The 72,089-nt window shown below is 38.0% G+C and overlaps 3 protein-coding genes across 3 annotated transcripts in view; 1 reads left to right on the plus strand and 2 right to left on the minus strand.

Annotated features, from left to right (window-relative positions):
• Positions 1-15,766: 15,766 nt before the first annotated feature.
• LOC149848523 (glucan endo-1,3-beta-glucosidase 14-like) lies at positions 15,767-24,926 on the plus strand. Its single transcript, XM_089995873.1, has 4 exons — positions 15,767-15,880; positions 20,855-21,897; positions 23,376-23,514; positions 24,488-24,926. Exons 1-3 carry the CDS (start codon positions 15,829-15,831, stop codon positions 23,424-23,426), a joined length of 1,146 nt encoding a protein of 381 aa, XP_089851999.1. The 5' UTR covers positions 15,767-15,828; the 3' UTR covers positions 23,427-23,514; positions 24,488-24,926.
• Positions 24,927-27,674: 2,748 nt separating this feature from the next.
• Positions 27,675-35,260, minus strand: LOC149848524 (uncharacterized). The gene is made up of 5 exons (XM_089995887.1): positions 34,747-35,260; positions 33,716-33,851; positions 32,798-33,625; positions 30,869-31,070; positions 27,675-27,954 (listed from the first exon to the last, which is right to left on the minus strand). The coding sequence occupies exons 1-5, from the start codon at positions 35,037-35,039 to the stop codon at positions 27,929-27,931; spliced, it is 1,485 nt and encodes a 494-aa protein (XP_089852013.1). The 5' UTR covers positions 35,040-35,260; the 3' UTR covers positions 27,675-27,928.
• Positions 35,261-60,486: 25,226 nt separating this feature from the next.
• LOC149848525 (syntaxin-132-like) overlaps positions 60,487-72,089 on the minus strand; it is a 12,286-nt gene continuing 683 nt past the window's right edge. Inside the window, exons 2-13 of the mRNA XM_089995900.1 lie at positions 68,899-69,009; positions 67,809-67,865; positions 66,808-66,856; positions 66,575-66,663; positions 66,403-66,476; positions 66,261-66,303; positions 66,071-66,131; positions 65,949-65,974; positions 65,783-65,860; positions 63,280-63,360; positions 63,131-63,196; positions 60,487-60,856 (exon numbers count right to left, since the gene is read on the minus strand). Of these exons, the coding sequence (XP_089852026.1) occupies positions 60,686-60,856; positions 63,131-63,196; positions 63,280-63,360; positions 65,783-65,860; positions 65,949-65,974; positions 66,071-66,131; positions 66,261-66,303; positions 66,403-66,476; positions 66,575-66,663; positions 66,808-66,856; positions 67,809-67,865; positions 68,899-69,009 (906 nt within the window). The 3' untranslated portion in view covers positions 60,487-60,685. The remainder of the gene's footprint in view (positions 60,857-63,130; positions 63,197-63,279; positions 63,361-65,782; positions 65,861-65,948; positions 65,975-66,070; positions 66,132-66,260; positions 66,304-66,402; positions 66,477-66,574; positions 66,664-66,807; positions 66,857-67,808; positions 67,866-68,898; positions 69,010-72,089) is intronic.

Raw genomic sequence — 72,089 nt, forward strand, 5'->3', positions numbered from 1 at the left:
AAGTTTAACGTTAAGTATATGATACCAATAATTGAAGCAAAAACAAAACACCACAATTGCACCATAGATAACTACACGAACTGAAAGAAACCTTTGTAGCTGAACCAAGAGCTCCTACCATATAGGACACCCAGAAACACTAAAGACTCTTCCTTACCAGCTAGGAAACTGTTTGAGTATCAGATATGGATCCATCAAATCTGGATCCACCGTTTAGATCCAGTCCAGCTAAGGCGTCAAATGGAGAGGAGATCTGGCAGAATTTGAAAACCACAGAACCTATGAGTTGTTTTTTTATCAATTACTGCATTTCCGATTCGGGGTTTGACAAATGCTTGGTTGATTCTTCACAACAGGCTTCTCACTCACCAAGTACTCAAATCTAGAGGCATCTACAACACGAGCATGTGTCTACTATGTAGAAGCAAGAAGGAATCGGCTCTGCACCTTTTCTGGGAATGTGATTTCGTGAAAAACTGCTTCAATCTAGTCTGACAATCAGCCGCCCGCACTGGAACGCTCCAAGTAATCTTAGGGATGTTCTCATTGCCTCACATCTTAAAATGTGAGAAACTAAGTTCATCTTTGCTTGGTGGTGCTTTGTCCTTATTCTTTGGCGCCTCATACGGCTGCAGAGGAATCAGAGGATACACATGGGAGACAGTCTACACCACATTCAAATAGCAAAAGTGGCACTTCGCGAACTACATATTCGGTGTAAATTCAAATGGACAGATTTGGACGTTCCTTTCATATAAAACTTGCAGTTCTTATTTTCTAAGTTAGTGACATCTCGTCACTACAAGCTGTAATCCTTATATAAATTGAACTGAAATCTTATTTCTCCTTCAAAAAAAAAAAAAATAATAACTTGATGTTCGGCTGCTGCTCTCTGTTGTTCCCTGTACTAAATGATGGTCGGCAACATGGATGTAAAATTCACAGGTAATAGGTGGAGGGACTTACATGGATTAGTAGAAATTTAGCCTCTGCTCTAATACACTCTCTCATGACAAACTGATTCGAACTTGGAGATGATTAAAATAGGCCCGCCCTTAGGCACATTTTGGTAGGGTTGAGAGGGCACTTGTATATCTAAATTTCTCGCTGCTGGATACGATTTCTCCTATTATTTATACATTATAGTGGTTGCTTAGTTGTCGCTATATAAACATTAACTTGATTCAGATTTGAAGTTCTAGAGACTAGTGGGTTTCAGGCATCATGATGTCATATTGCCTTATTTCCACAGCATGAGATATGGAAATATGTTGAAGAACTGTTTAAATTTTGAGGTTGGATCCTCATCACCATCAAACCTTTTGTTATGACGAGAAACCCTAGGCCAAGCAAGAAAAAACCCAGGTAGGGCCCCACGACCATCCAGCCTTACGTGGCCCACCTCTGAATTATTAAATGCAGCTCATTTTTTAGTCTTATTTCTTCATCCATATCCAAGCTTGAACAGTGATTCTATATTCTTTAATGTTACCTCCCACTAGAGTCCTTCATGTCTTTACTCGCCTTACTTTATCTCCCTTTATTTTTTTTGTTATTTAATGAGGATAAACCCCAGTGGTAAGGCTCAGGAGGTAATGACACTGCCATTAACGAGCTAAACAAACGGAACAGAGGATGTTCAAGCTTGGCATTCTATTGGCAAGCTGAGCCAAGATCCAGATCATGGCAAACCCGAGTTGAATGATTTCATGAGCCAAGCTTCAGCTCATGAAAAATTGCGTACACAAGATTCAATGGACGAGCTTATTTAAGGCAACCAAAATTTGATGGAAGATCGCATTGTTGTGAGTCATCCGCACAGCCCACCAGGAAATAAAAAGCCAAGTTATCCAGATCAGTCACCACCGCTTGCAACTGCAAACCTGCGGCCGGCCCCACAGAAGGTCAAGCGCAAAGGATTTTTGTCTCACGATGACTTCAGACTGATTCCACGTACGTACTTTTAAAGAGATCCACAAAGATTGGACAAGCCCAAAAGAGGTGGTAGGTAGATTCTTTCGCCGCTTGGCAAAGGATGCACCTACTCAGATACTAAAAATGCACCTTTTTTAGAAAGTTGTCCGTCTAGACCCTGTCATGCAAAATTAACCAGGCTAAGAACCGAGAGCGGAGAGTTGGGTCATTAGCCCATAAAAGGCGCTCAGGAAGCCAGTCAGCCCCAAGAGAAAGAAGAAACTGATAAAAAGTTTTGGTGCAAAAAGCGCCGCTAGGCACAATTGTCTATTGCAAAAGTTTTGCATCAGGTCTAGAATCACCATCTTGCATGAGGACGAAAGACATGGCCTTAAGCCACATGCGACGCAGGTGCGAAATATGAAGCCTGCTGGGACGACGGCTATAGTGGATAGACTCAAGGAAACCGTACTTAGCATAGAGAGAGAGAGAGAGAAAATCTATACTAACCAAGGCAAGTCAAACGCTCACTATTCATGTTTGGCTTGTTGGGCCTATTTCACAAATTCAAACGAGCTCATTACGAACTAAACATGCGTCGAGCCACGTGTGGCTCATCTCATTTACGAGCCCTACCATCCTCGAGGGGTTAAAACCATTTATCAGCTCCATTTTCTCACCAGAAAGCCAAATACTTTGGCCTTGCAGCAAGGGACGTGCACCATGGGTATTGAACTTTTGATGTCTTTCAGTTTGAACACCTTTAGCCGACCCACATAGCCAGGTATGCAGCGCCCTTGTGGGCTTGCTCATCTTACTTCCCCTTAGTTACTTAAAGTAACTGTATTGAATCACCCCCTTGCACATTTGAAATGTTTAAATTGAGAATAAATATATTGAAATATTTGCAGGTAGTCTACAATTTACTTTTTTTTAAGGAAAAATAGTTCATAGATTTAAAAGAATCAAAAGAATTACATAGCAAAGTGACGAGAAGTCAATAAACAATCATTTGGAGGACCGAAGGTCATGTAGAAATGATACATTCAAGTCTTCTCATTTTAACCTACATCGAAGGAGTTTGCGAAGAGCAGCTTTCACGATGAAAGTGTGGTGATGGCAGCCCTCCATATGCACTCGTGGTTATGTTGCAACCATATAAGGCGCCATAGGATAAGCATGAAGCATCGCCGTGCAAAGATAAATTGTTGGCCGAAATTGGAGATGCAGAGCTATTAGCACCTCTCTTAAGTGGGTTGGGACATTCCATTGAAGAGTTGCACCTGCCAAACCAACTGAAGCACTCTCTAGTGAATTCCCATTCCTAAAATAAATGTTGTTGATTCCTCTCCCCTTCGGCAAAGAATGCACATGCTTGCAATAAAAATTCCTCTGAATTTGAGTACTTGGTAAGTGAGAAACTGATTGGAAAGAATCAACCAAGCATTGATGGATCTGCAGATGGGAAAAGTGGAATCCCACAAAGCCTTGTAAGGTAGCCAATGCATGGTTGGATGGCCGACCATCAGATAGCATGAGGCGATGGTAAATTCACCATTGTGGGAGTGTTTCCAACACAAGAAATCCAATGAGACATTAGGCTTTAATGTTGACAATCTTCTTACGAGGCACATCCACTCTTCAAAAACATTGGAAGAGGGGTTCTTCCTCAATTGGATTTCCCAACCATGTTGTTGGTTCCAAAAGGACACCGGTTCCTCTTTATCCCGAGAGGCCCAATAAAGAGTGGGGTAAAGGTCTTTCAAACACCCATCTTGGTGCCGAGCATCCTTCCAAAATCTGGTTTTGGTACCATCATCCATTGACACAAAAATTGCCTCAACCATATTAGGAATAAATTTCACAAACCCTTTCCAAGTACTGAATCTTCCAACCCACTTTGAACCACCACTTCATTCCCATGGCCAACCATGAAGGCTATATTTGTGCTTGATAACATCCACCCACAGTTGGTCAATGGTTAAGATTAACCATAACCATTTGGTAAGTAAGGTCTTGCTCCGTCTTCCAACTTCATGAATTTCCAAACCACCCTCTTCTTTGGTTTGAGTAATAATGTCTCAAGAAACCAAATGAGTTTTCTCTTTTTGCACTTTACCTGACCAAATAAAGACTTAAAAGACTTTATTAAGTCTTTTTCGTGTCATGGTTGGGATGTGAAAGATTTGCACAAAATGGAGGATATAGGAAGTAAGGATATATTTCACAAGTGTCACCCTTCTCGCGATGGCCAGATTGAACCCAATCTAAGAATTAATTTTTTATAATATTTTATCTTCAATATCTTTTCAAAAGTTGTTTCTTGTGATGCCTTGGTGAAGTGGGAGGCCAAGGTATTTTAGAGGAAGTGTTCAAGCTCGGCAACCAAACAATATGGATGCAAATAACGTGGTGTCCCCTCTTCCATGAAAAGGAAGAGAGCTCGACTTGAGGCTATTAATAGATAGTCCAGAGAGTTTGGAGGACATGCTCTGCAAAATCCACAAGTTTGCAATATTGGTAGCGGTGGCTTTGCCAAAGATGAGAATATCATCAGCAAATAGGATATGTGAAAATTTTTTAAGGCCCGGCATTTCCACACCATAAAACAATCCACCAGCAATCACAGAGTCAGTCATGGATATGTGAATAATTGTCGAAGGCCACAATATAAGTTAAAAAATGTTCCTTGGGTGCCATTGATTGTGATTGCCAATGCTGAGATGAGAAGCAGTTCCTTGATCCAGACACACCATTTGCTCCCAAAGTTCATTTGTTCCATACATGCAAGCAAGAATTCTCAGCTCACTGTGTCGAATGTTTTAGATAAATCAAGTTTCAGCAAGAAGGCCTTTGAGCGAGATGCATGTATTGAGTGGATGGCTTTATGGGCAAAGAGAAACCCCTTATGCAATTTCCTTCCTGAAATGAATGCAAATTGACCAATTGGAGGCGAGAGGCCAATGCCTTGGAGATGATTTTGTAGATGGTGTTGCTAAGCAAAAATAGGACCAAAGTTATCAATGCTACCATAGAAACCATCTTTGAGGATGAGTGTTGTAAATGATCGTACAAGGGCTTTAAGAAGGACAGCATTACCGTGAAACTCTTGGAGCAATAAGACAAGATCTTCTTTACACACATCCCAAATACTTCAAAATGCTTCAATAGGAAAGCCATCTAACTCCCGGGGCCTTTCCAACAGGCAAGGACCATATATACGACCTTCTTAACTTCTGCATTCAGGCTACTTAGTCCCCTTAGAACAACCTATAGCCTGAATTTTTAACCTTTTGGCAACAGGGAGAAGCCAAATATGAAAAACATGATTTCAGATAATATGAAGATTTAGAGTTCATAAAGCCATAATTTCTGTTCACCTTTCTAGGAATTAACAGGGGAAGACTTTATTAAGCCAATTTAATTAAACTTATTTAGTTTGCCATATTTGACAAGTAGCCATTATGCCATAATTTTCAGTTGCAATTCAATATCCAAGATAAAGCTTTTATTTTAAATTTATGAGGAAAGAATTTAGTGCATACTTACTGCATCATTGTTTTTCGTGCAAAGCCTTATAAGTTGGCTTTTCCTGTGGTTTATTATAAGTCTAACTTGCGAAGTGCCTTCAGACAGGCAAAGGAAAAGCTCAAGCATCAGAATTTCCTTTTAGCTTTCAAGCCCTAAAGAATAAGCTTGGATGCAAGCAAACAACCAAGAGATCCAAGAATCTTCATCACTTTCTGGAAGTTTCTAGATTCTTGGGTGCACCCCAACCAACCAGAAGAAAACAAAAAGCCAAACACTTCTGAATTCTCAATTGAACTTAGACCCTCTCTCATCTCAAGATTGAAAATACTCCAGAAAGCAGGACTAAGTGAGATGCAGCACATTCCATCTCAGTTTGTTTTCTGAATCTGCAGTCGTGTTTCTAGGTTTGTGAAGAGAAGAGCCTGGCTACACCCGCCTGGGTCTCCCAAGTGGCAGCCGGCCTGGCCTGAGGAGAAGGTGCTGACCCCTTTATCCCAGGTTCGACTCTCACTAGGTTTGTGGGTGCCTTTAACTGGTGGGCTTCATAAGGCCTTGGGTGCTGGTAGGGGTGGCAATCGGGTCGGGTTGGCGGGTCGGGTTGGCGGGTTGGCGTGTCAGCATACCTCAACCCGAACCCAACCCGTTTATTAAACGGGTCGGCTGTGGCAAACACGAACCCGACCCGTTTAATAAACGGGTAACCCGACACGACCCGCCAACCCATTTAATAAATGGGTTGGGTCGGGTAAACGGGTTTTCAGGTTCGTGGGTCAGGTTGGCGGGTCGGGTTGACGGATCGGGTTGGCAGGTAGGTAGGTTGGCAGGTCGGGTCGGGCAGACGGGTCGGCGGGTCGGGTTGGCGGGTTGACCCACCCGCCTAACCCGTTTATTAAACGGGTCAGCCGGGTTGGCGGGTTGGCATACCCCCAACCCGAACCCGACCTGTTTAATAAACGGGTTATGCGGGTCGACCCGTTTATTAAACGGGTTGGCTTAAGCCCAACCCGAACCCGCCTAAGAGGCGGGTTGGCGGGTCGTGTCAGAAATTGCTACCCCTAGGTGCTGGTGACCCCACCCGGGGTTTACCTTGATGAGAGCGGGCCCATTAAGTGACCTGGTTCTCCCCGAAGGTTCCTCGCCATAAAAAAAAAGTGAGGATTCCGGCTGTGCAATTTCAAGCAAGTTGCTATAACCACAATTACCAGAGTAAGAAGTTTCTGCGAGAACCGATGCATGAATCATAAAACATTTAGGGGGGAAGCAAGTAACAAACTACAACGGAAACAACTAGAAAATGACATAAAATACAGTTAAGGACTCGCTTTTTTTTTATCAAAAGTATTCATTGAAGTTTTAAAAAATAAAATCGTTTCTTTTAACATTAAAAAATCCATTAAATTTTCAATGTTAGTGAAGTTCATTTTCAATGTTTGGGATGAAGGCGTAGTTGTTGTTGTTGTTGTTGTAGTGAAGTTCATTTTCAATTCCAAAAGCAAATTTTTTATTGTCTTCTAACATTTTAACATTAAAAAGGCTTTGTTTGGGATCCAGACGCTGGGGTTACAGCTGTGGATTCCACATATGAAGTGAAAAACATGGATTTTAGCAATGTTATCAGTATAGGTATCGGCCTGTACCGTTTGGCCAACAATTCAGGTGAGTCGGCCTATACCGATACTCAAGTGAATCATTCTGATGTGTTAAAGCTATTAAAATAATAATTTTAAGTATTTTTTATATTTATTAAAAATTAGTCGATTCAGGGATGACGTGTATCGATTTTCTGCTGATACCATATGTATCGCCCGATATGCACTGATATTGGCAACATTCGATTTTAGTACTTCTCATAGCATTTGTTTGGGATGGTTTAATTATTCCTTTCCCAATTCCATTCTAATGAAAGGTGTTTGGGAAGGAAGACAATCAATCAATGCACCTTTACAACTGAATTAGTGGGTAGTTGAAAGCACCATAGGAATGGATGCCAGTGGGTGTGGATGATGCATTTTCAAGCTACCACCTCTCTATGGTGGTAGTTGATTTAAGGATCTGGAGGTGGCATTTCCTCTGCTAACACCCTTAAGGCCCTGTTTGGAAACTATTAGCTGGGATGGGAAATGGCATTTCAGGAAGTGGCATCTGCTTCCACCTCAATTTCATGCTTTAGTTTAAATACAATGCCACTTCTCATCTCAAATGCATCAACTCCCATCCCAGCTACCAGTTTCCAAACAGCCACTAGGTGGTAGTTTGACCAACTTTTTGCCAAATGCATCAACTCCTATCCAAGTTCCTAGATTCCAAACAGGCCTTAAATACCATTTGTCCATGCTCCCAAACAAAATCTGATGCTATGGATCCCACACTTCCACTCTGATGGTGCTCCGATCGTGGTAGGCTCCCAAACAGACCCTAAACTAGTCCCTACAATGCTGTGAGAGCACGGCAAGAAGCATGTAGGTGCACACTTCTTGAGTGAACTTTCGAGGTTTTAAGAAGCTTTCAGTAGCACCCATGAAGGGCATGACCTACAGCAGATACTGTCCATGGCCCATAAAATATGGTGACCTATTGAAGGAGCATGGCCAACATGTTCATACAACCAGACACATCTCATTCACACAGTATCATATAAGAGTTTACCATTCTTTTGGCAGGATAGGCACCGAAAGATATGGATTGTTGATGGAAGACGGTGGCGTAACGCTTACTTTTTGCTATCAACAAGACAGAGTTAGGTGATGGGACAACCCCACACGGAAATGAAGGGCAAAAAGTTGTGGTTAATTAAGTTCAAAAGTCTCATCACCACGTTGGCCATCCAAAGTTGCATGCTTTATGAACGAAACCTTCCCCTTGAGCACATGACAATAATGGCCTTTAATGAAGCCATCTACCATTAGGGCTGGGAAACGAGATGAGCCGCGCTCTTAAAAAGCTTTTTTGAACTTGCAAAATTGGCTTGCCTTGCACATAAACAAAAAAGGAGTCACACACGATTTTAACATGGTTCGGTGTAAAATCACCTACATCCACGATACTCCACTCAACACTTTTACGTGTGGAGTTTCCCACTATTTAAAGATATTACAGGATTGTCGACCACACATAGTCGATCTTCTGGTTTTTTCATTTGTTTACATTTGATATTACATTTGGTACTCGTAACCGAATTATCTTCTTGTTTAGTATTATCGATAATCTCTAGACTATCGCTAGTCTTGATCTCCTCCACATTTGCCTCACACGTGTTCCCTTCTAGAGTGTTCCATTTGACTCTATCGTAATCATCTGCAGGAGTCCCAGTATGCTCATCGATTGCACAATTGTCTCTACCAGAATCTCGTGTGAGAGTCCCATTATCGTGGTTTTGCTTGTAACCACATTTGATCATATTGGCACCTCTTATGAGAGTCTTGTGCCCAATATTATCTCTATTGTTAACAGTCCCCCTCAAACTAGTCACGGGCGGAGTAGAGAGACTCAGTTTGACTCAAAGATCAAGGAAGACAGTGTGCGACAAAGGTTTGGTAAGTTGCTTAGATGATGGCACATAACGATTAATAAAAATCCTGATGGCAACTTTCTCTCGAACAAAATGATAATCGATCTCAATATGCTTTATTTGAGAGTGAAACGCAGGCTTGATGGTGGTCTGAAGGGCCAAAACATTATCGCAAAGAGAACAGGTGGGTGACGGAGGAAAATGCCTAGGTCACGAAGAAGAAACGTAAGCCATATTAGTTCTGCAGTGGTAGAGGCCATCGATTGATATTCAGCCTCAGAGCTCGATCAAGCAACAGTGGGTTGCTTCTTAGCACTCAAGGAAATGCAATTTGTCCCAAGAAACGTGCAGAATCTGGAGGTGGAGCGGCGAGTGATGGGACAGTCAGCCCAATCAGTGTCAGAGAATGAATATAAGGATAGCAATTGGTTAGAGATAAGTCTGATGCCATGATCAATAGTACCATGAACGAACCGAAGGATCCGCTTAACCATTTGAAAATGATTGTTGGTGGGATGTTGTATAAACTCACTAACATAATTAACACTGAAGGAGAGGTCTAGATGAGTCATGGTAAGATATTGAAGGCTTCCGACAAGACTTCGATAAAATGTGGCATCCCAAAAAAGTAAATCTCCTTCCGATGTGCCACCAACATGAGCCACCATTGGAGTCGAAACAAGCTTGACACCAACCATTTGAACCTTGTCCAGAAGTTCATAGGCATAGCATGGTTGATTCAGGAAGAAACCCTCAGAGACTGATGTACTTTAATGCCCAAAAGATAATGCAAAAATCCAAGATCCTTCATAGCAAATTTTTGGCTCACCGTGTAGATGAATTAACAAAGAAACTGAGAATCATTGCCGGTCAAAATAATGTCTTCAACATAAAGGAGAACAATAGTAATTGTAGATCCGCTTTTACAAATAAATAGTGATGGGTCAACAACACTAGAAAAGAAGCCAAGAGAGAGTAGAAATATGTTGAACCAATCATACCACACCCAAGGGGCTTGCTTGAGGCCATAAAGCACTTTTTTAGGTTTGCAAACAAAATCAAGCCATTAAGGATCTAGAAAATCAGTAGGTTGTTCAAGAAACATTGTTTCATGCAAAAAGACATTCTTAACATCCAACTGACGGATATCTAAGAGATGAGCCAAGTCAAGAATGAGAACTGTGCGTATGGTGGCTGGCTTAATGACTGGAGAAAATGTTTCCAGGAAATCAATGCTCGGTATTTGATCAAAACCTCTGGTAACAAGACGAGCCTTGAGACATTCGACAGAGTCATCACTGTTAAGCTTGGTTTTATAAACCCACTCACACCGAATAATATGCATGTCGGGCTACTTAGGCACAAGTTTCCACGTGTCATTGAGATGAAGAGCACGCATTTCTTCAACCATAGCATCGCACCACCCATCATGAGCGAGGGCAGTCTTGAGATTCTTAGGTTCAAGCGGCATAGAGAGAGCAATAAAATATTTGGGATTAGGTTTGACTATACCATTCTGCATATGGGTAACCAAAGGATGGATTTGAAAACTCTAAGTGCTATAAAGTGTCGTGGGAGTAGTACCTGGTGGGGGAGTACAAGGAGGATAGACACATCACTGAGGATCCATAGTGGGGTGACTCGGCAGATGGGTTGGAGATAGGTCACAGGGCATAACCAAATCCTCATGGCTAGAGTCACATGTCACATTACAAGGATCAGGAGAGTAAGGCAACATGTGACCTTTATGGGCAGACCACTCGCCCAGACTCGTGAACTCACTGGTTTTGTTGTTAGCAGAAAACAAGAATTCAGGTTTGGAGTAGGAAAAGACATTTTCATCAAAAACAATGTGTCGTGAAGTATAGACCCATCTGATGGAAGGAAAGAGACATTGGTAGCTTTTAGAATGATCATTGTATCCCATAAAAACATATAGTAGCATTTTTTGTCAAATTTATTAGTTGCAAAATCCCGAAGATAGGGAAAACATCGACATCCAAAGACCCACAAACTCAAATAATTCGGTTTCTTTAGAAAACCTTTTTCATACAGGGTTTCCATAGATAAGGTTGGCGTAGGTAGCAGGTTGATGATCCATCTTGTCGTTAAGAAAGCTTCAACCCAGAATCAGATTGGCAAGTTAGCATGAAAGCGCATGGTTAACCCCAGTTCAGTGATGGACCAATGTTTTTGTTCATCCATGCCATTTTTTTCTGGAGTTTTCAAGCAACTTTTATTGTGAACAATCATGTTGGACTTCATATAAGTCCTAAGTTCATGACTTCTGAACTTAGCCCCTTCATCGGTTTGAAATTTCTTGACACGTTTTTCAAATTGAGTTTGAACATACTTATGAAACTCAATGAATTTTTTGCAGAGTTCAAATTTGTACCGTATGGAAAATATCCAAGAAAAATGAGAGTATTCATCAATAAAAATTATATAAAATCTAAACCCTTGATGAGAGGTAACAGGGGCGGGTCCCCATAAATCATAATGGATTTTGCCAAATAACTCCATGCAATGCTCATTAACTGAAAGAAAAGGTAGACTACTTATTTTTCTCATTTGGCAACTGGCACATATAGCACCTGTTGCTGATTTTAATGTTATTGAAATAAAATTATTTTTGTCCAAAAAATCAACCACTTGTGCATGTACATGCCCAAGTCTTTGATGTCAGTCCCAACTTGAGTGTCTAAAATGAGAGGAAAAGAAGGTTTTTTTATCATGGATCTTGTTCCTTGAGTTATCAAAGGCATACAGGTCTCCCACTCTACTCTCTATCGCCACCTGTTTGCCCGTCCTCTTGTTCTTAATCACAAAATCATCATATGTGAACTCAAATAAACATGGCATATCAAAAGTTAACTGACTGGCGGATATCAAATTATTTTTATGTCAAGAACAACCAAAACATATTCAATGAAAGAGAGTGGTTACCATTATCGAGTTGTGTGGTCCCAACATGAGTAATATCTAGTCTAACACCATTGTCGACCATAACTTTTTTGGATCCATAATACTTAGAATAGGTGTTGAGATTACCTAGGTTGGCAGTAATATGCGAGGTAGCTCCTGTGTCAGGAAACTATTCTTGATCTTGGCCATATGTTAGTTTCATGGCAGCAAGAGCCTGTGGAATGTCATCAGCTTGATAGGCATGGTTAAAACGATGCCAACAGTTAAGAGTACTATGATTCATTTTTCTGCAGATTTGGCATAACACTCCTTTTTCTTTTCTTGGATTGCCTTTAGGATTTGGAGGATTAAAACTAGATTTTGGTTTGTTCTGATTTAATCGGCTACCACCCTGGTCGGCCTAGACAAAGTCTCGTTCTTTTGAATTAAATTGTTATTTAGAGTTGGACCGATTTTTTTGATTGGTAAACTTCTGTCCAAAAAAGGCAGAGTTTTCATTGACACCTTCTTCATGAATGATACACATAGTTTCTCGCCCTTGAAGCAAACTGACCGCATCATCATACAATAGAATATGCAGTTTTAGCATAGTTGTAATAAAAGCATCATGTTCATGACCCAACCCATTGAGAAGCCAAAAAACCATAGTTTCATCTTCTACGGGCTTGCCAATGGCAGCAAGTTCATCACAATTTTTTTGAACCCATTGACATATTCATTTAGCATAGTTGTAATAAAAGCATCATGTTCATGACCCAACCCATTGAGAAGCCAAAAAACCATAGTTTCATCTTCTACGGGCTTGCCAATGGCAGCAAGTTCATCACAAATTTTTTTGAACCCATTGACATATTCATTTACCGAGAGATTTTTTTTCTCGTATGATTTCAGCTTTTGGGTTAAGAGAAATTCTCTTTCTTTAGAGACATGAACGAAGGCCTTAATGAGAGTATTTCATACCTCACTTGACGTTTGGGGACCAACGACGAGACCCAACACTTTCTCGGAGAGAGTGCATGTGATCCATCCTCATAGCAGCCTATCTGATTTCCTCCAAGCAACAAAATCTGGATTTGAGACTCCATCAATGGTCTATGTTGAAATGAAAGTTTCTCCATCAATGAAGTCAATCATGTCTTGGCTCTTAATGAGCCCAAGCAACTGTGTTTTCCACAAAAGAAAACTCGAGTGGTTAAGTTTGATGGTGACAAAATTTGCCACATTCAGATTAAAGGGATATGGGAACTTGATAGAGCAATCGCTGGAGATTGACGCTATTGAAAGAAGAATTCTGATAAAACGGGATGCAAGATGGATCTGATACCATAAACAAAAAAAAAATCACACACGATTTTAGCGTGGTTCGGTGTAAAATCACCTACATCCACGATACTCCAACACTTTTACATGTGGAGTTTTCCACTATTTAAAGATATTACAGGATTGTCGACCACACATAGTTGATCTCCTAATTTTTTCATTTGTTTACATTTGATATTACATTTGGAATTATCATCTTGTTTAGTATTATCGATAATCTCTAGATTATCGCTAGTCTTGATCTCCTTCACATTAATTTGCCTCACACGTGTTCCCTTCTAGAATGTTCCATTTGACTCTATTGTAATCATCTGCAGGAGCCCCAGTATGCTCTTCGGTTGCACATTTGTCTCTACCAGAATCTCGTGTGAGAGTCTCATTATCGTGAGTCCCATTATCGTGGTTTTGCTTGTAACCACATTAGATCATATCGGCACCTCTTATGAGAGTCATGTGCCCAATATTATCTCTATTGTTAACAGCATGTTAAGTCATAAAAGAAACATATTTTAGATATATTTCATATCGTGTGATGTAGTATACTATAAATAGTCAAAGTGTTTGGCTTGCAAGCAATAGGTTTAGAATCCAAATCCCATCTTTGAAGCAGTACATTTTTTTTATAACTGAGTCAACTTCAGTTTGTCTCAATAGGCTGAAGAGTCCAAATTCCATTATTATCATCTTTAAAACTTTATATTTCTTAAATGAGCCAGTTCGTTCCTATATCTAATCTTTGTGAGATCTTCAATATTATATCAAGGGTGCACTTTTTCTTTTGAAAGGCAAGTTGGGGTTAGGCCGACCCTTACCAGTTATGCAACTGTACCATTGGGTTTTGAACCTGCAACGTCCCAACACAAGGTGACGTACACTAGCTGCTCCTACCAAAAAAGCAGAGCCCCTCAGAGTATAATGAATCAGTATAGCCATCTTTCCTCTAACACAGCAATGTTATTTCAATCAGCATTTTAAAATAAAAAAGAAAAAAATCAGCTCGTTTTAGCTTTAAGCTTCATGACTCAACACAGAAATAAGCTGAAGTTTAACCCCTCAAATTCCGCTTCGTGGTTAATCAACAGATAGAAGGAGAGAGAGAGAGAACATAGTCTCCCTGCCCCGCCCGGCCCGTATTCCAACAGCTTCCAGCCGGACGTTCTCTCCCTGAAACCGGAATCCTCCTAGGGAGAGAGCAGTTCTTCTTCTTTTTTTTACAGGGCTCCATTTTTTTTAACATGGAAAGGTCGGTTTTTTAACTTGAAAGGGTAAAATAGGGATGCACTCTCCCCGTTTTTCTCTACCCATTTTCACCGGATCTGGTACCTCTTCCTGGAACCGAACTCCAAAAAAGAGACGTAAATTCTTTTTGCTCTTTGCCTTTTCGGTGGTGCTTTCGATGACGTGTCGGCCACGTCATTAAAGATTCGATCTACGTGGATGGCCGTCAGCAGCCGTAAAGGTTTCCGCCCGCCGCGCCGGACTCTGGAAGTAACAGCGTTTACGTCTTCCTGACATCAACCGTTATGTCAACTCGAACGTTAATGAAGTTGCTGTCCGTTGTTGGATTTGGACTTTGAATGACGAAACTGACCTTATCTCGGTCTCGTTCGACGGGCAACATTAGTCAAAGCCAAAAGCCGGCTTGGAAGTTTAGCCAATAGTCAAAGCAGAAAACCCAAAATGCCCTTCAGATAGTTTAAAATGGCAATCAATCATCCTCAAATGGAGAATTACCTACCGTATAAGGATGTAACAATGTCAAAAAGAGAGGGGGAGTGTTTTATACGTTTCATATATACTGATATTTTGATGTAAGTTTCACAAGAAAATCTTTCAAAATAATTAAAGATTTTTTTTTGTGTTTTTTTGAGGATATCAGAATTGTGGCTTTGGTTGAGGTGGGGAATTCCTAGAATTTGTAGAGACAGAAGCATAGTTGTTTGTGGCTCAGCTTCTAGTTCATTCAAATTGGATTTATAACCGGAAGAAACCGCACCCAATATGAAGACCTGACCGTGCTAACTCAGCCTGCCGTACCTATGGTCATCGCATCGTTAGGGTAAAACTTCAAGGCTACGACCCTGACTCGGGGCCTATGTTACGCATTATAAATTTTTAACTCGACTTCAATAACCTCGCAAAGTCGCGCGAAGTATATTTTAAATAATCTTACATCATATAATATATTATTAGATGATAGAACAAATGATGGAAGCGTTTAATTGCAAGCAATATGTCTAGAGATTGAATCTTATTTCTTTCTACTTAAAACAATGTGTTTTATTTTTTAATCTTAATGCTTCCAATGATTGGATTTTTTCTAGTAAACAAGCCAACCGGAGCTGCGGCTCGTCATGAGCTTGAACGCATGATGAGTAGTCAACACATTTGTCATTTTCTTAAAAATGAGGATATGGAAGTCGTTTCGTCTTTGCCGCCAGCGGTGGAGCGGTATGAACGAGGGAAGGGACGGCGGCTCGAACTCTGACACGTGTCGGTGTGGTGGATGGGAGGGTTCGCAAGGATTGCCCTGTATAAAAGCCCGAAGCGTCCGCCCTTTTCCCCCTCCCCTCCTTCCGGCCGATAAAGAGACTCTTCCTCCTCCTCTTCCAGAAGAGCACACGTACCGAATGGCACGTGCGACGCGGCTCTGCTACTATTACGCCTGCATCTTGCTCGCAGGTACGGACGTCTCTCTCTCTCTCTCTCTCTCTCTCTCTCTCTCTCTCTCTCTCTCTCTCTCTCTCTCTTTTCTCTTGTGCTTTCTTTATTTGTTTTGGCTTTTGTTCTTGTTCAGTTCATGGGTTCAACATTTTGTTGATTTTCATGAGTGGTAATGTTGAATTACTTTCGGCTCTCTCTCTCTCTCTCTCTCTCTCTCTCTCTCTCTCTCTCTCTCTCTCTCTCTCGGCGGTTCTACTGGAAATTTTTCACTTATTAGGAATTTAATCGGTGGAAGAAATAGTGAAAACGTGTAACAAGTAATTTTTGCTCATTTTCTGGCGTAATTAATCAGTCGAAGATTGGGAAAAGAAAGAACATGTGTTTCTTTTTTCCTTTTTTTGTTCTGATTTTTAAATACCTAAAAAGATGAAAAATTTGGTGATTTTTTTAATGGAATCTGGTGAGCTTCTGATGGATTTTTTAGTGAAAATGATTTGTTTTTAGCATGTTGATTTGTGGATGAAACTGCGTTTTTAGATTTTTTTTTTTAAATGTTTCCAAGTAAATCTGTCAATTCCAAATGTAAATTGTAAGTGCTGAGGAGAATTCTGTTTTTTTATGTTAATTTAGAGGTTAAAACGCGTTTTGCATTGATTTCGTTGATTTTCTGCTGTTTATTTCCTGGATCTTGAGCCAGCGAATGCAGAGTTGGAGATTCTTGTGAATTCTGGAATGAGTGAGGAAGAAATTAGAGTAAAACAAGTGATGAATTGTTCGAAATTTCCTTTCTTTCGCTTTTATGGTGAATTAGTTGGAAAGGGAATTTTTGTAATCGTTTCGTGTGAGATCTCGTACATTACAAATGGAAATTGTAAGTATATAAAAATCCTTTTTGTGTCTATCTCTAGGAGAAAAAGGCATTCTGAGGAATTTTGGTATTTTTTCTATAAAAATAGTTGTCATCTCAAGTGAGTGAAGACAGGACTTGAGCTCTTCTAGTAATTTAGAATTAGATTTCATTCGTTCCGGAAATGAAGGAGAGAGGTCATTGCGAGAATCTAGATTTCAGAAATTTGTGTATTTTGCAAGATTTTCGGTATCTTTTTGTAAAACTCAGTTATTGATCTGGATATTAAATGATCCTAAATAGAGAATTTCAGATATCACGATTTATAAAAAAGAAAAAAAAACTAGCAATTTGGTGGTCAAGTTTCCGTATTTCAGGGTTTTTCTTTATTTTCAGGAAGGATTAAGAAGAATGAGTAATAACCGCGTTGCTGAAAGCAAGAGAAACTTCAAAAACAGGAAAAAACGAAAAAAAGGAGTGCTGAAAATTCACGTTTGTAGAAGTTTGATACATCAAGAGATCGTGATATGTGACAAGATTTTTATTATGTTTTTCAGCGTTTGTTCTTCTGGTCATTACTGCAATGAAGAAAACGGAAATTTCATCATTTTTTAGCAAAATCCATGTTCTTGAATCTTCAAAAGTTGCTCTGTCCTTTTCCCATGGCCTTTTGCATTCATACGGGAATTTGGATCTGTTCTTCTGAAACGTGACATTTTTTGTATAGAAATGACCCTGAGTACCACATTTTGTCCTTGGGGACGAAAGTGTTTGGATGCACTCACCTATGTAGCTCGTGTTCGGCTTGTAAAGCGCTTGAGTTCGCTTAAAATAGACTTGACAAGTCGAGCATGAACAATGAATGTTCGGTTCAGCTTGGCTCGGCTTGTATATGCTCGTTAATTAGTAATGAATATTTTACATACATTTCATATCAGACAATGCAGATGAAGTGTTTTGCTTACAAACAATAAGTTCAGAGTTCAAATCCTATTGCTTACAGCTTTGAAACAGTGACCTCAAGCTGGGCTTAGTTCTGTTATTTTCATTTTAAAAACTGTACTCTTTTTAATAAGCCAGCTCAAACTCAGCTCATTTAACTCAAGCTTGCCATGAGCTCAAGCTGGGAACGGCTGTGTAGAAAAACGAGCTGAGCTTGAACATCCTCTGTTTAATTCGTTCAGCTTTTTTACCAGCCCTAATCACAGGTGTATTTGTTGGATAAGAATCAAATTTTGGATCATATTGTTTTTGAGACTTGAAATTTAAGTGCCTCATGGACTGTTCATTTGTTCAAGTTCTTCAAATTTTTCAATATTGATAGTTTGGATGCATCATATGCCGTTTTTTTTTTAATCTATTGAAAAAAATCGCTTATACATCACATTATATAAATTGTGTAGCTTATATATTCTTAGATTTTGATGACAAAAACATCAAAATATGTAAAATAGATGGCAGTTTCCAAACATATAGTACTTTCAGTTGGAGTAATTGGTCTTCCCTTCTCGCTTTGTATATGGACTCGGTATGGACCATATTTTATTTTTTGATGTTTTTTTTTACATGTTTTGTAAACCAAACCTTACATATGTGATTTTTGTAGGTTTTTTAGTGGAGAACATCTATTAAATGAGGAATTTCTTATGTTAAATAAGGTTTTAAAAAAAAAACTAAAAAATCAATGATCTATTTGAACCAAAACTTTCCAACAAAAAATTGCAGTTCTCTCATCAAAACAATTTGATTCAAAACATTTTATCTAGTAAATATAAAGATATCTAGATCTTCATAATAAACACAAAACACCTGGATGACTTTTAGAAATGGAAGATAGCGATTTGAATACAACGGATCGGAACGAAGTTACTCCTGCCGGTTGACTGGACCTAGTTAATTTTTTTTTATATAGGCAAACTGGGGTTAGTCCGACGACTCCCACCAGTTATACAAGGTATCATTGGGTTTTAAACTTGCCACGTCTCAACACAAAGTGACGTGCACTAACTGCTCCAAAACAACTGGCATAGACGTAGATTTATTCTGGAGAAGGGTTGCAAGTAGGGATGCATAATGAGCTGAGCCACCTCGGGCTGGACCCGTTTAAGTTTGGCTCAAACTGAAAATTAAAGTAAATGAGCTGAGCTTGAACAGGCAGTCCAGCTAGGATAAGGTCGGTAAGCCTGATTAATTAAGCTCGTCTCACATAGTTATATAAAAAATTAGATTTTATATATGTAGTACTTTTTCATAACATGGTCATAAAATGGGGTCTTACCATAATGGATAAGTCATTGGTTTTCTTTGGTAGTGTGGGTTTAAGTCCCACCTGACTTTCTCTTTTTAAAAAATGCTTTTGACATAAATTTCAAAAACTTTGAAAACCTTTTTAAATTAAAGGTATTCAGATCGAGCTAAGCCCAGTTTTTCTTCTCGAGCCAAGCCGAGCCAGCTCAAGCTCAGCTTGTATGCATCCCTAGTAGCAGGGTTGAACGTTACAGCAGCCAGCTTTCTGGACTAACTTTTCCCATTTACTTTTGCGTGAAAGGATCTTTTTTCCTAAGATGGTATACACCAGTGGGCACTATGGTCCAAGGCAGTGGGTGCATATTAGCACCCACCTGTGGGGACAGGTGCAGCTCCTTCCGTTGAACTCCGAAGTGTAATCTACAAGGCTTCCTGATCCATGGACCCATTTCCCTCGTCGACAAAGCTAGGTGCCAGCTATGGCATCGAATATTGCTTTTCTATTACTTTTCTTGTAGAACTAGCAATCATATCGACCTTTATGCTTGATTAGTGCATTCTTAGTATCAATATTCATTATTGGGGAGTGATTGTGCTACCCCCTAATCATGCATCTTGAATGAGATCATCATCTTAGAGTGATGGGGAATCCATGGTTATAGAGAAACATGGCCGACACTAGCGATTGATTTGAACATCGAAACTTCGGAGATGATGGGCTCATCCAGCTGATATGAGCATATGACCACACTGTTTTATGTGATCACATGGGATGAAGCCATCTAAAACATGGTATTACGTGGGCTTCATAGTTTTTGTGAGATGTGAGGTCAAAAGCGCGCGGGGGGGGGGGGGGCAGGGCAAGAGGATTGTGCATGATGTAGGGTAGTTGGTTTGTGGTTTGTCCTTTTTTTATTATATGTAACACCACAAGGAGCGTCGGGTGTAAATAACAAGAAGATTGGGCAGAAGGTAGGTTAATTGGTTGTAGTTTGTTCGTGTTTCTAGCCATTTGGTGGAGGCCTTTATCAATGATGTCATGATCTTATCCTCTACAATGTATTCTTCTTGTCATTCTTTGAAACTAATTAATGAATATGCTCTGGGTCGACCACCTTTTCTCAACCATGACAGAACTCATTGAGAATTATTTAGTTTTTCGAAGCTTAGCAATCATATGAACAGATTGGTTGCTATGAAATTTGTAGGTTATGTAGGAACTATAGTAATGTATGTGGATCCAACAAGATCCAACTTCTCTGGTTGATTGAACTAGTTTAACCATAAAAAAAAGAGGAGGAAGAGATCCCTTTGAACTATGAAGCTCCCAACGTAGTTAAAGACCTTTAGTGGTGAAAACAGATAAAAAATATTTTTTTTTGGAAAATAATAACAGATATTGAAAAAAATGATTTTAGATAGTAGGACATGGATTTTAGCATTTGTATGTTAAGTTTGCTTGGAGTGGTGCCACAACAAACTGTTTATCAATTACGAAACTTTTCTTCCCAATGCTTGTATATGTATTTTTTTATCTACTATTAGCTAAACCTGTTAACATCAGCCCACAAGGGATCGGCTCATCTGATAGGGTGACTTGTGAATGTCACCAAGTTGACAGGATCATGTCGCAAGTTTGAAACTCATGGAGAATGTCCCTTGCTGCAAGGTCAAGCAACTTCAAAGGTTTTAGTATTCCCTGTATTTCCAAGAGAAAAGAATCGCCCAATTCACTGCAAATGATTAGTTTCTCATATTGCTTGCACCTTCCTTAGCCAAATTGAACTCTTTGGTACATGCTATTAGCTAAACGAGCTTATTAAGTTCTCTCTCTCTCTCTCTCCTTTGTCCATCCATAGTGCTCATGACTACTGTGCTTGTTTCTTCCGTTTGCAAAGGTGCATTGTTCCAGCAGGCAGAGAGCCTCGGGGTGGGCATAAACTACGGGCAGATCGCCAACAACCTGCCGCCCCCGACCCGCGTCGCCGCCCTCCTCCGATCCATCAACGTCCGCAAGGTGAAGCTCTACGACGCCGACCCCAACGTCCTCCGCGCCTTCGCCAGCACCGGCGTCGAGTTCGTCGTCGGCATCGGCAACGAGCTCGTCGCCAAGATGACCGACCCTTCCCTCGCCGTCGCCTGGGTCCAGCTCAACATCCGCCCCTTCCTCCCCGACACCCTCATCTCCTGCATCACCGTCGGCAACGAGGTCTTCTCCGGCAACGACACCGCCCTCATGGCCAACCTCCTCCCGGCGATGCAGAACATCCACTCGGCCCTCTCCACCCTCGGCCTCGACGGCCAAGTAACCGTCACCACCGCCCACTCCCTCACTGTCCTCTCCTCCTCCTACCCACCTTCCTCCGGCGCTTTCCGCCAGGAGCTCGCCGGATACATCCAACCCTTGCTGAACTTCCACGCCCAGACCAACTCCCCTTTCCTGATTAACGTCTACCCTTACTTCGCCTACAAGGGAAACCCGAGCGTGGTCCCCCTCGAGTACGTCCTCTTCCTGCCGAATAAGGGCATCGTCGACCCTGTTTCCAACCTGCATTACGATAACATGTTCTACGCCCAGATCGACGCCGTCTACGCCGCGCTCGCGGCGATGGGCCGGCCGGAGTTGCAGGTGAGGATCTCGGAGACGGGGTGGCCGTCGAAAGGGGACCCCGACGAGGCTGGGGCGACACCGGAGAACGCCAGGATCTATAACGGGAACCTGTTGAAGAGGATCGAGGTGAAGCAGGGGACGCCGCTGAAGCCGTCCGTGCCGTTGGATACGTACGTGTTTGCTCTGTTCAATGAGGACCTGAAGCCCGGGCCGACCTCTGAGAGGAACTATGGATTGTTCCATCCGGATGCCACGCCGGTTTATCACATTGGGCTCAATGGGGTTCTTGATGGAGGATATTCAGGAGGGGCAGTGGGGACGAGGAGCCAGGTAAATTTGATTACTCGGACCATAGTTACCCCGAAGTTGGCTGAGGAAGCGGGAAAGTTTTAGGGGACGTTCGGTTGGATCATTCAGAGTTCTAATAGCCTGAAATCTCATATTCAACCGAACATGAGATTTCAGGCAACCCGTGAGATTCTAAGGGGACGTTGGGTTGGATAATTCAGAATAGCTTTTTCAAGGGAACCTGAGAAAGCCATTAGATTCAGAATGATTTAAAATCATTCTATTCTAAATCCCGTCGAGTTGAGGCGCCCCAAAGTATCCTAAATATCACGGGTTGCCCTGGGATTTAGAATCTATCCCGTTGAGTTGAGGCACCCGAACGTACCCTTAGTTTCTCTAAATTTGAAAAACTCTCTTTTAGAATATGAAAAACTCGATTCCTTTAGTGAGAAACCTCACTAGGCTTTTTAAATCGATTCTCTTGGACTTAAAGTTTTCATTTTCCTTTTTGTCAATTCCCAAATGGGTTGGATTGAGGTAGAGAAATTTGTAAAATTTGGCTGTCTCAAATCCAAACCCATGGACTCCCCCAATGTGTTTTGGGATCCAAAACCCGTCCCAGTTTGCATACCTAATTTCCACTCACTGATCCTTTCACTTTCTCTTCTCTGATTTTCATATTAAAAAATTGATAATTTCTTTAGTAACAAGCTTGTATATTGGTTTTATATTTGTATTCATCTCATTTTTTATTTGCTTTCATCTGCCCTTCACATAGGGGTATCAACCGGCTTGGTTTATCCGGACCCAATTCAAACCAAACCCTATAGGGTCCAGGTATGATGATAAATAAGAAGACCCGAGTCAGGACCCGAAAGTCTGATTAATACATGAACCCAGGTATAGTTTGTGAAATGTTATACCAGACCAGGACCTGCTCTGAATTTCGATTGGGACCTGTAATTTTTCAATGTAAAAATGATAGAAATTATGGTTTTATCAGGTATGGTCCGGGTTTGGTTCATGTAGTTCTTATTGGGTTCGGGTATGGTTTTTCTTATAGTGGACCTGATTAGACTGGGTTCGGACTTGATACCATACCCAAAATCTGGTTCAAGTCTGGTTCCACTTGGGTCCTAACCAAACCCAACCCCTTGACACCCCTACCTTCATACTGCTTTTTATATGTTTGATTTATCTTTCTTCATGCATTTGCATAATCACTTGATAACAGTGTTCCGCTTCCCACTTCATACTACTTTTTAAGACTCGCTTTCCCACTTCAGCGTCTCGTGTCCATTTTGTCTCTGTCTTCTGGTAACTATGGTCTGAACAGTTTGCTGCTGCTTTGTTGTTGTTGTTGTTGGTAAAGGAAAAATTTGGATTTTCGTGGCTTGGTTTTAATATGATTTTTTTGGTGGTCACGTTATTAGTATGCTTTCTTTGTTAGACAGGGTTTGTAGGTGGGGCTGTTCTTAAACAGATCTTATAATATTTTTTAACTTTGGAGCTTCTTGCAGATGATTCAGATTTTGGGTTTTTTGAGCATTGTGCTTATCCTGATAATGTGAGCTCAAGGATGTTGATGGGTTGCCGATGGAGGAGCTTCAAAGATCATTGACATGGGGCCCGTAATTTCTGTTCAAGAGTTCTCTGCTGGTGAGTTCCTGCACTCTGTTTCTTGGTTAATTGTATTAATGATTTATAAGTTTCTATTCTTGCTCATGGATACATTGCTTGCTCTATTTGCTCATGGATTCAAAATATTAAGAAATTCCTTCTTTCCGCTTAGGGCAGCAAGGAATTTTCCATCATTCACTTTGGCATTCTTAAGGGAACACGGATCCCATCCATAGTGACCAATATAGCGAGATTTTCATAAATCTTGCGATAATATCGTGAGAAATTGATTGAAAGTTTTAAATAGCAATTTCTCACGAGATTTTCAAAATATTGCAAGATTTATGAAAAAACATAAATAACGCAATTTAAACATGATATTTACGTTTTAAACAGCTATTTATCATGAAAAACCCATGTATTTTTATTTTATAATAATTTTTATTAATATTTTCTTATAAAAAATATTTTTTAAATTTATTTTTTATTGCCAAGATTTTGCCAAAAAATTTTGTGAGATTTATGAAAAATTTTCAATTTCTCACAAGTTTTTGAAAAATGAGATTTTGCAGAAAAAACGTTTGTCACTATGGTTCCATCATACATTCAATCCTAACCATCCAGCAGAATCATCTAACTGTTGATTGGATGGCTAGGATTGAATGTATGATGGAAACCATCCCATTTCAAATGATGGTATCCGCGTTCTTCTTAGAGTGCGTTTGCATTTCTGCGGAATACAAATCTGACCACCCCCCACAGGACATGAATCCGTGGGAAGGGGGTCCAGCGTGTAAAATGAGAGCTGCTTTCAGCATGTTTGCGTTGCATTGTGGAGCCCGCAAAAATGGCATGGGCGCCTATGCATTTCTGTGGAAACTGCCCACTTTCCACGCATTAATGCAAACGTGATGAAATCTAGTAATATCTCGAGGTTGGTAAAGAGAACTGGAGACGGCAGTCTTCTTCTTGGGCTTCGGTTATTGATATCTTGTCTTGATTTCAAATGAAGGTCAAAAAGATTATGTGGGAAGTCGGCATCGTAAAACGAAGCATCTGCTGCGTGGAAATCTTTGGCTGGGTTGGTTTTGTTTTTCTATAGGATGCTGCTCTATAGAAAACCACAATGTGCTCAATGCCTGCAAATCCGTTCATTCCACGTTGATCAAAGCTTCGTCATTGAGATAAGTTTGGCATTCAAACGCCTGCTGTATGGTCCTCTGTGGAGCGGCGTCCTATAGAAACACAACTCTTCTACAGGGCAGACTACCAACCTGCTCTATAGAAAATGAGTTTATAGTAGCTTCGTAGATTATATTTAACCGAGCTGATGAGGATGTCGGCCGAAATTCGTCTGTGGTGAAGAGTTTGTATTTGTTGTTCTTTGATTCTTTATTGGAAGAAACAGAAGTGGGACTATAATTAATCGACTGATTATTTATTTGTTTACCTATTTTATTCCTTGAGCGGTGGGTCCCCTCTAGGTCATCTGGCATGATTATGAATATGGGACTGAAAGGTGCAAACGGATGGTGTTTGGACGGATCTTCGCTCTGAATACCGTCTCACTCTTTATTTTCAGATATGGGTTTCTTGAAATATGATCCAAGATATTCAGATTGGACTCAGACTTCACAGATTCGGATTGTTTTCTGGTTGGGATCAACATTTTAACGGTCTTAGTTTAATGGATCCAGTATTACCATGTATATTTTGGACCTGAATACAACTCCACACTATCAGATTTTATTAGGATTCGGATTCAGATGCAAGTCTGGTGCACAAAACTTCAGATTTGGATCTGGCATGATCTGGTTCATAACTGATCTATTTGTGCCCCTATGTGAAAGGCTTTATTTTTTCTTATTGTTAGTCAAGCTGGGGTTAGGCTGACCCCTACATGTTCATTAACCCAATATTTGATTTGATTTACACAAGAATTACCCTTCTGTCAATGGGTGCCTGGAGTGATTTTTTCAAGTCTTGGTCATTCCCCTCTCGTTAACTGTGCTACGTTTTTAACCAAAAAAAAAAAAAAACGCTCTACATTAGCTATAACTAATGATAACCTTATCAAAATTGTACAAAATATGTAACAACTCTATAGGCAACCCTTGCCTTCTAAGGCTTATGATACTCAGTGGTAGACGTTTATTCAGCTTGTTTCTATGATAACTTTCTCTTGCAGTCTCGAATTGTTTAGGATTTTAGACCATCTACATCATTCCTTATTCATCAACTTGCCTTCGTGGGAAAAGCACCCTGCTACCTCTATATGACCTTCTGAAGTGTGTGTCTTATACCCCATATATCATTTGTTTTAGAAGATGCTTTGAATGTTAACCTTAACCCATTTCCTGTGAGTGGGTCCTACTATAGTAGGCGCCTTCATCAAGCTGCCACTGGGTGTTCGAAATGCTTGAGCATGTACATTACCTGTTTTTGTACTTCTTAAATCACTTCCTTTGTTACCTAGCAACCCCTTCAAATATTGCCTTTTGTTTTCCTCCATATTATGAAAATCATAACATGGTAGGCAATATACCCAGCTTGTTTGTATATCTTTTTCCTAGAATTTCCTAGCTATCCTCCTGACCAAGTCGTCGTTTTCAATGCCTTCCAAATAGGTTGGGTAATGATTTTCATATATGAGTCGCCCAAGGGCATCTTAGGAATAAATGATTGTTTGTTTCTTTTTCTCTTGTGCATAGTTCACACCTACTTAGCATTTGATAACCCAACTTTTGCAAGTGATTTTGATTAAGCAACTTCCCTTCGATAGGGAATCTCAAGGTAATTGTTGCTCGTGGAGAGGCTTTGTTAATCTACCACCGTATCCCATGTGGTAATCGGGGTCCTGTGCCAAGCTGAAGGCATAGGTTTGAATCCCTCTGCCACATGACTTAAGAGATATCTAGTAAGGGTCTGCCTAACCCCAACTGGACTTTCAAAGTAAAAAATAGAGGGGCTTTGTTATTCTAAACTTTCTTGTATACCTGAACTTGCGGACATTTTTCTCTAATGAGCTCCCATACACTTCTCATTTAATATTTTGTCGCTTGACATCCATTGAATCTTGTCTTCTTTCCCAAGTTGCCACTACTGTCTCTCTATTGCTCTCATAGTTGGTATGGGTTGATGAATGTTTGGTTGAGAACCCTTATCTATGATATTCATGAGTCTGTTGAGAGTTGGAAGGCAAGGTTATATGGCATCCATGGATCAAACCAAAATTCAATAGTTCTTTCTTATCCAACAGCCCATCTTATCCCCTCCTTCAATGAGAAGGTGTCATTGCATACTCCCTTCCACCCATAAGATGTGATATGGCTCTAATTAGGCACCCACATAGACTCATTTAGTAGATATTTAGCCTTGACTAACAAAGTCCATGGAGTAACTTGTCATTGGCATCTCGTCCATGCTAATTTAGTAAGAGTAGCGATGTTGGTCTCTTCAATGTTATGAATACCCAGAACTCCCTCCACGTTTGCAAACTTGTTCCAAGTTTAGGTGTGAATGCCTGTGAGAGTTAAATTTCTACCATAAGAACTTGTTAATTGCTGTCTGTTTCTTGAATGGAACAGAGTTGGTAATCCCAAGTGTCTCACCGTATTAGCTGGGTAGCTACTAGATCAATCCCACAATGTGTGTGTGTGTGTGTGTGAGAGAGAGAGAGAGAGAGAGAGAGAGAGAGAGAGATTTAAATGATCTGTCTTTCAAAGCAAATATGGTCTAGTAGGTGGACTGAAACCAACTATTTTTATGATGGGATGGTCCATGATATGGGCATAGCACATTGGATAGCTTTCATTTTATGTAGCTACACGTGAGAGATATTTGGCCTGCTGGGCGGATTGAGACCAACCATTTCTAAATCGGGATGGGTCTACAACGAGGGCTACTGGGGGACATGAGAAGGTGGTTCATGAAACTTTTACCAGCCGGAGGCCAGCCAATGTGCAACCGGTGATAGGGGTTTTCTCCTTGAACTATCAAAAAAAATGTCACTGCTGGAATTTCTTATCAAGAGAATGTTTTCAAAGATTTAGAAATTCTTGTTTTAGAGAAAATCTCACTCTCTGGTAATTAGGCCCAGAAAAGAGGATACCATGAGCTTGTTCGAGATTTAGCATACTACATCATAGTCCAGATAACAAATCAAATGCCCAATCCACCCAACAAAAAAGGTCCAAAAGGAAAATAATCAAATGGTTATATTAAACACAAACGACAACCAGTTACAAATTGCATTTCATACAATAAAAGGACAATATGTTACATGCACAGAATTCCCAAGATTCTGATTCAATTTAGACCAGGATATCTGAATGAACCATCGGAAGCATCTGTCAATGCCAAAGAAAATAAGTGTCGCAGAGATGTAGAAGTGCAACGCAGAGATAATAAGCGATAGCCTTCTTGAGGAAAGACAGAGAAGCAATATCACTCTTTAAATGACCCAAAACGCAAGGAGTCCTGCAATATTGGCAAAGTACAGATTTTAAGCAAAACAGAGAAAGAGAAGCAAAACTACTTGTTTTTGCAATAGGATACATGGATCAAGTAATTTTTGCCAAAGTACTTGATTTTTGTGGTAACAAATCTGAAGGCATGATGCAACACATTTCATCAGCACCAAGGACAAGCCAAAGCACAATACCACACTTGATCTTTGTTAAAATGTAAACTGCAATATATATATATATATATAATTTAATATTATTATATTTTCTTTTATTATTTTATTTTTCTATTTTTTTATTTTTTTTTTTAGCATCTAGTTCAATAGAAACTAGATATTTTGATCCAGTCAAGTTCCTGTTGGAACTTGACTGTGCAAGTAGCTGTTGGACTGTAGTCCAACAGCTATAATAAATGCTGTTGGACTAACAGCTATAATAATAAATGCTGTTGGACTGTAGTCCAACAGCTATATTAAGAGTCTCTTTTTGGAGAGCTCAAAATGAGCTCTCCTCTCTCTCCCATTTTTTTGTATATATAGGGGTGAACCCCTTCAATGTAAATAACCATGCTTCTTAAGCATTTTGTTCATGAATAAAGTATTATTTATTTTTCAAGTGTTCTTCCCTTTATATCCTTTCAAGGGTCATGCTTGTAGTGTCTCCAATAGACACTTGTTTGTGAGTTATTTGTGCATTTGTTGAAGACCACCATTTTATTACAATCTTCACATAGTATCAGCTTAAACATATAAAAGCCATGAATATTCTTTGCAAATATTACACTTGATCTTAGATACTCCCTTTTGATTCCTGTTCCTTATCCCTTGTATGTTAATTGGAAATTTCATAAAAACGGCATGATCCCCATATCCATGTAACATAGCTCTACCGTAGGGGTCTGCCTAACCCCAGCTTGCCTATCAAAAAGAAAAAAAATGACATAGCTCTAACCTGCCCTTCAAGGTTGATGCGTGCAACTTGTTTCAAATTCAAATCACTGATATGACCTATAAATCACGTGTCCTAAGTTCAGCTGGGTGCCACATGGAAGCCGATAAATTGATTATTAATCCAAGATGGCTCACTATTTCATTGTCATTAAAAGTGATTGATAATACCTGCTTTCTCCAGGCAAACAGTGTACCTATCCTCATATCTTAAGGAAACTGGTAACCTTCATTAAGGAAGGATAGGGACTAGGATGATGGAAATATCGAACAGGCATTGGTGATGAAGTCCTAATGGCTACAATGGGTGACAATTATCTTCCAATAAATGATTTTTAAGTCTGTCACATTTCGGGAAAAGCATATCATAAGGTGGAAAGGATCTAACACATTCTCTCTAGTCTACATGCTCGCCTCTCTGACCATCAATGTGGATCAAACAAAAGAAAACACATCACAAGGTCTGATTTCAATTTTCAATAAAGGATACACTTGGTAATTGAGGACTAGCAACCCTCCACACCAGTGTAGAATGGTTAACAACTAGAAGGACAACAGATAAGACTTTAAACACGTTAGTTGTGATGAGCCTGTTTGCTTCTCTTGGATTGAGGAGACAAAATGGAAGAAAATGGGCATTAATGAAGTAATATAATTCAGGAAAACATGGTCTTAGTAGAAGCAAACCACAAAGACAGATCTACGTGTAGGTGTTAGATAACAAATATGAATGACTTTTTAAAAGGTAATAGAACAAACTTGGAAAAAAGGACACCTTCGGACGGGCCCCTGATCTTCGTCCAACTTTTCTTGGAGGTACATCATTACCTAGTCAGATATGCTCGAGATATATTTGAAGGTCAACAACTATAATGATGGATTTTTTTTTAACATGTACTAAAGAATGAGAGGATAAAGTTAATAGGAGAAGTTGATAAAAGTCATACAAGATAAAGGTCTCACTTCTCTAAAGAAGACAAATTTGTGTTACGTAGATTATTGAGAGGCAACTTTTATCATACCTTGACAGATTTCCCCCATGGACCTTTTGGTTGCAATTTCATAAGAATATGATTTGTACTGGAGGTACCATATATTTGGTTGGTTGACACAATATCACGAAGCACTAGTAGCTGAGCATTAAATTAAGAGGCCATCAAGTAGTGGGTAGATGCTCCTTATGTCGTAAAAAGTCAATAACCTAAAGCAAGATGTTAACAAAAGAGAGTAGCTATTGATGGTGAAGGCTATGTCACATAGGTGCAGGTGCGGGTGTGGCAATGCGACACTTTAAAAACACTTGGGTGCGGGGGTGCAGGAGAGTGTGTGTGTATATATATATATATATATATATATATATATATATATATATATATATATATATATATATATATAATTTTTTTTTCAGCAGTAACACTAATTTTTAACAGTATTTTTTTTTCAAGTCCAGATTTGGACATTTATGAACAGAGTCGGCTTGACCGCACCGGATGCCGCACCCGCACCCGAGTCGCATCGCGTCGGTGTGGGTGTGGCACCCTGTTGGCCGAATCCCTGTGACATAGGATCAAGGTGTTCAAAATCAAGTGAAGTGTTCAACCAGCCCACACAAATGGAGATCAGCTCGGTCACCATCAAGTGGCCACTGGTGGACTTCTTGGACAGAGCCACAGACATCCAAGCAGTCACTGACATGCTTTTAGTTTTCCAGGTCAGCCCATGAGACCACCGTCCCTGCAGGTCTCTCTATTAAGACTCAACGCCATTGTTGAGTCACTATCTACAATTTCTGGTGTTCCCAATAAGCATTTCTACAGTATTAAGTGAAATATATCAAATATACTCCTATTAGTAATTGCAAATTAGCCCTTTAATAATGAGATAATTCATCTAAATTCAAACATTAGCCAAACAAAAATAAAAATAAAGTAGAAATATAGGCAACTAAATAAACTGTTAATGGCACTAACAGGTACATACCTACAGCTCCAAGCGTAACAAATATAACTGATGTTATTCGCACAGGAAATTTTCTATATTGGAGAAAGTTATGAATTCTTTGAAGCTTCCTTTGGAAAGAATCAATCCATATCTGTGGTTGTGTAGCATTTGTCATCCCCTCCAAACAAAGTGTTTGACCAGAACCAAGTGAGGAAGTTAAGAATGGCCACATGTGCTTGGACTGCAAGGTAAACAGAGGAAATGGAAGATTAAGCAACAGATTCGGACACGCATTCACAAACACCATTCCCAGAATTAAAATAGGATAAAATAAGCACATTAAGAGGAATATAGTTACTAAGGAAATTTAGTAGATATCTCAACAAAACTAACTTTATATCTGTATTTTGCATTAACTTTTATCCATTATAAAATGGAACATATTCGATGATTCTCTTATTTTCTACAAGTATTTAAAGAACCCAGGAATAAATTTCTATGTATAAAACAGCTAATGTATACATATCTCAATCCATTCATATGGAATTTTAGCTCCATTGCCTGTGTGATACTTCACACATCACCTGTGAACCTTAGCAAAGCTCCAGCTAATTCTGTCCAGTGTGATACTCTGTTACATGTTGCTCTATGGTTGGGTTTATTCACAATCCTGGCTGAAAAAAAGAGATAAAACTAACTTACAAAGGCCTGACAACCAGATTGAGCTCAAGAAAATCTCAGTCAAGAGTAGCTTAGAGCTGGTACATCATCAACTTAGCAGAAGTCGCTTATGAATCAAACACAGCTTGCATTGCCAATGGACCCGAAGTCAGCACAGATGCTTTTCTGAGTTGGCTGCGGCTCCAACTAAATCCCAGAACCACAGCCTTGAAAAGCCCATCAATCACAAAGTTTACATGAAATACAAGGTAAATGTTACACCTTGAACACAAATATCAGTACTGCAATATCAACTAGGTTTTATCAAGATAATTTCTCCAGAAAATCTCAGGGAATGTTTATAAAACAAAAATAGTAAAAATAAATTTCAAAAAATTGAATCTCTTTTATAAACAGAATTACTGAAGAAAATATCTTGATAATATTATTATAAGTTCATGTTGCATTTTCTAATTTATTATGATATCTTTTCATTTCTATCAAAAGAGAAAATAAATTGAAGAAAGAAGGCAACAAGTATCAATATGGTTTATAATATTGGGAAGATCAGAAGTACCCCAATAACCTAAAGCTTTTCCCTGAGAAACATCATGATAGTGAGATGCATCAAATCACTTTTCTTCCAGCCTCTAGATCATAGACTTCTTCCAAGAAATTTCTACTGACATCATCACAATTTTATGCAGGCCAACTGTCACAATAAATCACTACATTCCATGGAACAATGCAATACGTAAAAATGAGCCATGAAATGAACTTGGAACATTTAATTTTACTTTCTATTGCAAGAATATGAATAGGCATGCTTCCTAAAGCATGAATTGTGATGACAATTCACAACCGAGCAGCATGCACATGCGCTTGCACAAACACGTGTGTATGCCTGAGTTGTGGCCAGGGTTCATTATGTTACAAATGAATGTCAGTTCATGTAGCTCACCCACAGTTCAGGCATGTCATGCTATGCATCGTTCTACAACCAGTCACAGTACAGTGATCCAGACAATTTTACATCACACACACACAGAGAGAGAGAGAAAGAGGAGTTGTGTGTAGTCACTGACTGTTCAGGCATGTCATGTTATGCACAATTCTGAAACTAAGAACAAACAAGCCATGATGAAATAACTGCATATTAATCCAGGTAAGAAAGCAACAATCTCATGAAAATTCATCTTGGAATACTAATATTCCATGCTACAAATTTCACAAACAGGTTCTTGTGCAAATAGAAGGAGAAGAAGAAAGTAACTCCAACCCGCAGTCTATTGTGTATTGCAAAGTCACCTGTTCAGCATGAGAACTGCCAGCAGTTGAAGATGATGTCATCTGCCCAACATCCAACAAATAGTCAACACTTGTCTCACCATCTTTCCTTCGCTTGGTAAAACTTCTAGACATCTTACTATCAGTTGTTGAACCCAAGTAGCATAAAATACCCCATAGGCTTGCCCTGCTTCGGGATGATTTCAACCTTTTCTTGTTAGCACTACCATCAGCGCCCACCAAGTCCCAACCCCTGGAATCCACATTCCTACCTTCATAGTTTCTGTCTACATTTACACCTTGGACAAAACCATTGCATTGTCGATCCCACATTCCACCACCATCAGAATTCATTTGTGCAGATATCTGAGATGGTGTATTCAAATGGTTGTGGTTGAAGCAATTAAGATGCAGGGCACTCTTTGACTGAATACCATAGTCCAAATGCCTGAGAGAACTGGTCTCAGAGTGCACGCTGCCTTCATGGTTGGGTGTCCCATCAACTTTCAGCTCAATTATTTCATCACTCCCATCATCAAAGCCAGAGGGACTGGGCTCATCCCCAGATGCTCTGAGATTACTTCTATCCGTCTCATAACTTACAGAGTCAGATGAATAACCACCAGAAAGGAATAGAGCTAACTGTTCCTTATCTTGTTCATTTAAATTTACCCACTGATTGTTGCCATTGCACTCTCTCATAGATGGGTTCTCGAGGCTTTTCTCCATGAGTGTAATTTGCTCCCTAATTGCTTTTATAAACTGGCCATGCCTCAACATAGTATCTCCACCAAAGTTTGTCTTATGTGAGACACCAGATAAACTAACAGCTCTCTCGAAATCCTCTAACTGAACAACAAGAAGAAAAAGTTGAACGAGATATAGTCAATTGTGCAGGAACAAAATAACTTAAAATGCATAAAAAATTCATATCAATACCTGCCATTTGGTTGTTCCAAGGGCAGTAATGAGATCTCGTTGGTGAAATTCTATTGAATTGAGTAGTTTCTGGTCAGCAGGTTCAGCACCAACAAGGCTTTTCTCATGTAAAAAGGTTCTAAAAACAGACTCCATCCTGTACAAGCGTAAACTACTATTAAGACTCTCCCTTACATTTTTATAGTTTATCTCCTTCCAGTCAGATATCGAAGTTGGCATCAGCAACAAACACGTAAATAAGAAACGGTCCGAGTGGCTTATGCAAAATATAAATATATACAATGTCCAACATATATAACAAAAACAAAACAACATCTAAGAAACCTCTTCAAAGCAAATAAAATACGAGAGCCCTGAAAAAGCCGTATTTCAATTTGAATTTTATTGGCTGTTATAACAGCAAAGAAATTAAATTTATGAACAAAAATTGAATAAGAAGAGACCAAATGCATCCTGACAAGCATTTATCGGAAAAAATCACAGAAACAAACAACACCTAGGAAATGTCATCAAGACCAATAGAACATGGCAATTCTTAAAAATTATCAAGTACCAACATCAGAAATCATCATTCTATCTGAATTTTATAACACCAAATAGTTAACTTGTGAACAAAAAGTGAATAGGAAGAAATTAAACCTATCAACAAAAGAAAATGAATAAGATGAGGGACAAATCCGTAATTCCCACTTCATGTATGGTTATTTGGTGCCATAAGAGGAAAAAATTCATCCCCAACAAATATATTAAAAGAAAAAGAAGTATTTGAGTGACATCGTTAGAACCAATCAAGAAGAAGCGTGAACTCTCAGAAAACCACCAAATACCCAGAAAGAACTTCATGATACCAGTTGGAACCAGAGGTCCTTCAACATGCTATGAGTGGGATCGGCAGAATAGGGGGCTTGGGCGTGAGCTTCTTTGAATAATTTTTGGGGATGCATCCTCTCTTCTTATTCATTTTTTCTCTATAAATGCATCACCAAATAAACATGAGCAGAAAAATCGGTTCGAAGAAACGAAGCACGGACCTGTCAGCGGAGTCTTGCACGATTTCGGCAGCAGAGAACAGAGGATCTCTCTCCCATATCTGGATATTACCCGCCATCTCTATCAAAACCAACGGTAGGAAGAACCACAAAACCCAAATATAATGCCAAAAGATAAAAAATCCTAGAAACCCAATTCGGTTAAGAGGGAGAAAACAACATTCTTTTATCAGAAACCACCCCAACTCAGTAAACCCACCACCAAAATCCCACAAATTATCCTCCCCATCAACGCCTTCTCTCTTCTTTTGCAAAACAAGAGGCTCAGGCATCATTCTCTAAGGGAGAAGGCATCGAAAGTGAGGAATGGAAAACTCTAAGAATGGTAATGGAATGATCAATGGCTTCCCATGAACAAATTTTAAAAAAAAAATCAGATGAGCAGAGAAGAAGAAAAGAAAAGAAAAGGAAGAATTTGATTGTGAGGAGCTGGAGAGAGACAGGAAGAAACGGGCCAATCTTTTGATGCATCACCTAACCATTAACCATAGCCATCAAGATATTATAAGTTAGGTGTATTTAAGCAGTTTATAATACCATTAAAATATTAAGAAAAATTACAAAGACACGCCTATATTTTAAACTAATTATAAAAACAAGCTATGTATATATAAATTACAAAAATTGGATTGGGTTAGAAAAATAATTCTCAAATACATGCCTCCTTCATCTAAGGTGGGTTAACCATGATCAAACCATAGTTAATCATATGAAATTACCATATTACCCTCATCATCCTTTTAACCATTTAACTAAAGGAGGGTTTTTTATCCTAATTTGTCTACACACTGTTCTTCTTTCCCTCCTCAACTTAGCCCTTTAGCGTTCCTTCTCTTTATCTACGTTCATTTTTCTGATTCTTGAGAAGATTCAATGCATCCCTCAGCCTAATTCAAGAGGGCTTCACTATAGTGTTTAATGCTTCTGATGCATTGTCTCCATGCACCCTGTGCTAGTGTAGATGCTTCTGTTTCGAGTCGAATTTTTTATCATCTTTTGGTTATTTTCTTTTTATGAAAGTAGTGGAGTATTTCTCAGAGTCTGTATATTTTGCCTATTAATTGATGATATCTCTAGGTTTTTTCCTTTGATTTTCTCATTTGGTCAACAAACTGGTTCAGTTTTAGCACCATCCTCATCACCGACACAGCCATTTCCTGTATTTTCTTTGTTGGTCACTTATTTTGTTTTTTCTCATAAACTAGAATATAGGAAAAAATGGAGTTTTTAAAGTGTATAGTAGAATGGAACTAAAGATTTGTTAGTTTTTTTTTCTTATACTGTAGCTCTTAAGGTATCATTTTTCATCATTTCAGGAACATCCCAACACAAGTTGACGTGCACTAACAGATCCTGCCACACAAGCGGAGCCCATCCCCCCACCCACGTTGGTTTTGCTGTTCATTTTTGGGAAATAGGAAAATGGGTGTTTCTAAAATTTGGGTAGAATGGTCTGAGTACTCTAAAAATTTTGGGAAGGGAAATTTCAGGATTTATAGTTCTCGATTTTGTCGACAATTAGCTGAAAGGAGATGAGAAAGATCAGAAACCAACTCTACTAAAGCTTTTAGCGATCAGCTATGGCTTCTTCCTTTAACTGCAAGATTACTCAACCCCCGGCATATGGGTTGCTGTCGCTGGACTCCTCCCCACCAGATTTGAGTCATTGGAATCCACAGTTTGGTGCATCTCTCCATCTCTCTCTTTCTCTATCTCTATCTGAAATGGGGAAGCCTGTTTTAATGGTAGAAAAGACATGATAAGGGCAATTTAGTAAACTTATGAAACCCAACCATAAAGGTCAAGGGAGGCGGGTGTTTGAGAACTTGGCCGTGCATTTGTAAAATCTTAAAACTTTGTATTTATAAATAAGTCAAAAGTCGCATGTTTTTTGTAATTTTGTTTACAAAGATACGCTATGACTAATTTAGGAGGGTTTCTTCGTAATCATTAGAAAGCGAGAGAGGGAATGAGTTGGAGAGAACCTGATTTGGGGTCTCGTGGCATCTTTTGATTTTATGGCCACCAATTTGGCACTCTTTCTCTCTCTCGATAGGCCTTGATTGGATTTGATACACTCCTCATTTGGATTTTTTTTTAAGAGGGTTCCCCACAAAACCACCTGTTGAGTGAAACCTGGGACAGATCTGGGTCTAAATGTAAGAAATGGCCCAACCCAGCTCGGCTCCAAGGACTTTGACACCCTAACAGCAACAGTCAATTAAGCCCTCTCTCTCTCTCTCTCTCTCTCTCTCTCTCTCTCTATATATATATATATATATATATATATATATATATATATATATATATATATATATATATATATATAAAAGAAAAGTAGCAACTGCCTAACACTTTTTTAGTTTACCACGATTCTACTACCAGTGAATAGGGGTTGTCGGGTTGTTTTTGCCAAATCAGCATGGTCGATTTTCTAGAAAAATGATGCTTGAATCATGATTTTTTCATAAAAAATATGATTTTTAAGTATTAAATATTTTCAAAAATTTTAAACTCTTGATTTTTAAATCTTGTAAAAAACAAACTGTGCGTCAGACAATCCAAGAGTCCATTCCTATAAAATCAAGCACGGAAATCACATCTGTATGGTCAGATTTTAGAAAAAATAAAAAAAAAAATCAAAGCCCAATAAGCTAAGATGAAAAGTGTTAGGCAACTATTACTTACTATATATAATATATACAGAGAGCGTAACCTGTATTTTCAAGATTGGACGAACTGTCGCCGCGAACAAATGACGACCGTTCGTTATTTTTTTTTTGTGCTCTCCAAACATTTAGCGTCTCTTGACCGCTACTAAATGTCCGCTAAAAGTTGTTTTTTGAAAGAAAAAAAAAGAATGTGTGGCATAGTGCCACTCATTTGAAGATGTTCGATGGAAAACCGTTTGAAGAAACTGATTTTCCTATATATGTATGTGTGTGTGAAAACACTCACGTGTACAGTTTGAAGATCGATCTGACGGCGAAAAAAGCAGGAGCCCTTCGGATGAGGCCCCAGGACCACCCGAGGTTTTGCTTATAAAAAATATTTTTATTTTTATTTCCTTATAAAAAAATATTTTTATATTTTTAATTTATTTTGTATTGCCAAGAATTTTCCGAAAAAAAAAAACATGAGAATTTAAAAAAAAAAATAAATTCTCACGAGTTTTTGGCTGCCGATATTTTGCGGGTTTTAACTTTTGTCACTATGGACGTAACATCCATAAATGCAAATATCGCCATAAAATTGCAACATTTCCCATTAAAACAATAATATCACAATATTTTGACCATTTAAAACATTGACCCAAAAGTACCTTTTTTTTTGCGATATTTTCAAAATATCACCAATACATATCATTACGGTCATGATAATAAAATAAAACAAGGTGATTTCTGCTGTCTAAAACCGAAAGCAAAGCTTAACAATCAGCATCTTCCACAGATTGTCTTGAAACCTAGTGCTGAACCCATCTCTACATGTTTACAGCACTCCTGATTCTGAAAAACTGTGAGGATGGTCTCCTCAAACCCCACTCTTCCAATTTAGCTCCACCCCAACGCACCCTCAGTAGTGAACCAAGCCAACAAGTTCTGCCAAACAGAAACCATACATGGTCTGTCCATTATCTGTATTTAAATGCATAGTATGTAAGAAGGCAGCACATTTATTAGATTGTACTTTGGGAATTCACCGGACCCAGGTGGGCCCTTCCCATGATCTGCCTCTCTGGTACTGGTACAGATCCAGACCTGGGTCCGACTAGATTTATCATAGGACAAGCCATACCAGGGTCTTATAAGGATTACATAAAGCAGACCTGTCCATACCTACTAAAATCATGTTTTCTATGTTTTTCACATTGAAAATTGCAGTTCTTAATCGAAACTCAGGTCAGACTCTGGTGTAATATGAAATTTCATAAACGAATGCTGATTGGACCTCACGAGTCCAAACCAGATGTTTATCAGGCCTCTTCCTTTGTTACCATATCCTAACCGTACCAGATCCGATACAGGTCACACCAGCCGTCCTGTGGACAATGCTAGGTAGAACCCGTTTATAAATTTAACCTATTTATAAATGTATCAAGGCAATGTGGGAACCATGACCCAAGGGGTTTGGCATAGTGGGATGGGGCTTAGACCGTTTTGCGGGCAGTCTAGGTTCAAATCCCATGGGTGGGTCGAGAGGTAAGCCCTCAGAGTTTTGTGCCAACATGGACAGAGCCCATAAGTATGGCAGGCTGAGCCAGTGCGACTAGGTCTTTGCGCCTGGGGCGGTCTGTCCAAGTTTAAATAAAAATAAAAATAAAAAATTTGTGGGAACCATGGCATTTGGAAAATTGTAGGGATGGTGAACTTGATGATTCAACAAGTTTGTTTTGGACTGTTTTAGGTGCACCTTTTTGTTCTCCCATCATTTATGCCAAACGATAGGTTCTTACAGACGTATGCATGTGTTCTATGAGATAATTCAATCTTTTATGATACCATCTTGGAACCGTGACCTCTTGTAGGTTGCCAACCTATTGAGTTATTATGTCTACGTAATGTCATAAATAATTTAGAGTGGGGCATAGTACCATGTGGTCATCTTCTTTTTTTGTCTGTCTCTTGTGACCTTGAAAAACTAAGGTTGTGTTTGAAAGCCCCGGATTTCAAAACGGGTCCCTCTGCTCTCAGATCAGACGATGTGCCCTTTGTCCCCCTTATAACAGGGATATCAGATCTCATTTGAATATTCTTCAATATTGACATGGGTTGCGCACCACAATCAGCATGCCCAAAACTTAGGGATGCAAACAGATCGGTTTCAGAACAGCTAAATACATGGGGAAGTTTGATCAGGATCGGGTCAGAACAGCAAAAAATCACAAAACCCTAATCCTGGATCCAACCCGTTTGCATCCCTACCCAGAATACCTCAACTCCTCAGATCTGAGATCCAAAGCTTTCAGACATCCCTAAGTTAACTTGTCAAAATAGCATAAGGGTTTCTGGTTTGAGTCCCTCGGTTTGCTTAAAAAAAAAAATGAAAAAATGAGCCTTGCACACATTCAAGGTAAAACAGTACTAACCAAATGTAATAAAATTGGAGTTGGTCTTTGTTCCTAAAATTGAAATGAAGAAAGTTGATTTAGTAAATGAATTTTTGTTCCCAAGCCTTGGTAGTATAGGTGTGTAGAGAGTTTATGCAAGCTTGAAGGCCATGTATGGAAGTAGACAAAAGAAATGTGTGAAAGAGGACAAGTGACATTCTCGGACGGAATATGCAGAATGGCCATTGGTGTGAGTTTTATGACAACCCTTTTTAAAACAATATTTTTAATGAAAATCCAGTGAAAGCCAGACACCAAAAATAAAAAAACTGGCTCGCACGAGTGCTGGAGTCCAGGTCGATCTCAGGGAACGGGAAATACTTCGTATTCAAACACACAATCTAAACTACTCTTTATTGCCAAAATAAAAAGAATTAATTAAATAATTAACTAACTAAGGGAGTACGGCCCTACGCAGAGGGCTTAAACAAAATAAATAAATGGTTTTATTACAGACCCAATTAATAAAATGAAATAAAACCCTAATCTAAAAAGAAAAGCAAAAGTGTCTTCAGTGCTTGAGTCCTTGTTCCCTTTGAATTGATTTGTTTCCCTTTGTCCTTCCCTCTTTTTTGTTTCCTCAATGAAACAGGTAATGCATGTTTTCTTTTGCCCTCTGAGGTCTCTTTGAGGATAGTTTTAAGGGCTTGAGAAGACCTCAAAGAGTATTTTTAGGGCACGAAAAGAGCTCCACCGTACATTCTGACACTCCCTGTAAGATACAAAAACAAAACACGCAGCAAGAACGAGACAAACTAGACTAAATCTAAACTTAAAATTCAACAAAGCAAAGATCTAAACTAACTAGACAAGTAACAAACTCACTAAAGGACGAAATAGCATAACAAACTAACTAATTATGAAACAAGTTATGAAACTAATGTAAAATGATCTAACTAAACTAAAATAATTATGAACTACTGAATTTAAAACACATAAAATACATGGAATGAAATGAAAATCATGAAAATTACTAAAACAAATTAACTAATATCTACTACCTAAAAAATCATGAATTTAACTTATTAAATCTAATATAACTAACGAACACTCAACATGAATCAAATCAATACATGAACCAACATCAACTAATTTGCTAATCTACTTCACTCTAACTAATACAGTAAATCTTAAATGGCTAACCTTAAGCACACATTAATTAAAAGTTAGGCAAGATTAAACACATTGTTCTACTCAACTAATAAAAATAAATGTAAATAGGAACTCACGACTGAATGCCTTACACAGTAAATAATAAGCTAAAAAGAATCTAATACTTAACTACATATGTAATCTAACTGCCATGTAAACAAAAACAAAAAGAATGATATTGATTGACTAATGAAGATAACTATTAACTAAGCTAATATACCTAGTTGCTAATGAAATAAAATAACAAATAGTATAAACAACTAATGAATACACAGCCTATGGAATGAAATAATTAATAAACAGCTAAGGAAATTATCTAACGTATGTAATAAACAAGTGCTGAATAAAAAACTATGACAGAAACATTATTGAATAAAAAAACTAACACAAATGTTGAACCTAACTATTACACAACGCTGAAACTAAATAACACAAAACGACTAATCCTAACTATATATAAAAAAATTGCTGACTGAAGAACCGACTAAAAGAAAAAAAATAGAGAGAATAAAAAATGCTGAACTAGATAAAAAAAATTAAGATGCACTAAATGACTAAAACGCTATATGCTGAAACGATTGAAAAGAGAGACTACCAACTGAATAAAAACTTTGTAAAACACAACTATACTGAAGGACATAACCAACTGAGAAAAAAAACAGAAAAAAATGGAACTGAAAATGATTAAAATATTGCTTGACTAACCTGTACTAAAAATCAACAACCTAAACTATATGAAAATCAACTAATCTGTAAAAAAATTAATGCTAACTGTGAATCAACACTATGAATGAACACAAAACCTATATGAATCTAACGATCTACATGCACGTCAAGAAGACGAAGACACCTATTTTTTTTTTTTTCAGATGTTAAACTAAGCTAACTGGATACACTGATGGTGATATGATGAACTGGTCTAATATACCAAGCTATGCCCCTACATCTACAGAAAAACAAGGTTGAAGAAATGAACCGTTGAGGGTTGCCTTCAACAGAGGGGTTGGGGAGAGAGCGGCCTCTCACGATCTATGCCTGTCACGCTACACACCTTGATGATAGACAATGAAGAATATGCCAGTGAAGAAAAAGGGTAGAGGAAGGAAAGAAAGAGAGAAAAAGAAGAAGAAGAAGAAGAAAGAGAGGGGAAGAAGAAAGTGGCTGGAATGAGAGAGAGAGAGAGAGGTGGGAGGCGTGAATTCCAAATAGAGAGCCCCATCCTCTTTGCTAAGTTATGCTATTTATAATACAATATTAGGTTAAAATAAAATTTTCAAAACAAGTCCCAAAAGTTTAGCAATTTTCAAAAGCGGCTTTGCTTGAAAAAAAACTTTTCCTAAAAATGCCTATTCCTAAATTTACTAACTTAGGTATTTAGAACCTAATATAATCAAAGTATAACTAAAAGAAACTTCCTAAACCACTAAAACACTAAAAACGCAGGAAAAGCTTTGAAGAATACGATTTTCTGATAAAATTCAATTCAATGCGGTTTCTCAAAACTAACGATAAAAATGGGTTTTTATAGTAATTTTAATCATGGATCATGCATAAATAATGATTATTAAAATGCAAATATTATGCATGATCAAATACCCCCATGCTTATCGTTTGCTAGTCCTCGAGCAAACTGAAGCAAAAACAAAAATGATAAACTAATCAAAACAAAAACCTAACTCACTTTCGTAGGAATCACGGTTGCATTTAACACATGCAATAAGCCCTTTAAACCCCTGGGTTACCCCAGTGGACAAGTAAGGTCTCGTGAGGTTTTGCAGTGATGCTACCCACAAACATCTCTGTCATGTATGCATAAAATTTTAGAACACAAAGCATTAGGCAGTTAAGGAGTTTGTTTTCACAAATATTTCATGTCATTGCATTATCAAAACATGATTAGAGTCTTCTACCTGCCACCACAGAATAAAATATTTTCTTTCACTTTTCTAAATAGCATAGTCATTTATGTTTTATTCTCAGAAATTCAAATACATACATGTTATTATTTACTTATCCTCACTCATATGTGTTCTGCACAAGTTTTTTTTTTCAATATTTGCTTCTAAGCAATGAACTTTTCTCTTTTACGCTCTTTTTTTTTCTTGATTTTCAAATTTTCACACATTTTTTTTATTGAGCACTATATCAAATTTTCAGTTTTCGTGACCCGTGTAACGAGCTTTGGATCAGTGACTCCCAGACCAGACAACCTTAGGGCACCAGATACAAAGTATCCCTCAGACTTAATTGCTCGAGTCACTAGACCTTCAATTTTTATAGTTTACGTATAGTCTACTTCTCTGTCATGTGCAATGTCAATACCTATTAGGCTCTCTATAAAGTCCATGTAACGGACTTTCAGGCCGATGACTCCCAAACCAGATGGCTTTAGGACACCAGGTGTAAACACCCCTCAGGCTCTACTTGCTCGAACAAAATAGGCCACAGATATCAACGTAGACAAAGAATTGACTTCCTTCATTATCCTTTTCGACATGAAACTCAAACAGTTCAACTTGTGTCTAAGCCCAGCTACTAGGAAGTACGAAGATATCAATCAACTAAACGTATGCTCTTTTTCACTTTTTTTTTTGAGCTCATAAATGCAATATTGTTCATTTGCTTAGTTTTCAAAAATAAAACTGTGCATATTCATACTTGTGATTCAAAATAGACTCTAACATGCATCTATAATCATTTTTTTTTTAAATCCACATAAACAACCATGGTTTTCTAGATCCGTGTTAGAATTTTTTTTTTTTGTGGGGCTTAAAAATTCTCTAAAAACGTTAGATGTTGCGAAGCAGTCATATAAGTTCAAACTCATTCCCTAAAAGCCTAATTTTAATGAGTTGACATAAAAAAATGCAAGTACAACGACATGAAAAGTTTAGGTGTGCAAACTACACCCTCCCCCATGCTTAAATGACACTGTCCTCAGTGGCACTCCCTCATGCTGGCATGAAACTAAGTGAATGCATATGAGAACGAAATGAATGAGAGAAAGGGTTGAGGTCACATGATCTATACGGTGAAACCTTACCTGATGCGACATGCAAATAGCTCTGAATAGGTGTCATCTGTCTCACAGTTTACAACTTATAGAAATATGCAAAAGAATGCAATGCATACATGATCTAGGCTTGACGCTCATAAAGAAAAACTACCTAAAAAGAGAAAAATACTAAAGCTACTAATGGTACATCACAAATATGGGTTGCCTCCCATTAAGCGCTAAGTTTTACGTCCCCAGCCAGACGGATCCCTGGAAAAACCTTCATCGTCCATGAGATCAATGGACATGAAATCTCGCTCAATCAGGCTCTCTGTGAAAAAGAGTGTCATCTGTGACACTACGCACTGTGTTTCCATCCCGTCTACCTCTAAATGTGGTATCATGACTCTGTGGACAAGAAGAACGGAGATTTGTCTCATCTGAGAGACTAGTCAGGAAATGAGAGTCTTGGACCGACCGGCTATCAATGAATGCATCTTCAGACAAGTGGTGAATATGATCTGGCTTGACTTGGTCAAGCACCTTCTGCATCTGCACCTCTTGCTTGCTAAAAGCAATTGGTGATCCTAAAGATTGATAGAATGGGTCTCTATGAATATATGAAGAATGTAACAACTGAGGGCCTTGCCTCTTCTGCTGAGGTATCATGGAGATCGGCTCGTCAGTGGAAATGATATGGGGCTCATGAGTCGATTCTCGAGTGGGGTAACACGCCTTCCCATGCTGAAGGGATGTAACAGATTTGACCTGCTCATGATGTGAAGCAGTGGATTGCAAGTCAAATGACATGGGATTCTCTCCCTTTGGAATGACAACAGACTGACTATGACGGTTCCCCTGGCTTTGTCTACTCAATGTCTGAGCTAACTGTCTCATTTGAGTCTCTAGCTTGGCTATCAACTGCGTATGGGAGCAAAGAGTGGCCTTGATATCAGAAAATGCCTCTAACATCTTCTCCTGAAAGGATGAACTCGAAATGGGCTCCTGAGGAGAAGGTAAACTAGATTGGGGATGAACCTGTGGAAAACTGGGAAGCGAGTAACCTTGTGAAGGGGTATTCTGTCTATACTGTGCCTGGGAGGGCTGATGGGATGGGGAAATGGACTGGTTTCGCCAACTTGAGTTATGTGATGGTGTAAATGAATCAAGCATGGGTCTAGCGAAACCTTGGGCAATATTCACCTGCTCCTGAACGAATTCAAGATATAATGACACTGTCGGACAATCAGAAACACAATGTGCAGGGCTAGCACATAGCTCGCACAATCTTCCAATTGGACTTCGCGAAGAATTGGCTAGGAATTGATCTAACTTCCTAGTCAACTGGTCAACCTTGGTACGCAATTCTAACTCGGACCCAACTTCGGAAATCTCAACTTTCCTAGGACCACTAGACAAAGGTGTAGTCCTATCGAGCTGTGAAGACAAGGCATGATGCATCATGTTTTCACTCAAGGTCTCAAATAGAGACCACGCTTCATCCTCACTCTTGAGCATAAAAGTGCCCCCACATGACAAATCAACCATTTGACGGTGCTTCTCAGTAAGACCATCATAGAAATACTGCACCATCTGCCAACGAGGCACCTGATGGTGGGGACACTTGCGAAGAAGATCTTTCAATCTCTCCCAAGACTCATGAAACTGTTCTCTCTCAATTTGAGAAAAAATGGTTATAGCTTTACGAAACTGATTCGTTTTACCAATTGGGAAGTACTTTTTGAGGAATTCGCACTGCATTCCTTCCCAAGTAGTAATACAAACTGTTTCAAGAGCTTTTAGCCAATGCTTGGCTTTATCTTTGAGGGAAAACGAAAACAAAGTCAGCCTCATAGCGTCATCGCCAAAGTTATTGATTCGCACTGTTGAGCAAATCTCAAGGAATTCGTCGAGATGACGATATGGGTCTTCATTGCTAAGGCCATAAAATGAGGGTAGCATTTGGATTATACTGGCCTTAATCTCAAAATGGCTCGCTCCTACATCAGGTCTCGTGATACAGGAGGCGAAAGTATACGTATTTGGCATGAAGTACTCCCTCAAAGGACGGATCAAATGATGATCGTCAGCCATTGCGTACACCTTGGAGTAGATCGGTGTAGCACATGTCCTAATTTGAGGTTTTCTACCTAACTAACGCGCTAGCGGCCAAACCACAAAGCGAGTAAACTAAAAACAACAAAAACTAAACAAACACCAGGCAGTTACACATATCAGGGATTATGCAAAGAAAATATGAAATCTATGTGTACGGTACCAATCGTACACAGTCATCTCTAAGCAAATCCTAGCGGGTGGGCTGTGCAGAAAAGTAAGCTTGTCTCTACGAAATGCACACACGTGGTTCTAAACTTAAATGCAAAACAAACACTAGGCAATAAAGTGAATACTCGTATTTCGCTGTTCCCCGGCAACGGCGCCAAAATTTGGTGTGAGTTTTATGACAACCCTTTTTAAAACAATATTTTTAATGAAAATCCAGTGAAAGCCATACACCAAAAATAAAAAAACCAGCTCGCACGAGTGGTGGAGTCCAGGTCGATCTCAGGGAACGGGAAATACTTCGTATTCAAACACACAATCTAAACTACTCTTTATTGCCAAAATAAAAAGAATTAATTAAATAATTAACTAACTAAGGGAGTACGGCCCTACGCAGAGGGCTTAAACAAAATAAATAAATGGTTTTATTACAGACCCAATTAATAAAATGAAATAAAACCCTAATCTAAAAAGAAAAGCAAAAGTGTCTTCAGTGCTTGAGTCCTTGTTCCCTTTGAATTGATTTGTTTCCCTTTGTCCTTCCCTCTTTTTTGTTTCCTCAATGAAACAGGTAATGCATGTTTTCTTTTGCCCTCTGAGGGCTCTTTGAGGATAGTTTTAAGGGCTTGAGAAGACCTCAAAGAGTGTTTTTAGGGCACAAAAAGAGCTCCACCGTACATTCTGACACTCCCTGTAAGATACAAAAACAAAACACGCAGCAAGAACGAGACAAACTAGACTAAATCTAAACTTAAAATTCAACAAAGCAAAGATCTAAACTAACTAGACAAGTAACAAACTCACTAAAGGACGAAATAGCATAACAAACTAACTAATTATGAAACAAGTTATGAAACTAATGTAAAATGATCTAACTAAACTAAAATAATTATGAACTACTGAATTTAAAACACATAAAATACATGGAATGAAATGAAAATCATGAAAATTACTAAAACAAATTAACTAATATCTACTACCTAAAAAATCATGAATTTAACTTATTAAATCTAATATAACTAACGAACACTCAACATGAATCAAATCAATACATGAACCAACATCAACTAATTTGCTAATCTACTTCACTCTAACTAATACAGTAAATCTTAAATGGCTAACCTTAAGCACACATTAATTAAAAGTTAGGCAAGATTAAACACATTGTTCTACTCAACTAATAAAAATAAATGTAAATAGGAACTCACGACCGAATGCCTTACACAGTAAATAATAAGCTAAAAAGAATCTAATACTTAACTACATATGTAATCTAACTACCATGTAAACAAAAACAAAAAGAACGATATTGATTGACTAATGAAGATAACTATTAACTAAGCTAATATACCTAGTTGCTAATGAAATAAAATAACAAATAGTATAAACAACTAATGAATACACAGCCTATGGAATGAAATAATTAATAAACAGCTAAGGAAATTATCTAACGTATGTAATAAACAAGTGCTGAATAAAAAAACTATGACAGAAACATTATTGAATAAAAAAACTAACACAAATGTTGAACCTAACTATTACACAACGCTGAAACTAAATAACACAAAACGACTAATCCTAACTATATATAAAAAAATTGCTGACTGAAGAACCGACTAAAAGAAAAAAAATAGAGAGAATAAAAAACGCTGAACTAGATAAAAAAAAAAATAAGATGCACTAAATGACTGAAACGCTATATGCTGAAACGATTGAAAAGAGAGACTACCAACTGAATAAAAACTTTGTAAAACACAGCTATACTGAAGGACATAACCAACTGAGAAAAAAAACAGAAAAAAATGGAACTGAAAATGATTAAAATATTGCTTGACTAACCTGTACTAAAAACCAACAACCTAAACTATATGAAAATCAACTAATCTGTAAAAACATTAATGCTAACTGTGAATCAACACTATGAATAAACACAAACCCTATATGAATCTAACGATCTACATGCACGTCAAGAAGACGAAGACACCTATTTTTTTTTTTCAGATGTTAAACTAAGCTAACTGGATACACTGATGGTGATATGATGAACTGGTCTAATATACCAAGCTATGCCCCTACATCTACAGAAAAACAAGGTTGAAGAAATGAACCGTTGAGGGTTGCCTTCAACAGAGGGGTTGGGGAGAGAGCGGCCTCTCACGATCTATGCCCGTCACGCTACACACCTTGATGATAGACAATGAAGAATATGCCAGTGAAGAAAAAGGGTAGAGGAAGGAAAGAAAGAGAGAAAAAGAAGAAGAAGAAGAAGAAGAAGAAGAAAGTGACTGGAATGAGAGAGAGAGAGAGGTGGGAAGCGTGAATTCCAAATAGAGAGCCCCCTCCTCTTTGCTGAGTTATGCTATTTATAATACAATATTAGGTTAAAATAAAATTTTCAAAACAAGTCCCAAAAGTTTAGCAATTTTCAAAAGAGGCTTTGCTTGAAAAAATAATTTTCCTAAAAATGCCTATTCCTAAATTTACTAACTTAGCTATTTAGAACCTAATATAATCAAAGTATAACTAAAAGAAACTTCCTAAACTACTAAAACACTAAAAACGCAGGAAAAGCTTTGAAGAATACGATTTTCTGATAAAATTCAATTCAATGCGGTTTCTCAAAACTAACGATAAAAATGGGTTTTTATAGTAATTTTAATCATGGATCATGCATAAATAATGATTATTAAAATGCAAATATTATGCATGATCAGCCATCTTTTGTTCATCCCAAGATGAGCCAGGATCAGGTGATATCACATGGCACACTTTGAAGTGAGCCACTGCACCAAATGCCCTCTATCTTTGGGGGGCCAAAAGCCGATGGAGAGCAGCCAAGTGCAGAGGCCATGTGATGGCACTGTTAGATTTTGAAGCGCATCATATCCAACCGGGATGTGACTCACATTGATATGGGTACATCAAGGGACATACATGAGAGAGACTGTTGGGTTTTAAGAGACACAAGGATACTTACGAGGCTTCATAATTGTCCATGTATGCTTGTTATGGACCTCCTTCTAAATCTCCTTATAAATAAGAGACTCGTAGTGTGATAAGAACTACCTATATGCTATTGGTCTCTCACCGTTTTTAGGATTCAAGTGTCCTTCTCACCTCTCGACATTCTGGCATGGGTTCATTGAGGAAGTCGATTGGTTGAGAAAAATGCCGACCACCCTCCTCCACCAAAGAGTCATTTGATAAGTGGTTTCTCCTGATCCATTTTAAGACTAACATTGGGTTATGGGCCCACACTACACGTTGTTTGTGTTGCACGTTGTGTGGTTGTGAGGGGGTCGGAAGCAGGATCATTGTCGATGAGCAAAGTCGTCGGATAGAAGTTCTCGGCCGGGTAACCGGAGCCCCCCCCCCCCACACACACACACACACACCATAAGTTGGTTGTTGCAAAGTCCTGGTGGCGGATTCAGACCCTGCTGCGATAGGCGGCGGCTGCCATGGTGGCCATCGATGGTGGTATTGGGGGGTTGCTGGTGACTAGGGGTGGCAATCGGGTCAGATTGGTGGGTCAGCATACCTCAACACGAACCCGACCTGTTTATTAAACAGGTCGGCTGTGGCAAACACGAACCTGACCCATTTATTAAACGGGTAACCTGACACGACACAGTTAACCCATTTAATAAACGGGTCGGGTCGGGGTAAATGGGTAGGCAGGTTAGCGGGCGGGTTGGCGGATCGGGTTTGTGTTAGCGGACGGGTTGGCGGGTTAGCGGGTCGGGGTCGGGTAAACGGGTTGGTGGGCGGGTCGGGTTTGGGTAAACGGGTTAACCCACCTGCCTAACCCGTTTATTAAACGGGTCAGCCGGGTTGGCGGGTTGGCATACCTCTAACATGAACCCGACCCGTTTAATAAATGGGTTAGGCGGATCGACCCGTTTACGACACGAACCCGTTTAAGCCAAACCTGAACTCGCTTAAGAAGCGGGTTGGCGGGTCGTGTCAGATTTTGTCACCCCTACTGGTGACTATGGTTATAAACAACCATAGTCGACCATAGCAGGCAGTCTAGACGATTGTCATCGCCCGAGGGAGGTCGCGGACATCAGCAATTGGCCGTCATAGGCCGATCATCGTCGTCGATTGTGGCTGAACACGACGAAAGCAAGAGACCCCCCCCCCCTTTGTTTTATGTTTTTCTTGGCTTTCTCCACTATAGTCGTCGGCAAGCAACTAGATCTAATGACTCCATGCCGTTAGATGTAGGCCGCCATAGACGGCTGCCATGGTTGGCCACCACTGGTGGCTATTGGTAGTGGTTACAGTAGCAAGGGGGTGTAAACCCTTCCCTTGTCTGGTTACTTCCTTTTTTTGCCATTACAACCATCGGTGGATGGCTAAGTTCGATGACAACTGGCTACCATCGATCGACGATCGTCATTTGCAGTAGAGGTCGGCTGCTGGTGGCAGCAACTAGCAACAGTGGATATTGGATGGGGAAGGGTTGTAACCCTAAAAAAAATTGGTTTCTCGAAGGGGGGCATCAGGTTTTACTGTAGCAACTACAATAAAACTCGATCGAGGCAACGAACCAGATTTGAACCCGAACTCTACCCTGGGTTTCGAATGGATCAGGTTTGAGCATGTCCTAGTGAGACTCGATTCAAACCTGAACCCATTGGCAGGATCGGGTGGATCGGATCTGCACCCAATCTGGTGGAACCTAATCCAGACCCAAACACATTGGCGAGACTAGGTAGATAAGATCTCCACCTGACCCAGCAGGACCCAATCCAGACCCAGACCCATCGACAGGACTGGGTGGATCAGGTATGTGCCTAATACTATCAGACCCAGTCTGAAACCCAAACCTGTTGAGGGTTACAAGTGGACTGAGTTTGTGCATGACCTAATGGGACACGGTTCTTAACCCGGGACTTGGTTTCCAACTGAATTGGGTCTTGTCTGGACCAGTTCAGGCCTTTTCTGGAACTGGTTCAGCCATTCTGGAAATTAGTTCTTGGGTTTCTTGATTCAATTCAAGCATTTTGAAACTGGTTCAAGCATTTTGAGACTTATTCTGAGGTTTTCAAAACTGGTTTAAGGTATTTTAGGATCGGATCAATGATTTTTTAGATTGGTTCGGGCTTCTTGAGACCAGTTTAAGGGTTATCCTAATTGGTTCAATGGTTTTCTGAATGGGTTCAGGGCTTTAGTAACCAGTTCAGGGTCTTTAAGGACTCATTTAGGTTGTTTTAGAACCCCAATCACGAATATCACCTGTAAATGCATGTCTTTATTATTAATCTCATACTTTTCGGGTGACTTTAGCATGATATTTAGTATGTTTCATGTTGTATTGAGTTATCCATGAATTTTGATCAACTCACTCTTGATATCACCAAAGTGACATTGGGTGGTGTTGATTAAAGATTATTTTGACTTTGTTGAGAGTCATATTTAGTATTACAATTATGTGTAATTTTATGAAATAATAATTTTACTCAAAAGTATGTCATTATGTTTCAAATTCACACATGTTTTAATAGTAGATGTGTACACCAGTCTATAAAGCATGATTGTATCCAAATTGATAGTGTTGAATTGTCTTTTCTTATATGATCTACTAGTTTTACCAATTAAAGTCAATTCCTTGAAAATTAAGGAGGTGAAGTAATTCTGAGTGTTATTGTTTTTACCAAAGTGGAACAATAATGACTCTATTATGCTTACCTTAGAAAAGGTGAATAATAAAGGGTCTCATATTGACCTTTTCAATATGAATCTTGTATGAGCAATTATTTAGTAATGTCTTTTGTTCTTGTAATATCAGGTTTCTTGATCGTTGACGGTTCTAGTAATATCCACATTTTAGACGGATCTAATTTTTTGAATTAGAAAGAAATAGTGTTATTCACTTTAGGATACATGGACCTATATTTAGCATTAAGAATTTACGAACCTCCCGCTCTTACAGAGTAAATTACAGCGGATCAGAAGGTTGATTTTGAAAAGTGAGAGCACTCGAACCAGCTTAGCCTATTGCTTTTGCAATCTCGAGTGGCTAAGAATATTTGAGGTGTCATCCATCACTACAAGACAGTGAATAAATTTATGAGTCATTGAAGCTCAATTCATCAGTTCTAGTAAAGTTATGATCAGTACTATTATGTCCAAATTAGTATCTATAAAATATTCTAGAGATAGTAATATCCGAAAACACATTTTGAAAATGGGAAACATTGCATCTTAGTTGAATGACATAAAGCTCTCAATTTCTAATTCTTTCTTAGTCCATCTTATTTTGACATTGTTGCCTATAGAATATAGACCGTTCAAAATCTCCTACAATACATAATGATGAGTGGTCTTTTAATGACCTCTTGATCAAGTGTGTCGAAGAGGAAGAAAAATTGAAGGGTGAGAAGGTGTAGTACGCACATACGACTTCTCATAAGAGAAAATATAGGCTTGAGGCAAAGAAGGTTTTTTTAAGAAAAAAAGCATGAAAAAAATCTCTAGAGAGAGTTTTAACTCTCAGGCGAATGCCAAATCCCAGTCTGGAAGTTCTTCTATAAAGTGTTTTTTCTGTAAGAAAAAAGAACATAAGAAGGTCGATTATCCAAAGCATAAGAAATGGCTCGAGAAGAAAAGCAGCAAGCCATTTGTTTCTTATAAGTGCAATTTAATCCATATCTCATTGCATAGTTAGTGGATTGATTTTGGTATCATAATGCATATTATCAACTCTTTGCAGGCATTTTTAAACAAAAGATAATCAATAGAGAACGAAAGAAGCATTTTCTCAGGAAACAAGATGTGTTTGCATGCGAAGAACGTTGAGACCTGTAGAGTTGTGTTGGAGTCTAGATTTATTTTGGATTTGGTTGATACATTTTATGTTTCATCTTATAATCAGAACCTTATTTCTATTTCAAAACTTGATAAGTTTAGTTTTGTATTTAATTTTGAAAACTTTAAGTTTGTTATATTTAAAAATTATATTTATGTTAGTTTTGTATATATATATGTGATGGTCTATATTGTTTGAGAACCAAACTTCATACATAAAAATCTCACCCTGTTAAGAATATCATGATTGGTAATAAACGTGGTTTAAAGGATGACCAATCTTATTTGCTTTGGCATCAATGGTTATGACACATCTCGAAAGAAACTGTCTAAAGACTTGTGAAAGAAGGGATTCTTGGATCTCTTGATTTTACAAATACAGAATCATGTCTTAACTGCACAAAGGTTAAACGGTCCAACACATAAGAAAGATATCAAGGTAGTAATGAAAAATTAAATATTGTGCATATGGATATTTGTGGGTCATTTTCTCCATGTTACACAAGTAAAAAATATTTTGTCTCCTTTATAGACAATTACTCATAGTATATGTATCTCTACTTGTTATTTGAGAAATCTTAAGTCTTTTAGGTTTTTAAAGATTTCAAAAAAGAAGTAAAGAAACAGACCAGTGAAGTTATAAAAGTAGTTAGGTTGGATAGAGGTGGTGAATATTATGGTCATTTCATTGAGATGGACAAAAGAAATGGTCATTAGCATGATTTTTAAAGGAGAAAGAAATTGTGTTTCAATACATCATGTCTGGTAGTGCCTATTAAAATGGTGTAGCTGAAAGGAGAAACTCTATACTTAAGAAAATGGTTTAACCAATGTTAAATAACTCAAACCTTCCCTTGACATTATAGGGTGAATCTCTTAAGATAGCAATACACATATTAAACAATGTTCCTACGAAAGTTGTCCAAACAACTCTATATGAGTTATGGATTAATAGAAAACTTTTCTTATCATATATGTACTTACGAAAATGTTCAGTTGGAGCTAAGTTGTATAACCCATATATATAAGTCTTTAATCCTTGGATGAGTAATGGATATTTTATTAGTTATCTAGAAAGATCAAAAGGTTTTAGGTTTTATTATATGTCTCATACACTAAAGATATTGAAAACAGATAAAAAAAGATTTCTTAAAAATAGTTTTATTTGGATAGATGCATCTCAAAGTCTTGCATTTGAAGAATTGCAGGATTCAATTTTTATAACTACGAAAGAAAAATGCCTAATTTTTTCGATCATTGTCTCTTTGGATGATGTTAGGAAAAATCTAGTCAATAAACACCAATCTCAAATAGAACAAGTTGTTGATGAGGATATACAACAATAATAAGATGCAAAGGTTCAATTTGAACCACCTGTAGCACATGTATGGAGGTCTATAAGAACTAAAAGATATGTTATCTACTCTGGTTTATGCATTGATTATAATAAAACTTTTTCTCCTGTCTCAACTAGAGAATAATCATGACCCTTGTAGCTCATTTTGATTTAGAGCTACATATAGATATAAAAATAGTTTTTTTAAATGAAGATCTGAATATATATATATATATATATATATATATATATATATATATATATATATCTTATAACCTCTTGATTTCAGTGTGGATGACTCAAATAATTTAGTCTGCAAATTAAAAAAAACAATCTATAGACTTAAACAAGCCTCCCACAAGTGGTATGAAAAGTTCAATCAAGTAATTTTCAACTTTGAATTCACTGAATTCATTGTTGATCAGTGTATATACCTTAAGGCTAGTGAGAGTAAGTTCATAATTCTGGTTTTATATGTTAATGATATTTTTCTTGCAACTAATGATTTTAGTATGTTACATGAGACAAAAGATTTTCTTTCTTCTAATTTTAATATGAAGGACATAGATGCGGACGCTTATATTCTTGGAATTAAGATCCGTCATGAAAGAACTAAAGGTGTCATTAACCTCTCTCAAAAATCTAATATCCTTAAAGTTCTTAAAAGATATGAGATGAAGAATTGTTCTCTTGGATCACCACCACAGTAAAAAAGGATAAATTAAACTTAAAAGATTGGTCTCAGGATTATCATAAAGAGACTCAAATAGCAATCATCTTGTATGCTTTGGTGGTTGGGAGCTTGCAATATGCGTAGATCTACATGCGACTAGACATCGCATTTGATGTTGGGATGCTTGGTAGATATCAGTCTAATCCAGGTATTGCATATTGAAAAGTTGAGACAAGGGTCATGTGTTACTTGCAAGAAACAAAGAACTATATGTTGACCTACAGAAAGGTTGATCACTTAGAGATCGTTCGATACTTTGATGCAGACTCAAGAGAGTGTCTCGACAGTAGAAAATTTAATATTAGATACATCTTGCTATTAGCAGGTAGTGTTGTCTCATAGAGAAGTGAGGAACAGTCTACAACTGTAGTTCATATCATAGAGACAAAATTTATTACTCTATACGAGACTATGTTTCAGGCCATATGGATCAGAAACTTCAATATGAATCTTGGTATTATGGAATGTATTGAGAGGTCACTGAAGATCTTTTGTGATAATGAAGTTGTTATGTCTTTCTCCAATAACAACAAGCAATTTACTTCATACAGACACATGGAGTTAAAGTACTTTGTTGTTAAAAAAAGAATGGGTAATCATTTAGTGTGTATTGAAAATATCAGTACAAAGAAAATTATTTTGAATCTTCTTAATGAAGGGTTAGCACCGAGGTTATATTCCCAATATGTTATGAGGATAAGTTTATTTGGTTTCTTTTTATGTATGACAATACATTATGATTTTATGTAATCACATTGCTGAAACTAAATTGAATCTTTATGATTTTGTGCATTGGTGATTCTGTATAAAGGATCTCGCATTTAAAAAAAAAATAACAGAATAACAATATTAAATGAACCAATAAAATGGGTTAGAAACCAACCTATTTATAAAGGTATTCTTAACATGCTAAATAATAAAAATGAATAATATTGTAGTACGTGGAAATATGATATCTTATATAGAGATGTTTATCTTCATGAGTCATATGATTTATTCTTGTGATACAGGATAGCATGTGAACCCACATGGAAATTGAATCGAGATAACAGCGAAACCTCGATAAACTATTTTTTTTGTGTCAATGAGTCAAGTGGAAGAATGTTAAAATATGGATCATATTCAACCTGATGTCACCCAGTTTGACATGAGTACTTCATGGGATAGCATGGCTCATGGGAGTTAGAGGGAAGTTATTGCAACTGCCCATGTAACGTAACCACCGATTGTGGTAACCTCCCACTACAAGCTTCTCCTAGAAGTATATAAAATGACCTATACAGTGTGATGAGTGCTATATAAGAACACAATAAAACTGTATGCGATATTGGTTTTACTCTCTATAGAGTTCAATGGTTCTACTCTCCTCTTGACTTCAAGGCTTGGGCTCGTCGAGGGTGTTGATTGGCTGAGGAGAATGCTGACAACCCATATCCATCAAAGCTCCCTTTGGATCCATCATGGCGATGTCCGGTAAGTGGAGTTTGCTCCCCTTTTTATGTATTTTTTGCCAACACCAAAGACATTTGCAAACTCTAATGGCGGTGTCAATGGTGAAGTTAAGACAGAAAGTCATAATATGCAGTCCCAAAAAGTGGGATCTATACCTCCTTTGCAAAACTCTGGTAGTGCAAATAAACTAGAAAACCCATCAAATAATCTTTGTTCAAAACAAGTGTTCAACCTTCTCATAGACCTCCACCGGTTTACAGCAGTCAAGGGCCTATCATGAAGAAGAAGCTCATCCTAGGATAATTCTTGTGTCCACATTGAATCCTAACCATACGAAGTGGGCAATCAAGGCTAGAGTAACGGTAAAAGGTCATTTTCGCTGCTACAACAATGCCAACGGGGTGGGAAGGTTTTCTCCTTTGATCTTATTGATTCTTATGGTGGAGAAATGTATGTAATTTGTTTCAATTCGATAATGGATCATTTTTATGATAGGATAGAGGTTAGAAGAGTGTATTTGGTATCAAAGGAAAGCATCAAGCATTACAGAAAAATGTTAACCATCTTAACAATGTCTATGAGATTTTCTTGGATTCAACCTCCACAGTGGATCATTTTTTCAGATGAGGATTAGTGCATACCCCAACACCACCTCCCATTTAGGCCCATCAATGAAATTGAAGTCTTGAAAAACACTTCGATGGTGGATGTTATTAGAGTTGTGGTAGTTGTTGGCCCATGTGTACTATATTGAGAAAGAATAGTATGGAGATTTATTGTTGAATTCTCACTCTGATGTTATGTTAGGTCGGAGTGTTGAATTAAACTCTTTGGGGGAAATTTTTGCAATCAATAGGGTCAAGAAATTCAGGATATGTATGACTCGGGCTTCTATCTTGTTTTGGTTGTTAAGGCTGGCAGGGTGGATGACTTTAATGGAAAGACAGTTAGAACGAATTTTAGTAACTAACTGTTTATAAGTCCTTTACAAGAGCCTAATAATTTCATAGACATTGATGATAATCTCTTATCCTTTTTTAAAGTCATTGAAAATGATAAATTGTCATATTTGATCAATGTCATGAAAAAAGAGTTTATCTCTATAGCAAAGAATTGAGTATGAGATTTAGTATCTCGACCTGATAGAGTCAAAATATTTGTTGTAAATGGGTCTTTAAGACCAAAATAGACTATAAAGGGCGAGTAAAGAGGTATAAGACTAGGCTTGTTGCAAAGGGATTCACTTAGATTGAGGGCATTGATCATAATGAAACTTTTTCTCTTGTCTCAACTAAGGAATCATTGAGAATAATCGTGGCCCTCGTAGCACATTTTGATTTAAAACTACATCAAATAGATATGAAAATGACTTTCCTGAATGAGGATCTAGAAGATGAAATATATATGCAACAACCTCCTAGTTTCAGTTTAGATGACTCAAATAATTTTGTTTGCAAATTAAAGAAATCAATTTATGGACTTAAAAAACCTTCCACCAATGGTATAAAAAGTTTAATCAAGCGATTTTGAATTTTAGATACACTAAAAATATTGTTGATTAATGCATATACCTTAAGGATAGTGCGAGTAAGTTCAAAATTTTTATTTTGTATGTTGTTGATATTCTTATTGCAACTAATGATTTGAGTCTGCTACATAAAACAAAAGAATTTTTTTTCTCTCATTTTGATATAATGAACATAAATGAGACTGCTTATGTCTCTGAAATTGAGATCCATTGTGATAGAACTAAGATTGTACTCGAATAACAACAAGAACTCCACCTCATGTCGACATGTGGAGTTAAAGTACTTTATTGTTAAAGAAAAGACTGAGAATCATTTAGTGTGTATTGATATAATCGGTAAGAAGAAAATGATTGTGGATCCTCTTAATAAAGGGCTAGTACCAAAATTATATTTTCAACATGTAATGGATCTATTTGATTACTTTTGATGTATGAAAATACATTATGGTTATATGTTATCACATTTATAAAACTAAATTGATTATCTATAGTTTTGTGCATTGTTGATTTTGTGTAAAGGATCGCTCGTTTTGAAATGAAAGAATAACAAAATAACAATATTAAATAGATTAATAGAATGGGTTAGAGATCAACATATTCATAAAGGTATTTTTAACATGCTAAGCACTGAAAATAAATAATATTGTAGTACATGGAAATATGATATCTCATATAAAGATATTTATCTTTATGACTCGTATGATTCATTTTTGTGATACAGGACATTGTGTGAACTCATATGAAAATTAAATCGAGATAACAGTAATGAACCTTGATGAAGTGTTTTTCCATGTCAATGGGTCAAGTAAAAAAATTTTGAAGCGAATCGAATCTAACCTAGATGTGACCTATATTGACATGAGCACATCAAAGAACAAACATGGGAGAGACTCTTGGGTTTTGGGGGTTACAAGATAGTTATGAGGGCTCATAATTGTTCATGTATGCCCATTATGGACCTTTCATTATGAACCTCCCTCCAAATCTCTCTCTATATAAATAAGAGACTCGTAGTAGTGTGATGAAAAATATCTACGTGTTATTGGTCTCTCACTATTTATGGGTTTGAGAGTCTAAACTCTCGACATTCTAGTTTGGGCTCATTGAGGTCATCGATTGGTTGAGGAGAATGCTGACCACCCACCTCCACCGAAGTGTCGTTCAAATCATTCATGACCGCATCTGGTAAGTGGCTATTCCCGATCTATTTTTTGGCCACAAGCACCTGATCTGACGCCTAGGCCTTGAAACAATCACACTTGCATACGACATTCGAGTTTGTCAAGTGTTCTAGAAGTTCTATAATTGGAAACATAAAAAATCCAAGAAATCCTGAAATTTCAGCACCATCCAAGAAAACTTCTCCATTAGGTAGCAACTGCGTCGCAAAGATACAGGCACAAGGACACTAGACCCGAATTTGACTTGCAAGTTCAAAAAATTAGGAGATATGACACAAGGCTGCAGACTTTTTTTTAAAATTTTAATCAATAAAAACTATTTTTTGATATTTTAACACTAAAAATGTATTTTTATTAAAATAGTATTATACATACATGTCAGTGTCGGCATCAACATATCTAAGCATGTCCACTCGTTATAACGTAGGGTAACAAACTCATATCCAAGATACTCTGAGCCTTGCGTTGAGATAGAAACACCATTTTCATGAGTTGCCAAAATATGGGTTTGGCACAACGTGGTGATGACTGCTGAGGATGGAGTTGCCAAAAACATCTTATTGTGAAGTGTCAAAATGTGGAGCTGGGGCTGCCAATAGTATTTTGCAACACCACTGCTCCCGAACAGCATAGAGCATGAGAGCGCTAGGGAAGGAAAATCACAACTCTTCCTATTCAAGGTTCCCAAACAGAGCCTAAAAATTTCTAGCATCTGCATTATGACAATGTACCAAAGACACTGCAGAGTCTAAACACAAATGAATTGAGTCCATTACGAAGGCAGCAAAGTCGGTCCTGAAGTGAGGATAATAACCAGCTATATTTAGCTCAGAAGAACCAGTTCCTCGCAAAATAAGGGATCCCACCAACCCAGATCACAGGCATCCACATACACACTCGGATGAAAAACCAGTTCTGTTCTAATAATGGCTCCCACCAACCCAGATCATCGACGTCCAAAGCATACCGCGCAGATCAAATTTGACAAAATTTCATATGAGCATTTTTTGCAAAGCTTAATTTTTTATTCCTTCTCAATAACATGACAAGCTGCTAACTTATTTCAAAGACTTCAAGTGAATGCACATTGACCCTCATGGAAAAAGAAAGATTCTAATTTAAGCATACCAATCATCAGAAACAAGAGAGTTGCTCGCTTGACGGGAAAAAATTACAGGAAAAGAACAAAAGACGAGTAGCTTAGATGACATATAAGAACAAATGGAGAGAGCAAAATCGAACAAATAAGCAACATAAGCTTGCATTTATCCTGTAGTGAAGATCTTCCCATGCTATTACAAATGCACACATGCAAAATGCAGACATAACATTAAGATGTCAAGAGCTCTTGCTATTCCAAGGCTTGATCACAGCAACTACGATGATCACAACAATCAACAAAAGGATGATGATGGCAATGCACATCCATTTCCGTGAGTTTCGTTGCAGCTTCTTTGCTTTCTGAAGGGCAGTTGTTCCAGACTGAACATGGTCCACAGCGTTTGAAACCTGACCACAGGCAAATCATAAACAAGCTTGGCCCAACTCAAGCTGGTTGTCTACAAAAGGCGTCAACAGGTTTGGCAAATTCTCCAAACCAGGAGAGCAACCAGATTAACAGAATTTCTGAAGAGATAAAGATGGCTGCACTTAATGGTCAAAAAGAACTCAAACAGTTCATCCTGAATTACTTGATTCCACAGCTGCCTGACACATTCATGGTCCATCCTAGATTGCCACCGCTAATGAACTCCCTTGTGATTAATTTCAACTTCCCTTAGAATCATCAATATGTTTTAGCAGCTCCTAGTTCTAAATGTTGCATTGAATCCATGCTGGCACAGAAGATGACAGGTCAAAGCTATGGGTGATTACCCTTAGATTATTTGGAGTTGAATTGTCCATGAACATGATTTGTGGTACTCTGCTCACTTCCAAACTAGGCCAAATTTGATGAACTCGTAGTGCTTGACCTAACTTGTCCGATCTATTAGCAATAAAAAAAGGACATGTTTTAAATACTATTAAAGAATTTTAGATTATTTTATGGATGAGTAGGTAAAAATCCGAACTCATTGACACGGCAAACCAGAATTCTCAAGTCTACATTAGCTTTCACAAATGAAGACAGCGCCCAATTCATTCAAGTCTCATAAAAAAAAATCAACCCTGGTTAACATGTAATGCTGAACAGCTTTAATGATCCGTTGCACAACAGAAAATGAAGAATTTTCAGAAATTTCTTATACCAGAAAAAGAACTGGGAAGAAGAAAATTTTAGAATAAAACCAGAGCATTAGAATAAAGGGAAATTTTCAAAAACACACTTAAGTTTTGGTGATAATAAAAAACACACCAAACTTTTGAATATTGTTAAAAACTTAAAAACACACCTAATTTTTTCTATTGTAAATAAAAAACAGATTTCCATCTATATAACTTGGGTTATCACTTATCACTAAACCACCTTGAGTTAAGAGGTTAAATGTACTAATTTACCCTTTGTGCTCTCTTTTCCTCTATTGGGTTTCATACGTTCCTTCTTTTCTTCTTCCCCACCTACCCAACCTTCTAGGACAAAGTCGTTAAGATCCTTCTCTCCATCACTCACGAGAGCCGGCAAGGGTTCCTCTCTACATCCCTTATAGCATCTCTTGGTAAAGAACTTTCTCTCTCATAAAAGAGACTTAAAGAGAGGGAGAGCTACCCAACCCTCATCTCTGGCTCATGGAGACACGCTACAGTGTCTGGAGAAAATGGTGCTTCTAAAACCCCTTCATATCCAGAGGCAAATATTAGTGTTCTTTTAACAGCCCAAAGAAGGCAAACCCATCTAATGTCAATTTCTATCATTTTCTTCAAAAATATATTTTTTGCTAAGCCCCAATAGGTCTTCTTCCTTGCATTTTCTTCTAAGGATTCATCCCTCTTTCTTTTCAAGCAAACTGGTTCTCCAATATTTACCGATCAAATCAGCATCTTGTGTGGAACAATCAATCGTCCTTGTGTGAGCCTTTACAAAGATGAATGAGGCAAAAAGGGAAGCTATATGCTTCAGACAGCTATCACGTTGAAAAAAATTTCCAACATAGCTAGTCAAAATTAGGTTTTTTAAGGGCAAAATGGTTCAGTGCACATTTAAGAGCAACTTTTGACAGAAATAAACTCTGCGTTGTTTTAATTAACCATGAAAAAGTTAAGTCGTGTTTTTAACATTTTCTAAAAGTTAGATGTGTTATTATCGCTAATGAGTTAGGTCATTAGGTGTGTTTTTTGAAAATCTCCCTAGAATAAAAAGAAAAAAGATACTTAGGCAGTCATATATAATCAGACATTAAAAAAAATTGATAGTGTTCCTCAGGGTGGTTGATTTTGTTGAGTGTCTCAAAAATTTCCTGAGAACTTTAAACCTTTAATGGAGTTTGGAAGATTTTTGTCTTTTGCAGGAGTACAATGACTAATCTCAGGTTATGGAGATATCTATCAAAAAGGATGACAATGTTGAGAAAAATTATATATCTTCTTAAGGATTATTTATAAAATAATGAGAGTATGTGTTTCCATTAGGACTGTGCTGTATAGACTGACTCAAAGAGCTACTTGAGCTGACATTGACTCCAGTTCCTGAGGTTTTGGTTCTACCATACCTCATTTACGGGGCCTTTCAATCAAAAAGATTAAGCATAGTAAGCCTTCGGCTTGGGTGGCCTAAGAATATGAGTAAATATGTTATGAATGGTACAATGATTTGATTGAAAGTTTTGCTAACGAAATGAAACAAACCTGAGTTTCAATATTGTCCAGCATTTCACCTTGAGCCTCAACTAGTACTGCCATGTCCAGAAAAATCTGCATGAAGGAATAACAAAAATAATGAAGAAAACTGAAGAAAGCATTCCATAATTTACAACTTAGAACACAAGTTTAAGCACCTGCTGCAAGTCAAGAAGCTTCTTCTCAAGGTCTCTCACAGCATCATGTCGTTCTTGAATTTCTGCCAGAGTGTCCATGACCTGCAGCATGATGCAAAGATCGTAACCTAAAACTATCCTCTCTAAGCAATATAAGGTCCAGATTAATTCAAGAAAATAGCATCCTTGCTATGAAGACATAATCTAGAACCTAAACACGGAAGTAGCAGCATAGTCTTTGTAGTGGTGTTTTAAAAGCTCACAAGAAGTTCAGATCCATCTCGAGTCCTATCAGACATCGGTTTCAGGAATAGTCCCAAAGTGCAGAATTAACAGATGACAAGAAGTGTATCAACTCCATGCATGTCCATTCTTGTCAGTGGTAAACCATAGACATCTAAACCTTCTTCTCATCTTTGTTTCCTAATGATTTATCATCCTCAGTGAGAACATCAAATATATCATTACTTGCGAAAAGCTGCCAACTTCTTACGATGCAGGTCAAAGCAACAAATTTCTGGATCCAAACCAACACAAGGTCACATGCACATTGACAAGCCATAGAGTGGAAGGAAATTCCAATTGCCCTGGACAGCAGATGGATTTCAGTTAGGTGATTTGCTTATGATCAACATTACAAGCTATGACTTTAATAGCCATAAGGATACAATTTCTGACATAAATGACACTAATCACAGGTATCAACGTGGAAATTTTTCACACTTAAAGAGGAGTTGCACAAGCTCTATTTTGGAGAAAAACTGCTATTGCAAGTTGAAGAGACCATAAGCCTTAATAATGCAATTGCACAAGAGAAATTATGATGGCACTACCAAGGTTGCCAGACTAGGAAGCGGATGCAGGAAACGATATAGGAAGGGGAAGAGAGGCATTTTAAAATTTATAGGAAGCAAGAAGTGAAGTATAAATTTAAAAGTGAAACACAAATAAGGAAGCAATATGAGAACTGAATAAGAATCGAATTATGTCACATAGGTGTGGGTGTGGGTGTGGGTGTGGCACTTTAAAAAAACTTGGGTGCAGGTGGGTATATATATAAGGCACAGTAGGCCCGACCCTCTCTCTCTCTCTCTCTCTCTCTCTCTCTCTCTCTCTCTCTCTCTCTCTCTCTCTCTCTCTCTCTCTCTCTTGTGAGCGCAGCGTGAAGTCCTCTCTCTCTCTCATTCTTCCCCTCTCTTTCTCATTCTTCCTGATTGAGGGGAGAGAGGAGAATACTCTCTCTCTCTCTCTTCCCCTCTCTCGTTCTTCCTGATTGAGGGGAGAGAGGGGAAGACTCTCGCTCTTCCCCCGTCTCTCGTTCTTCCTGAATGAGGGGAGAGAGGAAGACTCTCTCTCTTCCCCTCTTTCTTTCTCGTTCTTCCCGATTGAGGGGAGAGAGAAGGGAAGTTTCTCTCTCTTTGTGACTGCTAAGTCCAGACCGAGCCCGGGCTCAGCTCGGTCCCTTGTGCGGAGCCCTTATGAGCTAACGAGCCAGGCCAGGTTAGGCTCGGTACCCCACAAGAGTCAGGTTCGAGCAAGGTTGGTCCAAGCTCGAACCCGACTCGTGACCGAGTCCACAAAGATAACCCTAGGTGTAGGTTGATTGCATCCAGGGTTTATTGACCGCATCAAGTGCCGCACCCGTACCCACATCGTGTCACATCGGCACGGGTGCGCGGGCCTATTTGGCGAGTCCATGTCACATAGGAATCGAACAAGAAGCAAATAAAAACTAAAATAAATTTGATTATTCTTATATTTCATGATTTTTCAGTAAAATAATTAAATTTTTGTTAAAATCTAACAATGATGGTTACTAATTTAGATAAAAGCACATGGGAAGTGAGTGGAAGCGTGAAATGAAGCACATGGAAAACATGAAAAGAAACGTGAGAAAAGCATATAGGAAGCATGTAGAAAAGCATGGACAATGCATGTGAGAAGCATAGAAACGTGGGAGAATCAAGATTCCCATGAAGTTTCAGAAGCGAAGAGTATCGCATATCCGAAGCGAGTTTCTAAGAAGCGTGCATCCCACCTACCTAAGAAGCTTCCGGTAGCTTTGGGCACCACTGCATTCTGCTCAAGTATGCTATAGTCGATTTTGCATCTTTCAATGAACAGTATATCAGCCCTTTCTCGTGAAACCCTTGTCAAATTCAGAAGCTAAGTTCTAGGAGCATTGAAAGGTACCAAGTGAGATAAATTAACTCTTGTAGCATCATAAATGATTTTTGGAAAGGACATCCCTCCAAAGGAAAAACATTTCCACTATCTAAACAAGAACTAAGAGAACATGAGTTTTATAAGAGTCGGCTTCTAAAAAGGAAATTGAATAGTTGATTACCTTGCTAGAGAAGAATAACTATCACGAGAACCCATACAAACAAGAAACAACTATCATTAGGTTATTAATGGATGTTTGTTCATTGTGCTTCAAATTATAAACTGTCATCCAATAAGTACAAGTTGCTTAAGAAATGCTTTTAGTCTCACCACAAACACAAATAAGAAAAAGACAAACCTGGCCTCGGCCTTGTTCCTGAATTGCCTTTTGGAAGATTTGCTCAGCATTTCCAGTCTCTATCAAGTGATCAATTGTCTGTCCAGTAAGCAATAGTCATCATTTAAGACAGAAAACACCATAACAAGTTCAAAGGACTTGACAGCTTAATAATCAAGGATCCTACCTCTTCATCAGCTCTGGTACCCATCACTGATTATTTATCACATACAAGAAAATGTTAAGCACCATGAGAGAAAAGGCTAAAAATACTTTTTGAGTTAATTCATTCATGGCATTGATACAAACCTGTAAAGACCCTTCTTTCAATAACCTCACGATATTCCTCTTGAATTGTTTGCCTAAGGGTCTGTAAGACAATATTAAGAAGATATAAATCAAGTAAGAAGGAATAAAACATAATAAAAAGGAAGCCTACCAAGCAAATAATGGGAAAAAATAAAGAAAGAAGGTTAAAGATATTGGTCATAGATGAAACCTGAAATTCTGACATGCGCTCCTTCATTTTCTTTTTCAATGCACTGTGTTAAGAATTGAGTCAATAAGGTATGAGAAACTTATGCATGGGTCAACATTTCTAAAATAAAACCAAATTATGTGAATTATTTGAAACTACATACGCCGTCATTGCTGTTCTTGATCGGTCAACACCTGATCCCTTTCCACATCCAGGCTTCTGCCTGTTGGCTAAATTCTGATCATGATAATATGGACTTAAATTCAGCTGATAGCGGTAAAAATAGAAATATAAAAATAAACAGCATAACTGAATAAAGAATCTTATAATATTACATCTCTATCAATTTCTTCAAGTTTTGACTTTATATTACGTGCAACTTTTCCAACTTCATCCACCTCTTTCTCCATTCTCTGCTTGATTGCTGAAAATAACAGTCAGCATTTGTTAGCTTAAGCTACAACTAAAAAGTAATGAGAAGAAAGAATCAATTCACCAAGTTAATGTTGAAATGAGGCAACATATACCCCTGCAACATAAGCAGAAATTGTAGCAAAATATATTTTACCTTTCATACTAGCAGCTTTTGTTACTGATTTAGACTCCTCATTTGCATCCTGCACACCCAAAGGGTCTCTTATAAAATTGGTTCCGATAAATTAAAATGTCACAATAGTATGTCTAACTTCATAAAATTAGATGCCAAAAATGCAGCTGGTTTCTGTAAAGAAAGTGCGAAGAGAAAATTGATTCAAATTCTAAACAAAATTGATAAGGTTGCCATAGTATGAAGCTGCATTAACATGTCATTACAAATTCATTCTACAGTGAGATTAGATAGTGCAATATACTAAAAAGATGCAGAATAGTTAAAAAAGTGTCTTACTTGCCCCATATTAGTGGGAAAAAACAGAATTAAAACCTCTCTTCATTTTGGAATCCATGTTAAAATGGCTATTTATGCTTGTTAGAAAGAGCACATACGAACTTTTGACAAGACTATGGAGGTTCCACACAACCAACAGTAAAAAACAGGATGTTTGATTGATAAAGCAGGAAAATCACCTCTCAACCAGCTTCAAACAGCATCTGGAGTGCAAAAATGATATCATGTGCATACACATCACAATCTTCTCTGGGTACAACAAAGACCTGGCTTGTATGTATTTATGTATGTACATATGTATGTATGTGTGTGTGTGTGAGAGAGAGAGAGAGGTTGATTATACATATCTTAGTTTTCAATTAGAACACTATAATAACTATCATTTTATTGCCAAAATACTCTGTTAATGTGTTTATGTAAACATTCTTTTAGTGCATACCTGGTCTGCATCCTTCCCCAACTCAGCTTTATAATATGCACACATGCATGCATGGAACAGAAATTTGCTTTAAAACAAATGAAGCATAATACAGATTTTTTTTTCAGGAGATGGATCAAAATTTTGGTTTTCATTCTCACATTGAAATTCTATAAAATGACTGAAGAACCACTCCGAATCTGTATAAAAAACTGCTATATCATCTTCCATAGAACAATAGAAGCTGAAGTGTGCAAGTGCTTACCTGGAGTTTCTGCAGCTGTTTAGAAATTTTATCAATTTGCCGCTCAACCTCGCGCACCTGAAATGCATCAAAATCCACATTAGTTTATAAAAGACCATCACAAAAGATATAGGCATTAGCATCTCATAAACTATATCATGAAAATTCATGTATTTCTTAGGTTGGTGAAATAATTTCCTAGCATCACAGCAATGATGATGAACTGAATACGTGATTGAGAAAAAAAGGAAAGCAGAAAAGGAATAAAGATAACAGCATAACAAGAAGGAGAAAACAATGAGATGAATTCATAAAACTTGATTATTTATAAGTACTGTGAATAGTGGACTCATTTGACTCAAATCAGGAGACAGCCAAAATAGAACCACAAAATCAGTAGATACCAAGGTTGCCAAACTAGGAAGCGGAAGCGGGAAGCGGAAGCGAGAAGCGAGGCATTTTAAAATTTATACAAAGTGGGAAGCGAAGTTTCAATTTAAAAGCAAAATATGAATAAAAAATGAAGCAATATGGAATCAAACAAGAAACAAATAAAAACTAAAATAAAATTGATCATTCTTATATTTCATGATTTTTCAGTAAAAGAGTTAATTTTTTTGTTAAAATCTAACAATGTTGGTTACCAATTTAAAGAAAGTACATGGAAAGTGAGTGAAAGCGTGAGAGAAAATACATGAAAAAGATGAAAAGAAACGTGAGAAAAATAAATACTATGCATAGACCACGTATATGAGAAGCATAGAAGAAGCGTGGGGGAATCGAGCTTCCCATGAAGTTTCGGAAGCGAGGAGTATCGCGCTTCCGAAGCAAGTTTCCGGGAAGCAAGTTTCCGGGAAGCGAGCTTCCCACCTACCTAAGAAGTTTCCGGTAACTCTGGTAGATACTACCAAATTCAAACAATGTCCAAATCTTTTGGTGACTTATTATATTTCCTGCTCATATAGATTAAAGATCTGTGGCAACAAAATCAAATTGACATGAATACCCAACATTAAATCAACAGCATTTCTGAATATATAACCTAACAAGAAAAACAAATCCTAAATGAAGTCCTTATGACATAAACAGAAAACCAATGAAATGTAACCACCTGTTTGAAAAAGTTTTCCATCCCCAAATCTGCAGTATTGGTTGGGGCTTGTGTTCCTAACTCAATATCTCCCTCCCTGGAGGTTTGACCTTTGGATGTCCCAAAGGAATCCTGCAATTGCATCACCATACAAAGATGAGGATAAATTTTGATAAAGTACTCAAACCCTACTTGAAATAAAACAGCAATAAGACAACATGCATGCAAAATTCATGTAAAATGCACATGCGGAAATGTTCACACAGCATACTCACATGAGCAGCCTTCTTTGGCAAAACATTTGTGTTCATTTAGCTATTATGATATTTATCCCTTCTCTTCTTTAGGTATCATTATGTACTTTTCCACATGAACTTTCTCAACCTGCTTCGAGTGTCTATATGTACGTTTTGTGGCATATGGTGGGGCATGTTTATGTGCTTACACACACATTATATATAAACAGTTAGAATGAAAAATAAAGTTTATATATATAGAGAGAGAGAGAGTAGCTGCCTACACCAATTCATGCCTACGGGGGTTTTGAAGGGTTATTTTCCATGTTTTTTCTCGAATCTGACCATACAGATGTGTTCTACATGTTTGATTTTATAGGAATGGACTAGGGATGGCAGTGGACAGGGGGGAAATGCGGCCCCACCCCACCTCGCCCCGTTTGGACAGGGGATGGAGGTTAAAATCAAAACCCGTGCAGGGATGGACTTACTCTTGCCCCCGCCCCACCTCGCCCCTGATCCCCGATCTCCGTTAAGGAAATTTCTAGTATACCCTTATACATATTATAAAATCCTATATATATAATCCTAATATAAAACCCTTTTCTCGAATCTCTCTTCTCTTCTTCCTCTAACAAGCGGCGTGAACTCTTATTTTTCTCCTCTCCTTCCTCTAACGGCAGAAGGCGGCAGCGAAAGAGGGATCGGAGAAACGGGGCCTCGCCCCGTTTGGACCGGGGATGGACAACATGAAATGGGGATGGAGGGCAAAATTTTGAAACGGGACGGGGGTGGAGATCTTGTCCTCCGCCCCGGTCCACTGCCATCCCTAGAATGGACTCTTGCATTATTCTATTCCAACAGCAGGTAGGTTTTTATAAGGTTTGAAAATATTCAAGGCATAAAGTGTTTGTTGTTTGTTGTTTGTTGTTTGTTGTTGTTGTTGTTGTTGTTGTTGTTGTTGTTGTTGTTGTTGTTGTTGTTGTCAGATTTGAGAAAAAACAACTTGGAAACCCCCCCTTCGCTTGCGGTAGGATGTCATATGCGCCTAAGGCCGTAGGCAGCTACTCTCTCTCTCTCTCTCTCTCTCTCTCTCTCTCTCTCTCTCTCTCTCTCTCTCTCTATATATATATATATATATATATATATATATATATATATATATATATATATATATATATATATAAACTTTAGTATTCATTCTAACTGTTTCAAGGAAATTCAACATGAACAATGAAAATTCAAGAAAAACCAAAAATTCACTGTCATTTTAATTGCATCATGAACATCATCAACTTCCCCTTGTTAAGCTAGTTGCTTTGGTTGATTATATAGCTATATGAAATGTCAAAATCCATAATATGATGTGTCAGTAACAAATATGAAAGGAAAAAAAAGTCAGTGTTAAACCCTTTTTCAGTGGAATTCGAATGGTGATCAGAACTTCTGGTTCTCACCATTTCATCCATTACCATAAAATGTCATTATCTTTTAGACAAAATTATCTATCCTAACAAGTTCATAAACTCTATAGATTTTTTCTTTCTTTCTGGCTATGCCAAGGAACACCCCCCGTTACCATTTACCAACCATGCATTCAGGCCCCCAACCTGGCCACCAGGGAGTACACCCAGCTTCAAGTGACATTCACAAGTCGCCCCTACCAGATGAGGCAGAGCTCAACGATTCATAAAATTAACTAATAGAAATATTTGATGGCAACTAGACTATGAGAGGTGAGAGACAATAAATAGACTAAATACATTTTACAGAAAATTGGTTTATATGAAAATACAACTAACTGCTTGGGCTAAAGTATAAAAGTTAACGCATTTATGCATAGCAAATATTTACTCATCTTATAAGTAAAGCTCCATTTTCATGTAAGCATATACTGCATACAGATTATATATATATATATATATATATATATATATATATATATATTGCCCAACAAGATCAGTTATCATCTGCACAGTAACCAAAATATAACAGAAAATAAAGACAAATTCATCCCCTCAAAAAAGATTATAAAATTCAAACAAGGCTCTTTTTTTTTTGGAAACAAGAGTTTACATCAAGAACATTATTCAGTGACATCAAGCCTCCAACCAAAGATTGAATGATTATATAGAGTAAATAAAATAAACTCACAGGATACAATTTCTCCGTGTTATCTGGGAACCAAAAGGGAATAATATTCAACAAGAGCGGATAAAATAAAATACAGAAGTGGATGATGGAAAGGTCTTAGGCTAATGACAAAGAAACCAGGGACAGCACGTAAGAAAGGTATTCTTGCACAGGTTATCTTAGCTATCCATTAAAGAAATATAAATAAGTTGCTCTTTGGAAATGTAGAAGGATAGTATCTTTCCTCATCCTCTGCAATCATTCTGTGCACAAAGTGGTCTTATATCTTGGAGGATCATAATTTACAATTACCACTTATTCTCAGGATAATGTCTTAGCATGTAGACCATGCTTCAACAAAGTCCTCGCTTGTACGTGCATTCCTGTCCAATATTCCTTAACCTGCACAGTATTTACTTTTCGGTTTATGGATACAATCTTTTGCCCTTCACATTGTCCATGTGAATGAATGAGACTTTTTTTCATCGCAATGCACACATACATCTATTTAACATGCTAGGAATTGTAGAAGAGTGTCTACTCCTATCCTAACAATTAAAAATTTCATATGATTATCTCATTGCCATGGTAAGCATTTTTTCAGTTTACCCACATAAAAACATATTGATGATTCACCCTCCCACACGGATTTCTTTTCTGTGGCGTTTCAATTGTTCCCAACTACTCAGCTCCCGAGTAGAGCGAGCACCCACACCTCACTTCACAGTTGGATTTTATAGAAGAAAGCAGACCCAATGTAAAAATCTATTAGCGGTAATTCACACTCTGCTTGCAGCATCTCATCCCCTTTCATAGGTGACACCATAAGGAGGCCTGATTGCA

This window comes from Nuphar pumila, chromosome 1, assembly GCF_984573655.1.
Source record: "Nuphar pumila chromosome 1, dmNupPumi1.hap1.1, whole genome shotgun sequence".
In the NCBI taxonomy this organism is placed as follows: Eukaryota; Viridiplantae; Streptophyta; class Magnoliopsida; order Nymphaeales; family Nymphaeaceae; genus Nuphar; species Nuphar pumila.

Bases quoted from the DNA above. Each gene is read 5' to 3' on its own strand.
- LOC149848524 (XM_089995887.1), bottom strand. From the start codon at position 35,039: ATGATGCCTGAGCCTCTTGTTTTGCAAAAGAAGAGAGAAGGCGTTGAT. The intron at 31,071-32,797 runs GTGACTTTGCAA...TTTACCTTGCAG, and splicing joins GCAGTTCTCATGCTGAACAG to TCCAAGCACATGTGGCCATT. The intron at 27,955-30,868 runs GTATGTACCTGT...CCAATATTGCAG, and splicing joins TGTTACGCTTGGAGCTGTAG to GACTCCTTGCGTTTTGGGTC.
- LOC149848523 (XM_089995873.1), top strand. From the start codon at position 15,829: ATGGCACGTGCGACGCGGCTCTGCTACTATTACGCCTGCATCTTGCTC. The intron at 15,881-20,854 runs GTACGGACGTCT...CCGTTTGCAAAG, and splicing joins CGCCTGCATCTTGCTCGCAG to GTGCATTGTTCCAGCAGGCA. The intron at 21,898-23,375 runs GTAAATTTGATT...AGCTTCTTGCAG, and splicing joins CAGTGGGGACGAGGAGCCAG to ATGATTCAGATTTTGGGTTT.